The 71,921-nt window shown below is 49.6% G+C and overlaps 2 long non-coding RNA genes across 3 annotated transcripts; both read left to right on the plus strand.

Moving 5' to 3' along the window:
* The first annotated feature begins 21,494 nt into the window (after positions 1 to 21,494).
* Positions 21,495 to 31,816, plus strand: LOC140397963 (uncharacterized). Of its 2 annotated transcripts, none has more exons than XR_011937356.1 (4): positions 21,495 to 21,547; positions 21,927 to 22,025; positions 27,797 to 28,047; positions 31,592 to 31,816. It is a non-coding gene; the product is annotated as an uncharacterized lncRNA (long non-coding RNA). The 2 variants fall into 2 exon arrangements; XR_011937355.1 differs by having other exon boundaries at positions 21,540 to 21,636.
* An 11,967-nt stretch (positions 31,817 to 43,783) lies between these two features.
* Positions 43,784 to 49,774, plus strand: LOC140397964 (uncharacterized). Its single transcript, XR_011937357.1, has 3 exons — positions 43,784 to 44,022; positions 45,069 to 45,396; positions 49,596 to 49,774. It is a non-coding gene; the product is annotated as an uncharacterized lncRNA (long non-coding RNA).
* The last annotated feature ends 22,147 nt before the right edge of the window (positions 49,775 to 71,921 follow it).

Below are 71,921 nucleotides of genomic sequence, written 5' to 3' on the forward strand. Positions count from 1 at the left end.
GGCCTATATTCTTTAGCATTTAGGAGACTGAGCGGTGATCCAATTGAAGCACACACAATTCTTCCAGGGTTCAACAGGGTAGATGCAGGAAGGATGTTCCTATAACCCTATGTTCCTGTGCTAAGGCAGCACGGTAGCACAGTGGTTAGCATGGTTGCTTCACAGTGCCAAGGTCCGAGGTTCGATTCCCAGCTTGGGTCACTGTCTGTGCAGAGTCTGCACGTTCTCCCCGTGTGTGCGTGAGTTTCCTCCGGGTGCTCCGGTTCCCTCCCACAGTCCAAAGATTGCAGGTTAGGTGGATTGGCCATGCTAAATTGCCCTAAGTGTCTAAAAATGTTAGGTGAGGTTACAGGTAGAGGTTGGTATGGGGCTTAAGTAGGGTGCTCTTTCCAAGGGCCGGTGCAGACTCAAGGGGCTGAATGGCCTGCTTCTGCACTGTAAATCTATGTTTTATGTTCTATGATCTTATGTTCCGCTGGACCTGATAGAACATGCAAAGAACATGCAAAAAACAAGAGTCCTGTTTTGGGCGCGTAAAGTGGGGTCTCTAGCAGGTTGAATGACTTTCAAATGGGACTCTATCATTTTCTCCGGCCTCAGTCGGGAACGCCTGCCAAGGCCCCACTTACTTCACTTCCTGCACTGACAAGCTGACCTCATCAGTGCAGTAAGAGATCAGGGCGCTCCGATCTCTCGACCCCCACCCCCCCTCTCTCCTCGGACACCGTAGCCTCCAGATGCCCACACTGCCCCAATTAACCTCTTAGGGGGTCTTTGAGCACCACCCCCCCACACCCCTCAATCACTCCACCTCTTAAGGACAGGGAACCCCGGGCCTGATCTTTGGCACAGGCAGCCTGGCACCTTGGCACTCCTGGCCTGGAACCCTGGCTGCCGGGCAGTGCCACCTGGTCACTCTGGCAGTGCCTCTGTGGTGTATCCCAATCGGCTGCTCACAGTTGCTTCAAGCTGCTCACCGATGTATTGTTCCAAAGGGACAGCACCTTCTTTCACTTCTGGATGAATGTGACCAGCCAGGCGAAGTGAGTCAGAGCAATTGCATGATTTCCCCACATCCAGGGAGCCATTGACTGCATGCATATGCCCATAAAATTGACAGCTGGGGGGCACCTGAGTCCACATAGAAATGGTTTCCACTCCCTCACCATTCAGATTGATGTGGAGATGCCGGCGTTGGACTGGGGTGAGCACAATAAGAAGTCTTACAACAAAGCTCTCCAGTTGCTCCGTCTGGACCTGCTGACTTAATTACCTGCAAAGACTTGCATTCAAAATATCGTATTGCATCTTTGACTTTGTCTGCATATATGTTTCTGAAACCCACCTCTTCATTCACCTGAGGGAGGAGCAATGCTCCGAAAGCTAGTGATTCGAAACAAACCTGTTGGATTTTAATCTGGTGTTGTAAAATTTCTTACCATTCAGATTGTGTGTGGCCACAAGATTCAGACACTGTAGGTTTGTGCCAGGTCTTCAGGAAGCTGTCACAATGCTTACACCCTGCTTCACTCCCAGGTGCCAAGGCTCTTTGTGACTCCAGCTCGTTTGGATGATCGGCTCTTGGAGAAAAAAGGCTGCTCACCGAAAAGATGGCTGATGTCGCCACTGAGACACCCAAGAAACAGCAGCTGATGAGAGATACAATCACATACATCACAAGTGCAGTAAATGTGAGGACCATCGGCCTAATCGAGATGAGGTTTTGCTGCCTGGACCGGGTGTCAGGGCGATCACTGCAATATCCTCCTGAACGCATTTCCCTGATTGCTGTTGTGTGCTGCGCACTGCACAATCTGGTTCTGTCAAAGGGGAGTCCCAACGAATGATGAAGACAGCAATCTTGCTCAGCAAGCCGCAGAGGACGACTCAAGTGCTGATTACACATAATGTAACATTTATACAACAAAGGAAAAGACACAAATGGACCAGTACACACATGTCAATGAAACATAAAACACCCATGGCATCTCCTCATGTGATCAGCATGACTTAAACTTCTGTTTGTGAATGCTACGTTTTGGTGCTACCCCATTACTGGCAACTGGATTGGTGGCAGCCTGCTGATTTTGATGCCCTGTCATCTTGATGACCTTGGCAGTGATCCTCTGATCGCTCGAGCCTGTGTAGGCCCCAACTGGGTGGGAGAATCCAGCACCGTGGCCCGGGACTCCTCGGTCATCATAGTGTCACCAGATGTGACGGCCACTGGCAGAGGAGCGGAGGGGCTACTGTCACCATCAAGAGCACCGTGAGAGGAGCAAGCAGATGCAGGCTGCAGCTCGTCTGCCAACATGAGGTTGGTTTGAACCTCTCTGCTCAAGGGGCCACTCGCTGAGTTACTAGATGCCTCATCATCTCCCAGACTGGCAGTGACCTGCTAAGTTCAGCTTGCAGGGCTGATGCAACCCCAGAAACCTGCAATTGAGTTTGTCATGTGAGTGCGCCTTTAAGAAAGGTTTTTGTCTCATCACATGGCTTTGTGATCAGATTGAACGAAAGTATCTGACCTTAAAGAAAGATGCAGCTGCTGTAGAGACATGGATGGATTGTGCACAGTCCTTCTTGACCAAGGAGACTGTCCATTAAGAGGGATTCCAGTTGTAGGAAGCCAAAGAAATGAAATGGACTAATTTATTGAAAATGTTTGCCTGTTTTGTTTTTGTTTAAAAAAATGTATGTTTATTGTCAATTTTTATTAATGGGCAAGTGAAAAGGTGAAAAAGTAAACCATCTTTGAAGTTGATGGTTTTCTTTTTTCTTGGGGGAGGTGTCATGTGGGTATCCCTTTCAGAAAGGTTTTTGTCTTATCACATGGCTTCAGTGATATCATTTTGTGTGGGTGGAGCTGAGCTTTTGCTCTGAATTTTACTTTCACTTTTGATTTGGACTGCTGTGGACTCAAAGAGAAAATAAATGTTTTCTCTGTCTTGCTCTGTTTTTATTTTTCAAAAAACTGTTCCAGTAAAAAATCACCTTGGTGATGGCCTTGGAGACATAATTGCTTTCTGGAAGGAATTAAAATCTGCTGGTTGAAAAGTGGAACAGAGTTTCAGTAACAACAACATTAGTCAAGTGAGAATAGTGTTCTGGGCCACGCATTTGAAAAGGGGTTTCTTGTTTTAATTGGATTTTGTCATTGAATTGGAACAGTTAAGGGGGAATCCATTAAGGGGTATACATCGATTACTGTAGCTGTTTGGGGTCTTTATGTTTGTAATTGATAAAAATTCTTGCTGTGTGTGTTTATACAAATGTTAAAACATTTCTTAGAATAAAGCTTCTTATTTTTTGATTAAGAGCACCTAAGAAGTCTATTGAATAATACCTGAAAGGAAGGTTTTTGTGCTCCTCCTAGCCAAATTCAACATAAAAGGTTGTAGGTCAGGTGGACACCCTGACACACTTTGGAGTTTTTGAACCCTGGGCCATAACAAAATGACATCACTGAAACCATGTGGTAAGACAAAACCCTTTCTTAAAGGGACACTCACATGATATGTTTCTGGAATTGCTTCTCCATGAGACTTGCCACTGTCCCTATGGAAGAGGCTGTGCAATGAGCTCTGGGCCAACACAATGCTCACACTCTGCATGGACTCTGCCAACACTGAGACCATGGCACACAGACCCTGAGTGTTCTCTGCATTCCGTATATCCTCTGGGATATCCAACATTTGTTTCCTAATGAATGATCCATTACCTACCTCGGGCTCAACCTCGTCCTGGTCTCCAGCATTTGGGCTGTTGGCACCGTGTTGACTGTTTGCGGCAGACTCAGAACCTCAGCAGCGACCCATTGTAGTCTCTTGTCTCAGAAGAACTCTACAAGCATTCTCTGGATCTCTTTGCCAATGTCAGGGCGAGGGGTCAAAGTGACCAGCTGGTACCACAACATGGAGGCTATCAGCTGATGTATGATGAGAACTCGACCCCTGTGGGACAGCACTCGGAGCAATCCTGTCCAGCGTCTCAAGTGAGCGGCGACCTTGGTCTCCTGCTCCTGCCAGTTAGTCGGCCAGGATTCCTCAGCCGGGCAAAGATTGACTCCCAAATAGAGGAGGCTGGTCCTGCTCCAGGTGAAAGGCCTGAGCTCCTCTGGGAGGGGATCCACCTTCAGACCCTGCAACGATACCTTTACGCAGAAAAGGCTCCACTCAAATAGAATAAAGTTGGCCAGACAAAGGGCAGCCCTGAGGCATTCCTCTCTTAAAGCGAAGGGGCGCCGTCAGAGGCCCGTTAACCTTAGCGAGACACTCTGCGGCAGTGTACAGAAGTCGGATCCGGGTGACAAATGCTTCCCGAACCCGAATGCTTGCAGAGTCCCGAATAAATATTTGTGATCCACCCTGTCGAACGCCTTCTCCTAATCAAGGGACAGGAAGGCGCTCAACATACCAGCCCTCTGGGAATGATGGACCAGGTCCCAGACCAGATGAATGTTGTCATGGACTGTGTGGCCCGGGACCATGTCGGACTGGTCAGGGTGGATCATGTCGTCCAGCACGGTGCCAAGGCGCAAACTCATTGCCTTGGCGAAAATCTTGTAATCTGTGCTGAGGAGAGAGACCGGATGCCAGTTTTTAAGGTGGCGGAGATCCCCACTCTTTGGCAACAAGGTAATGGTGGCTCTGCGCCATGAGAGGAACATCTCCCCGGTTGCAATACTTTCACCCAGGACCCCTGCATAGTCGCTCCCCAGGATATGTCAGTACGCCCTGAAGAACTCCACGGTCAGCCCATCCTGGGGTTTTGCCCCTGGACAGGCTGTCGAGGGAGCCGGTCAGCTCCCCCAGGCTTATAGGGGTAACAAGCCTACCGGCGCCCTCCGGGCCGACCTGCGGCAGGTCCTCCCACAAAACTCTGCAAGCATCCTCGCTGGATGGATCCGGAGAGAAGAGAGCGCTGTCGAAGCTTCGGATTTGTGCCTGAACCTCCTCCAGATCCGAGACGAGGGACCCGCCATCGGCCAGCAGCATAAGGAGCTGCTGACGGACCCCGCACCCTTTTTTTAGCGAGTAGAAGAAGGGGGAGCCGCGGTCCATGTCCGTACGGATCTGGATCCGTGACCTCACATACGCGCCCCGGGATCCAACAAGTTGCACGTCCCACAGCGCGCCCTTCTTCTCTCTGTACACCATTGAGCTGACCGAGACGTGACTCCAGGTTGAGCACATCCTTTTCCAACTCCTCGACCCTGGATTTCTGCCTCTTTGTTGACCCCCTCGCATACTCCTGACAGAAGGTATGCATGTGAGTCTTTCCCACGTCCCACCATAGCCTCAAGGAGGGGAAGCCTCCCTGCTTCCTTCTCCAGCCAGTCCAGAAGTGACGAAATGAGCCCAGGAACCGCTCGTCCTCCAGCAGCAGGTTGTTAAAATGCCAGTACACGGACCGCGACTGAGCGCGAGACAGGGCGAACCCCACCCACACGAGACTGCACCTGCTGCACAGAGGCCGTCACAACACGGGGCAGGTAGGCCCTTGAAATGTAGAGGCGGTCGATTCTGGACGCTCCAACCCCAGGCCTCACAAAAGTGAAGACACTGGAATCAGGATGGAGAGTCCGCCAGACGTCCACCAAGTCAAGTGCTGCAACCGGCCTGGAACTGGTTCCTTGACTCCCAAGATCTCCAGCTGAAAATGTGGGGGCAACAAGATAGCCACCCCGCCTAAAAGTGAGGTTAGGTGACTCATGTAGACACACCCCCCCCCCCCCGCCACTCCAGGAGCCGTGTGGCTTTGTCTCTCGGAGCGGTGTGGTTTCTTGCAGGAAGTGTGGTGTTGGGTGTTCTGACACACAGATGAGCCAACACAGTTGCATATGGTACAACGCTTCTTTATTTAAACTCACTATTTACAACTTGGTCTTTGCACTCTGCACGTGGGGGGCTCCCTGCTTGTGGTGTTTCAACAGCTCTTTCTGTTCCCTTCTCCCCAGACCTCCTGACCTCCAGGTGTCGTGCTCGTGCTTTTTATGTGGTTGGTGTTCTTGTCTGTGATTGGTTGTGGTGTTGTGTACTCTGATTTGCCTGTTAGTGTGTCCATCATGATGTGTGTGTTTGAATATCATGACATCCCCCCTTTTTACAAAGATATGTGCCTACGTGGTAATAAATATGATCGTGACGTGAGTGCATCTAAGAGTGTGTGTGTGTCGTGTGCAGCATGTGTCTATGACGGAACTATGTACATGGGGCGATGTCGAGTGCGTCACATGAATCCAGTTGTACCATAACATAACAGAAATGCGAACGAGAGAAGAAGAAAAAACATTTGAACAGTTGTCCAGTCAGACGACATCTGGAACGATAAACAACAACAGGTTATCATGTAAAATTGTCCAACTTATTAAACATATGAACTGTATTATAAGTCCATTCTAATGGGTTTGCGACGAATTCGGGTTGACCGCCTTAAGGGTGGATCAAGAACCACCGGCTGCTGTGCAGGCATGGCCATGGGTGGCGATGGAAAGGGCGTGATGTGCGGCAGCTCCACAAAGTCATCCTCGGAAGCCTGTTGAGGATCTGGCGTGTTGTGTGGCTGTGAGCGTGGAAGTCGGCGAAGGGCGCGCCGATTGCGGCGACGCACGGAACCATCCGGCATGCGAACCAGGAACGAGCGGGGAGCCACTTGTCGGAGGACTTCGGCCGGTGCTGACCAGCCACCATACGGTTGATGGACGCGTACTTTGTCTCCGGAGGACAGGGGGGGCAGGTCCGTCGCTCGTGTGTCGTACCGACCTTTCTGGCGATCACGCTGCAGTTGCATGTTCCGAAGAACCGCCTCATGGTCTGTTGTCGGTGCCAGGACGGAAGGTACCGTCGTCCTGAGGGAGCGACCCATTAGTAGCTGCGCTGGCGAGAGGCCCGTGGATAACGGGGCCGATCGATAGGCCAGCAAGGCAAGGTTAAAGTCCGATCCGGCATCAGCCGCCTTGCACAGGAGCCGCTTTGCGATGTGGACACCCTTTTCAGCCTTCCCGTTCGATTGTGGATGCAGAGGGCTGGATGTCACATGAGTGAAACCATATGCTGCGGCAAAGGACGACCATTCACGGCTGGCAAAACAAGGTCCATTGTCTGACATGACAGTCCTTGGAATGCCATGGCGAGCAAACGTTTCCTTGCAGGCCCCAATGACTGCGGACGACGTCAGATCATGGAGAGGCATGACTTCCGGGTAGTTGGAGAAGTAGTCTATAATAACAATGTAATCTCTGCCGAGCGCGTGAAATAGGTCAACACCCACCTTCGCCCAGGGGGACGTCACCATCTCGTGTGGTAGAAGTGTTTCCGGAGGTTGCGCTGGCTGAAACCTCTGACAGGTTGTGCAGTTGAGCACCATGTTGGCTATGTCTTCATTAATACCCGGCCAATATACCGCCTCCCGGGCCCTTCGTCTGCATTTTTCGACGCCCAAGTGGCCTTCGTGTAGTTGACGAAGAATCATCTGGCGCACACTGTGTGGAATGACGATCCTATGCGATTTCATAAGGACCCCGTCTATATTGGTGAGATCATCTCGCACATTATAAAACTGGGGGCACTGCCCTTTTAGCCACCCTTCCGTCATGTGGCGCATCACTCGCTGCAGCAGAGGGTCAGTCGCCGTCTCTGCGCGTATGTGGGCCAGACTAGGATCATCAGCTGGCATATTTGCTGCTGTCAGAGTCACGTGTGCCTCAATTTGACGCACGAACCCCTCTGCATCTGGTGGTGTGCTCACTGCTCGGGAAAGAGTGTCCGCCACGATGAGTTCCTTCCCCGGAGTGTAGATCAGTTCAAAATCGTACCTCCTGAGTTTGAGTAAGATGCGCTGGAGGCGAGGAGTCATGTCGTTCAGGTCTTTGTTAATGATGTTGACCAGGGGGCGGTGGTCAGTTTCGACCGTGAATCGTGGCAGGCCATACACATAGTCGTGGAACTTGTCCAGTCCAGTTAACAAGCCCAGGCATTCTTTTTCGATTTGCGCGTAGCGCTGTTCGGTAGGGGTCATGGCTCGTGAGGCATACGCAACCGGGGCCCATGATGACGTGCTGTCTTTTTGGAGGAGTACCGCTCCAATACCAGATTGGCTGGCGTCTGTTGAGATCTTTGTAGGGCGAGTCGTGTCAAAGAAGGCCAGCACTGGTGCCGTGACCAGTTTGTGCTTGAGCTCCTCCCATTCCCGCTGATGCGACTGGTGCCAGTTGAATTCCGTCGATTTTTTTACGAGATGGCGCATGTTTGTTGTATGAGAAGCCAGGTTGGGAATGAACTTCCCAAGGAAGTTGACCATGCCGAGGAATCTTAAGACAGCCTTCTTGTCAGCCGGTCGTGGCATGGCTGTGATGGCGCTAACCTTGTCTGCATCGGGACGGACCCCGGACCTTGAGATGTGGTCCCCGAGGAATTTCAGCTCCGTCTGGCCGAAAGCACACTTCGCACGGTTGAGACGCAGGCCATTTTGCCGTATGCGGGTGAAGACACGTCGAAGACGATGCATGTGTTCCTGCGGAGTGGTGGACCAAATGATGATATCGTCCACATATACACGTACCCCTTCGATGCCTTCCATCATCTGTTCCATAATGCGGTGGAATACTTCAGATGCCGAAATGATGCCGAATGGCATCCGGTTGTAGCAGAATCTGCCAAAAGGGGTGTTGAATGTGCATAGTCTTCGGCTGGCCGGGTCCAGTTTGATCTGCCAGAATCCTTTGGACGCATCCAATTTAGTGAATATGTTGGCTCGCGCCATCTCGCTGGTGAGGTCTTCTCGTTTCGGGATGGGATAGTGTTCCCGCATGATGTTGTTGTTCAGATCTTTTGGATCTATACATATACGGAGCTCGCCAGAGGGCTTCTTTACACAGACCATGGAGCTGACCCATGGCGTGGGCTCCGTGACCTTGGATAGGACCCCTTGGTCCTGAAGAATCTGCAGTTGTGCCTTGAGGCGGTCTTTGAGAGGCGCAGGAACCCTGCGAGGTGCGTGAACGACAGGGATGGCGTCCGGTCTGAGTCGAATCTTGTACGTGTGTGGCAATGTCCCCATGCCTTCAAAAACCTCCTGGTTGTGAGCGAGGAGGGAATGGAGATTCGCGTGGAACTCAGCATCCGGGAAGTCGGATATCACATCTGGAGAGAGAGACATGATGCGCTGTACCAGGTGAAGGACCTTACACGCTTGTGCGCCCAGTAACGAGTCCTTTGATGAGCCCACAACTTCGAAGGGGAGTGTGGCCGTGTACCTCTTGTGAGTCACCTGTAGCTGGCAAGATCCTACGGACGGGATAACGTTCCCGTTATAGTCAACCATCTTAAGCCGGGATGGTGTGATGGGTGGTTTGACCTTCATGGCCTGGACTGCAGAGTAAGCAATCAGGTTGGCGGATGCGCCGGTGTCCAGACGGAAGGCGACGCGCGATCGGTTGACCGTCAGGGTGGCACACCACTCATCGTCTGGATTGATGGCATTGACCTTGTTGACATCAATGACGGCAACTCGGAAGTCATCCTGGTCATCTGCATCACTTAACTGGAAGTCTTGATGCGTGGGCTGGACGGTCCTGACTCGTGTGCGAGGTTGTCGAGGATGCGCCGGATCCATGGGTTGAGCCGCACGACAGCGGGCTGCGTAGTGGCCTATCATGGCACATCTGTTGCACTGTCGGTATTTTGCAGGACATTGCCCTTTTAAGTGTAGACCTCCACAATTGCTGCACGTCATGACGTCACGACGTTCGTTGCGCCACTGCGCATGCGCAGTGCGATCTTGCGGTGGGCGCGCCTGCGCAGTGCGTCCCTCGTTGTGGCCGTTATTTTTGGCGCGCACCTGCGCGGGAGACCGCGAAAAGCGCGGGAAGCGGCCGCTGTCGTCCGGGCCGTGGGGCGGGAAGAAATCGACGGCCTGGATGCGTTCAACGTCGTGGGCGGCCTGGCTTGCCGATTCGACGGCTGGGGACCCCCTCCGTGCCAACTCGGACGCCTGAAATCGGGCAAAACGGCAGGCAGCATTTTCATGGAGGACACAGGCTTCCACAGCAGACGCTAAGGTGAGGCTCTTTATTTTAAGAAGCTGCTGGCGTAGGCCACTAGAGGCAACGCCAAAAACAATCTGGTCCCTGATCATGGACTCTGTAGTGGTGCCGTAACCGCAGGACTGCGCTAGAATCCGGAGGTGCGTCAAAAAGGGTTGAAAAAGCTCCTCCTTACCTTGCAGGCGTTGCTGAAAGATGTATCTTTCGAAAGTTTCGTTTACTTCAGTTTGAAAGTGCTGGTCCAGTTTGAGGATGACCGTGTCATATTTGGCCTGGTTTTCGCCTTCCTCGAACACCAGTGAATTAAAGACATCGTTTGGGTGGGGGCCTGCGTAGAAGAGGAGCATTGCAATCTTCGAATCATCCGAGGCATTCTGTTTTTCGGTGGCACGGATGTACAGGTCAAATCGCTGCCTGTAGAGCTTCCAGTTGGTGCCTAGGTTCCCCGTGACTTGCATCGGCTGCGGTTTGCCGGTGTGGTCCATGTCCAGAATGGCAGGTTGGTAGGCAGGTATCGATCCACTCCTGTACCATGTGGTGTTGGGTGTTCTGACACACAGATGAGCCAACACAGTTGCATATGGTACAACGCTTCTTTATTTAAACTCACTATTTACAACTTGGTCTTTGCACTCTGCACGTGGGGGGCTCCCTGCTTGTGGTGTTTCAACAGCTCTTTCTGTTCCCTTCTCCCCAGACCTCCTGACCTCCAGGTGTCGTGCTCGTGCTTTTTATGTGGTTGGTGTTCTTGTCTGTGATTGGTTGTGGTGTTGTGTACTCTGATTTGCCTGTTAGTGTGTCCATCATGATGTGTGTGTTTGAATATCATGACAGGAAGCACGCCGTATACCTCCCATCCCGGAGGACCGAGAAGTTCTGGAACCTGCGGAGGGCGTCCCTGCTGCCGTTAATGCTGAGGCTGGCTATGGTCACCTCCGTGTCAGTAGTAAAGTGCTACCTTCACCTTTCCAGTGCTCAGAAGGAGCGGAGGAGCGCGGGCCCTGCTCCCTCAGGAGTCCAGCAAGGAAAGATTTCTGGCAGCGCTGCTCAGAAGCGTCCGCGTCTCCTGCCTCTTTAACGTAGGCGCGGGAAGACTGGATGAGCAGCGCCAAGCCTGACCACCGGTCGAGGGCTAGGTGCCCTCGGTTTCGGCGACCGCGGGTTTACACACAGAAAATCCCGGAGTTCCCCTCAGGGGATGAGGGGCGGCTCAGTGTCGGCCATGAGGGAGTCCACCATCTCGCTGCTGATGTACCCCATGCCCTCCTCCACCACCGAGCAATCGTCCTCCTCCGGGCAGTCGCCGTCTGGGACCGAATCCTCTGCCACATTGAGTGTGGCGGATGGCACGGTCCCACCAACCGGCCCTGGGTCTGCCTCGATCCCACCCCCCTGATTGCCGACAGACGGGTTCCTCGCAGACTCCTCTAATTGTATCAGGCCAGAGCGAGGTGGCGGCTCAGATCCCCCCCTCCTCTTGTGATGCCGGGTCACCGGATAGACACGGGAACAGTTCCGGAATAAGCTCCGGGGTGGCGATGGGGACTGCCGGCGTCGGAGGCTGGGACGGAGAGGGGGGGGGTCACTCCTCGCCACCATCACCCAATGACCGAGGTCAGGGAGCCGTCACAGCCCTCCGCCGTTTTAAAAAGGAACGCCTCTGGGGTGCAAATTGGCACCGGGGGGAACGGGCCCTCGGGGGCCTCGCTCGCACCCAGCCCCGAGGTGTCCTGCTCGGGGGACTGAGTCAGCTCAGGGGTCGACAGATGATGGACTTTCTCTAATTTCTTCCAGGGGCGCGGTGTAATGTCGAGGGGCAGGGGTCGGGGCGCCACTCGCTCTGTTCCAGGGGAGGTCATGATGTTTCTCTCCACCCCCCCCCCCCCCCAAGGAGTGGCACCACTTGCAGGGGGTGCCCTGCGCCGAAGAAATCTCCATTCTCGCAACGCCCCCCCTTCCCTCAACACTTTGCCCCCGTGTTCGAGATGTTGCCTTCTTCTGCGCCGGCCTGGGAGCACGCGCATCACCACAACCCCCCCTTGCTGACCCGCGCCAAAATGATGACGGGCCCAGTACCTGATGCTGAGGCGTCAATGGGCCCGGGATGAGCTTGAGTGTCCGCGGTGGCCCCCAAGCCGGAGTTCTGGGGTGCAAGGGTCTCTCAGCTGACGGGGTTGGGGCTATTTGCAGCCAATCCCTGCCTTGTCTTCTTTCGGGCCTTGCGGCCTGGTGGATGCCCTCCCTCCTCCACTCCGGCAGCCGACCAGCCAGTCTGCGCCAGCACGGTGACCCCCTGTAGGGTCGGGGTAGTAATGCCAATGGAGGGGGAGGGGACGGCGGTGCCACTCGAAGCCACCTTGGTGTCAGTGGTGGCTTTGGAAGCGGGGCAGTTCTTCCGCACATGGCCCACCTTCTTGCAGGCGTGGCACCGCACACCATCTGCAGACCAGAAGATGCGGAAGGTCTCCCCTAGATGGGAGACCTCGAATCCCCCCTCCAATACATCCTCCCGGGCCAGGTGGATGAAAGCCTGGCACCGGAAGGAGTCGATGTGCCTGAGGGGGGCATCCTTCAGGCCGAGAGGGAGCGGCGCTACCTCAGAACGAACCTCCCCCAGTAGTTGGAGGTGGGGGAAGAGTTACTAGGTAGGTAGGTAAGGCGGGACATTGGACAATATGGGTCGCTCGGCAGTGGCCTCGAGGGTCCACCGCCACATCGGTCCCGCCCACCGCGAGCCCCTTTTCAAGGACGAGGTGAACCGCCCTCTCGGCCCTCAGGAAGAACACGGCTTTCCCGCACATTCGAGAGGCGGCAAGGGGCAGACGACCCTGGCCATCGCGCGAACGCATGCCTCTATGGTGACGGTGGGGTGAGCGTAGCACTTTACGCCCAGCTTTCGGGTGAGCAACCGGAAAGGTGGCGGGGCTGCGGGAGCAGTGGAGGCAACCACCCCTGCACAGGAGGCTCTGGCCGGCCCCGCCACTGGCAAAGGTGAAGTGGCCAGCAGGTCAAGTGCCACCCCCACCCCAATGTGGGCTTTGTCGCGTTGGAATTTAGTTGAGGAAATAGATAGTGGAGAGGGGGTTGTCAGGGGAAGAGCGAGGTGGAAAGATGTACTCTCCCCCTTGGAAGGTATACAGGGGAGCAAAGCAGGAAAGAGAAGAGAGAACAAGGAGCACTGTTGGAGGAGGTCAGCAACACAGGAGGGTGGGGCACCGTGGATGGAATGGTTCCTGAGGTGAGAGACTCCTGAGACTCCGGGGGAAGCTGGAGGGTGGGAGATTTGGGGATCTTCAGCACAGGAGGGGGCCCAGCAAAAAAAAAAACACAGTCCGTGCTCCCACCCGAGGTCACCACACTGAGGTAAGTGACGCTGGTTTAAAGAAGTCTTCAGCCCAAGTAGGGCTCAGCAAAATACAGACTGTGCTCCACCTTAGAACGACCACCCAATGGAACCGAACTCCTCCCTGCTGGTGTAAGGGATCTTCAGCCCGGGAGCGACCCAGCAACCACTCAATGTCCCCGTCCTGGAACAAGCTCACCAGATGGAATGAGGAAGGCCGGACAGTTGGGAGAACTGGGCAGGGCCGGGCCCTCAGCCAGGGAGGGGCCCAGCAAACAAACAGTACAAAGGGGCTTTACTCCCACCTTGTTTTGCAGCCACCTTCCTGTTGTTGTTGTTGTTGTTCCTTCCTTCCTTCCTTCACTCCTTCCTCTCTCCTTTTGCTCTCCTCTCCCTCTCTCTCCTTCCTGCAGGCAACTCAGCAACAGCCAGCACTCAGCAACAGAGACAGAGAGCAGCTGCAGCCACTCAAGGTGGATTGGCCATGCTAAATTGCCCCTTAATTGGAAAATGTTTTATTAAAAGAATAGCTATCTGGCTGGGCAAAGACTTCTGAATGGACAAGCAATACAAATAATTACATGTCAGTCTTACAACCACATCCCTACATCTCTCATATCCTATGCCAATCTCTGCCCTTTCCATGAGGCTCTTACCCTCATCCAACACCTCTGCCTCTATGTAACCTGAGGACCTGGCTTCAGTTTCGTAGGCCATTTCCAGGCCCTGCTCCAATGCCTGGCTGAGGATAAGCAGAGTCCCCCCCCCCCCCCCCCCCACTGGCCCAGCCTCGCACCAATGCATTGTGACTCCTCTTCTTCTGTAAGGATAAAAGTGCTTTCATTTGTCCCCCTCAACATGCTGGGACATTGCAGCCTCTCCCCGCAAAACAGCAACAGTTGCCTATTACATTGTCACACATCACCCTGACATACATGCCAGCGCTGGTCTATCAAGGTTCATCAATTTGTGCCACATTACATTCTGCATTTCACACTCCTGAGCACCAGTATGTGCTGCCACCCACAAAGACATCCACCCAAGGTTCTAACAGGAATCAGTACTCACCCTGGCAGAGCGCAGGTCACTGAATCTTTTGTGACACTGGATCAAGGTTCTACAGACTTTGCCACAGCCACTGACCAGCTCGCCTGGCTTTCTTTATCAAGTGAGGTGGCTTCCTCTTGCCATCGTGTGGCAGCAAGATGTCACGACAGTGTCTTGCCTCCAGCAAGACCCTGAGGCACTCATCCAAGAGTTGGGCACGCTGGATCTGGACATTCTCAGGCCTGGCATTGGCTCCAGCCAACGATGCCATCGCGGGTGCAGGAGCGGCACTCTAATTTTAAAACGGTGACCAAATAATTGTGAATTCCAAACCGACTCCGTGAGGCTCTGAGTGCAGATCCAGCCTTCAGGGAGATGTATTTAAATCCCCCACCCGCACCCTTGATGTCCCTTTTGCCCATCCCTTTCCCGTCTGTAGCGCACAAAGACTCCATGAGACGAATAGAGTGAAGTCGATGAGGCTTTATTAAGCGTGTCTGTTCCCCCGCAGCTCGATAGTAAACTGGCCTGCGGGGGAAGACTCCGGCTTCTTATACTCCGCCTTCAGGGCGGAGCTTGAGGTCAACGGCCAACCAGGACCCGGGATCTGTCAGCCAATGACATTAGGGCTTCCAGTCCCACATGACCCCCAATACATACTACCACATTCACCCCTTGTCAAAAATGAACCCGGCGGGGTGATGCTTCGTATGGTGGTAAGGGTTTACAGGGCTGGTCCTGGGAGGACAAAACATTCACATGGCAATACAGTATTGGACAATTTTGTCCTGTTGCAACTATTTACAGAGGATATAGGAAGAAAAGCAAAATGTTCTTGTGAACAGTCCATATTTGTTTTACATCGACGCCACGAGTCGGTCGGGCGGTCTGGTCGTCCGTGTCGATCGCCTCGGCCCCGGCGGTGGTGGTGGTGCTTGTACTAGTGTTGTCGCCTCCAGGAGCCGTACGGTTTCAGCTCGGGTTTGATTCTTGGTCGGTGCTGAGGGGAGGGGAACCGATCCTCCTGGGAAGGGGGCGGTCGCGGGGTGCGGCGGTGGCCGGAAGGGGGGGGGGTTGGGTTGATGGTGTCGGGGGGGTGTGCGTGTTGCCGGCGGGTGCCAGATCCCGCAGGGAGACCGTGTCCTGTCGGCCGTCGGGGTACTCCACGTAGGCGTACTGGGGGTTCGCGTGGAGGAGGTGAACCCTTTCGACCAACGGGTCCGCCTTATGTGCCCGCACATGCTTTCGGAGCAGGATGGGTCCTGGGGCCGCCAGCCAGGTCGGCAGCGACGTTCCAGAGGAGGACCTCCTAGGGAACACAAGGAGACGCTCATGAGGCGTTTGATTAGTGCTCATACATAATAACGACCGGATGGAATGGAGAGCGTCTGGGAGGACCTCCTGCCACCTTGAAACTGGGAGGTCCCTGGACCGTAGGGCCAGTAGGACGGCCTTCCAGACCGTGCCGTTCTCCCTTTCTACTTGCCCGTTCCCCCGGGGGTTGTAGCTGGTTGTCCTGCTTGAGGCTATGCCCTTGCTGAGCAGGAACTGGCGCAGCTCGTCACTCATGAAAGAGGACCCCCTGTCGCTGTGGACGTATGCGGGGTAACCGAACAGTGTGAAGATGCTGTTCAGGGCTTTAATGACTGTGGCCGCGGTCATGTCAGAGCAGGGAATGGCAAAAGGGAAGCGGGAGTATTCGTCCACTACATTAAGAAAATATGCGTTGCGGTCCGTGGAGGGGAGGGGCCCTTTGAAATCGAGACTGAGGCGTTCAAAGGGGCGGGAAGCCTTAATCAGGTGCGCTCCATCTGGCCTGAAAAAATGCGGCTTGCATTCCGCGCAGATGTGGCAGTCCCTTGTGACTGTACGGACCTCCTCTAAAGAGTATGGGAGATTGCGGGACTTGATGAAGTGGTAAAACCGAGTGACCCCCGGGTGGCAGAGGTCCTCGTGGAGGGTTTGGAGGCGGTTAATTTGTGCGTTGGCACATGTGCCGCGGGATAGGGCATCGGACGGCTCGTTCAGCTTTCCGGGACGATACAAAATCTCATAGTTGAAGGTGGAGAGCTCGATCCTCCACCTTAAGATTTTGTCGTTTTTGATTTTGCCCCGCTGTGCACTATCGAACATGAAGGCTACCGACTGTTGGTCGGTGAGGAGAGTGAATCTCCTGCCGGCCAGGTAATGCCTCCAATGTCGCACAGCTTCCACTATGGCTTGGGCTTCCTTTTCTACTGAAGAGTGGCGGATTTCTGAGGCGTGGAGGGTCCGGGAGAAAAAGGCCACGGGTCTGCCCGCTTGGTTAAGGGTGGCCGCTAGAGCTACGTCGGAGGCGTCGCTCTCGACCTGGAAGGGGAGGGACTCGTCGATGGCGCGATTCGTGGCCTTTGCGATATCCGCCTTGATGCGGCTGAAGGCCTGGCAAGCCTCTGTCGACAGAGGGAAGGTCGTGGTCTGTATTAGGGGGCGGGCCTTGTCTGCGTACTGGGGGACCCACTGGGCGTAGTACGAAAAGAACCCCAAGCAGCGTTTCAGGGCTTTTGGGCAGTGTGGGAGGGGAAATTCCATGAGTGCGCGCATGCGTTCGGGGTCGGGGCCTATTATCCCATTGCGCACTACGTAGCCCAGAATGGCTAGCCGGTCGGTGCTAAAAACGCACTTGTCCTCGTTGTACGTGAGGTTCAAGGCTTTGGCGGTCTGGAGGAATTTTTGGAGGTTGGCGTCGTGGTCCTGCTGATCGTGGCCGCAGATGGTTACATTGTCGAGATATGGGAACGTGGCCCGCAACCCATGTTGATCAACCATTCGGTCCATCTCCCGTTGGAAGACCGAGACCCCGTTTGTGACGCCAAAAGGGACCCATAGGAAATGGTATAATCGCCCGTCTGCCTCGAAGGCTGTGTACTTGCGGTCACTTGGGCGGATGGGGAGCTGATGGTAGGCGGACTTGAGGTCCACGGTGGAGAAGACTTTATATTGGGCAATCCGATTGACCATGTCGGATATGCGGGGGAGAGGGTACGCGTCTAGTTGTGTGTACCTGTTGATGGTCTGGCTATAGTCTATGACCATCCTTTGTTTCTCCCCTGTCTTCACTACTACCACCTGCGCTCTCCAGGGACTATTACTGGCCTGGATTATGCCCTCCTTTAGTAGCTGCTGGACTTCGGACCGAATGAAGGTCCGGTCCTGGGCGCTGTACCGTCTGCTCCTAGTGGCGACGGGTTTGCAATCCGGGGTGAGGTTCGCAAACAAGGACGGGGGTTGCACCTTGAGGGTTGCGAGGCCGCAGATAGTGAGTGGGGGTATGGGGCCGCCGAATTTGAACGTAAGGCTCTGTAGATTGCATTGGAAATCTAATCCCAGCAAGGTGGGGGCACAAAGTTGGGGAAGGACGTTTAGTTTGTAGTTTTTGAACTCCCTCCCCTGCACCGTTAGGGTAACTATGCAGAATCCCCGGATCTGTACGGAGTGGGATCCTGCAGCTAGGCAAATCCTTTGTGCGCTGGGATAGGTGGTCAAGGAACAGCGTCTTACCGTGTCGGGGTGTATAAAGCTTTCCGTGCTCCCGGAGTCGACTAGGCATGGCGTCTCGTGGCCGTTTATTGGTACCGTTGTCATCGTCGTCTGGAGTGTCCGGGGCCAGGCTTGATCGAGCGTAATCGAAGCGAGCCGTGGTTGTAGTAGTGGAGTGGGGTCCGTTGTTGCCGTCCAAGATGGCGGCGGGGATGAACAAAATGGCCGCCCCCATACATCGCACGTGGCTGGGGGGTCACAAGATGGCGGCGGGGGTGGACAAAATGGCCGCCCCCATGCGTCGTACAGGTCTGGGGCGGTCCAAGATGGCGGCGCCCCTCCTCCCCTCGTGGTGGCCGGGACCCAAAATGGCGGCGTCTGCAGGTCGCACATCGGCGCCCCTCCTCCACTCGTGGTGGCCGGGACCCAAAATGACGGCGTCTGCGGGTCGCACATGGTGTGCTGGGGGGCTGGGGAGCGCTAGGACCGCGAGCGCTAGGACCGCGCGGATCTCCTTCACCGCGAGCGCTAGGACCGCGAGCGCTAGGACCGCGCGGAGCTCCCTCACCGGGGACAGCGGTGGTCGGGGCCCAAGTCGGCGGCGCCGGCGGGTCAGGCGTGGGGCCGCGAGCGCTGGGACCGTGCGGAGCTCCCTCGCCGGGGACAGCGGTGGTCGGGGCCCAAGTAGGTGGCGCCGGCGGGTCAGGCGTGGGGCGCGGGATGGGGGTTAGGGTGGCGTTAGGGACGCGGAAAACTCCCTCCTCTCCGTGGAGAGTGTTGGCCGGGACCCAAAGCGGTAGCGCCGGCGGCGGGTCATGCATGGGCTGCGGGGAGGGGGGTTGGGGAGTGTAGGTGGCGTGCAGGGCTCCCAGTTCTCCCGGGACCGCGGTGGTCGGGACCCAGAACGGCTGCGCCTGCGGGTCGTACATGGCGTGCTGGGGGGGTTGGGGCGCGTAAACTGCTTGCAGGGCTCCCTGTGCTCCCGGGACGGCGGCGACCTCACGGGACCGGCACACAACCACATAATGGCCCTTTTTCCCCCAGCTTTTGCAGATAGCTGCGCGGGCCGGGCAGCGCTGTCGGGGGTGTTTCGCCTGGCCACAGAAATAACAGCGGGTGCCCCCGGTGCGACTCGGCGTTTGGACCGCGCAAGCCTGTGGGGTGTCCGGGGGGGGGGTAGGGTGTTTGCCGCGACGGGTACGTACGGGGCCCAATGGGTTGCTGCGCGGTCGGGGCCGTAGGCGCGGGTATTACGCGCGGCCACGTCTAGGGAGGCTGCTAAGGCCCGTGCCTCTGAGAGTCCTAGCGACTCTTTTTCTAGAAGTCTTTGGCGGATTTGGGAGGATTGCATACCTGCCACAAAAGCATCGCGCATTAAATGTCCGTGTGTTCGTTTGCGTTCACCGACGGGCAGCTGCAGGCTCGTCCCAAAATCAGCAGCGCGGCGTAGAACTCGTCCATCGATTCTCTGGGAGCTTGCCGTCTCGTCGCGAGCTGGTAGCGAGCATAGATTTGGTTAACTGGGTGAACGTAGAGACTTCTCAGTGCTGCGAACGCCGTCTGGAAATCGTCCGAATCTTCGATGAGGGAGAAAATCTCCGTGCTCACCCTCGAGTGCAGGACCTGCAGTTTTTGGTCTTCTGAGATTCGGCCGGTGGTCGTTCTGAGGTAGGCCTCGAAGCAAGTCTGCCAGTGCTTGAAGGCTGCTGCCGCGTTCACTGCGTGGGGGCTGATCCTCAGGCATTCCGGAATGATCCTGAGCTCCATAGTCCTTTTTAGGCACGCTTAATAAATTGTAGCGCACAAAGACTCCATGAGACGAATAGAGTGAAGTCGATGAGGCTTTATTAAGCGTGTCTGTTCCCCCGCAGCTCGATAGTAAACTGGCCTGCGGGGGAAGACTCCGGCTTCTTATACTCCGCCTTCAGGGCGGAGCTTGAGGTCAACGGCCAACCAGGACCCGGGATCTGTCAGCCAATGACATTAGGGCTTCCAGTCCCACATGACCCCCAATACATACTACTACACCGTCCCCACCGGTAACGCTGGTGCCCTCTCAGTGTGCAGTTATTGCTTGCCAGCAATTATTTGGTTAGCCAGCATAAAATTGAGTTTGGGAGCTGAGTGCGGGCGGGAATGGATTTCACATCTGCTTCTGTTAACTCTTATCATCCTCACATGGCAGGCTGCAAATTCAGACTTTGGAATTAGTATTTCCAAAGGACATGCGAGCCGACATAAACATGATGGAACCATAACTTTTAGTTTGTAAGTGGTATTTAGAATTTGGCCACAGGAATTCAATGGTCAAGATAGTCACTTTAATCTGGATAAATACATACTCATGTGGTTTGACTGCATTAGCTATTGTTTAGTAAACATGTTAATTAAGTGATGTGACAGTGCCCTTCTTCGTAGAACACTTTCAGCATCCAATTTGTTTTTATTTGATGTTTACATTAAAGCCTCATTGATTCCTGGATTGCAAAACTTGTCCCAGTTCTGATGATTATTCATTTACAAACCACCCTTGCAATACAGTCATTCGAACATTATTGTCGATTCTCTTTAATATAAATGCATTCTTGCTAAAGGACTGGCTACACAAGTTCAGATCATGGGAACACACGCTGGTTGACCAAATCTGGAAATGAAAAGAATAAAATTGGGATCGGAATTTATTTTAAGTGAAGCATGGTTGATAGGCTCGAATTTTCAGGATGGTTCTCCGAGGAGTCAGCAGGGAATGCGTCCCCACTAATTCCAGCACACCAGATGCCATTTCATGCGGGGGGAGCGGGGGGGGGGGGGCCGCGGCGGGTTCAGGATGGTTCTCCGAGGAGTCAGCAGGGAATGCGTCCCCACTAATTCCAGCACACCAGATGCCATTTCATGCGGGGGGGGGGGGGGGGAGCGGGGGGCTGCGGGGGGGGGGGGGGGAGCGGGTTGCCCCCAGTCAGAAGGGGGCTGCCCCCAGTCAGAAGGAGGCTTCCAATGGAAGCACCTGCCCCCTTCCCACCCAAGATTTGTTCAATCCCGGGTCTCCCTCCCTGATCTATCATCTGCCCGCCAACCTAAACAATGAGGCTGGGTGGGAAAATACCCTTAAGTGGCCACTAAGATAAGACCAGGTAACATTTCCAGTAAAATGCAGGCAGTGGAGGTAAGTTAATCAAATGATGTCTGTAAAAGCAATCCCAGCCACTTTACAGTAATGAGGTTGCCAAGTGTCTGATGGTGGAATGACCCAACCATCTCCATTATGGCTTTAATAGAGATGTTGCATAATGCAACCCTCTCAATGAGATCCTTCAGAGGACATTTGACCAGGTTAGCTGTAAAGATGTGGGTGGATGAGCAGAAATCCCAGGCTGCTACTAACTCACCAATGAATGAAGAATCCAATCAATTGTGTTAAATCAGCAATGGAAGCAACCACTGCTCTGAAGCCAATCATCATAAAGGATGGACCTCTGATTTGAAGCAGCCAAGTTCTAGAATGTTAGCAGAAGTGGGTGTGAGGAAGGACAAGTGACAGTTAGTTGAGGAATGAACCTGCAATGAGAAGATGAAGTTAATCAAAGAGAAGAGAGGTGAGAACTACAAGAACAGCTGAGGGGAAACTAAAAAAGATTGGAGAATATTTAATCAGAAAAGAGCCACAAGATCGAAAGAAAGTAAGGTACTAACAGCATGGAAATAAACGAATAGCAATCCTTCTGCGAGTTATATTGTAGCCCACATGCTGAAATGCATCACCTTCCTTAATGGGACTTGAGAGCTTGAAATTATTGTAACAAAAGGCACCACTGAAGAATACATTTCCTCGTAGCTCAGCGGGAGCAGGTTGATGCATTGGTTAAGCAAAGGAGGCAGGAGGAAATAAATTTGGTGATCTTGCCAAGGGTGTTTGCAGTAATGATATAATTTACAGGATGAATATTAACCTCCTCCTCCATCCCTTATGTATAGAGCAAGGCAAATTTGACAAGAAATAAGCAAGCGTGTCAACATGGTGTCACATTCAGGGAAGTAGAGATAAAGGTGTCCAAAGTGAATAAAAACCCAATGGTAAGAAATTAAAACTAATTTAAATGGCATAAATATACAATGTTGATCAATATTATTGAGTTTGTTTCAGCAATTTATAAGCAACAGCAAAATACGGTGGATGCTGAAAATCTGAAATTTAAAACTGAAAATACTGGAAATGCTCAACAGATCGGATACAATGGCATTGTGGTGTTATTACTGGATTTTTAATCCCGAGACCCAGGGTAATGTTCTGGGGACCCGGGTTTGAATTCCTCCACAGCAGATGGTGAAGTTTGAATTCAATAAAGTTCTGGAATCAAACGTCTAGTGATGACCATGAAATCATTGTCAATTGTTGTAAAAACCTATCTGGTTTGCTAATTCCCCTTAGGGAAGGAAATCAGCCACGCCTTATCTGGTCAGGCCGATATGTGACTCCAGATCCACATATATGTGGTTCTTAAAATGCCCTCGGAAATGGCCTAGCAAGCCACTCAGTTGAAGGGCAATTAGGGATGGGCAATAAATGCTGCTCCAACATGTGATGTCTACATCCTGTCAATTAATTTTTTTAAAACTATCTGTGGATAGAGAAATTGAGTTAAGGTTTCAGGTTTACTGGTGTTTCATCGGAAACAGCCGTTCATTGAATTGAAATTTTGGACTCTAAATTCACATCAGTTCACAAAATAAGTCAATCACTCTCCAAATGTTGTGTGCTATGCTGTCAACTCTTTCTGGCGTTTGTGAATGGCACTCATTTGGATGCCCCTATGTGTATTGGATACAGACGCACCAGGAGGTCACACTGGCATCTATTCTCCTAATTTGGGCCTTCTGGGTTCATTCAACAAATGGTTCACCAAAGATCAAGCATTCAGTTGTAAGAGGGGCACAGCACTCTCCATGTAAAGCTCCAGGTACCCAATTTGTACGTATGATACATTTGAAGATTTGCTGCTTTTGCAAAGTGTCTGAAAGTACCTCGGAGTGGTTTTGGAAGAGTGGTGGTGGCTTTCTGAATTTGAAAGGGAGTGTCGCTGCATCCTCACAAGGAATGTTAATAATTAGGTGACCCTTATCCACACAAAGACTGCAACAGGAATGGGGCAGCAATCGCACTGGTTTTGGTTCCCACAGTTGGGTGCATGGAGTGGCATGAGAGACGGGTGGAACACTGGTAGGAGATGGCATGTGAAAATGCGGTCACTGACTTTGACCTCCTTGTAAGGTCATTAGACATCCACTGGCAGTGCTGTCAGATCCTCGAGGCTAAACGTCAGGAATTGGCTTTCTTGACTACCTGCTCCTAATCCTTGCTGCCAGTGGTCCTAGATCTCCTGCACTCACAGAGTCATCACATCTTTCCTCATATCCACCTCTCCACCAAGACCTCCAGTGCTGTATCAATGAATATGGAGGCCTCTCTCTGCCCTGCTGTTCAAATTACTTTGTTTAGAATTTCAGCATTATCATTCAGCAACCGCTTCCTATGAATAGATACAGCTTCCCTTCAAAAGGGACAGACTGCCTTTAAGAACCTAAAGTTGACAGCACCATGCCATGGGGTACAGGTCTCTGTCACAGAGTCTGTCCCTGTTGCTCAGAAGGGAAGGGGGGAGAGGAGTAGAGCATTAGTGATTGGAGACTCCATAGTTAGGGGGATAGATAGGGGATTCTGTGGGGACGAGAGAGACTCGCGGTTGGTGTGTTGCCTCCCAGGTGCCAGGGTGCGTGATGTCTCGGATCGTTTTTTCGGGATCCTTAAAGGGGAGGAGGAGCAGCCCCAAGTCGTGGTCCACATAGGTACCAACAACATAGGTAGGAAAAGGGATAGGGATGTAAGGCAGGAATTCAGGGAGCTAGGGTGGAAACTTAGATCAAGGACAAACAGAGTTATTATCTCTGGGTTGTTACCCGTGCCACGTGATAGCGAGACGAGGAATAGGGAGAGAGAGGAGTTGAACACGTGGCTACAGGGATGGTGCAGGAGGGAGGGTTTCAGATTTCTGGATAATTGGGGCTCATTCTGGAGTCGGTGGGACCTCTACAAACGGGATGGTCTACACCTGGACCAGAAGGGTACCATTATCCTGGGGGGGAAATTTGCTAATGCTCTTCGGGAGGGTTTAAACTAGTTCAGCAGGGGCTTGGGAACCTGAAATGTAGCTCCAGGAGGTTGAGAGTAGTGAGGTCATGAGTTAAGGTTTCAAAGTTGCAGGAGTGTACCGGATGGCAGAAAGGTGATTTAAAGTGTGTCTTCTTCAATGCCAGGAGCATCCGGAATAAGGTGGGTGAACTTGCGGCATGGGTTGGTACCTGGGACTTCGATGTTGTGGCCATTTCGGAGACATGGATAGAGCAGGGACAGGAATGGTTGTTGCAGGTGCTGGGGTTTAGATATTTCAGTGAGCTCAGGGAAGGTGGTAAAAGAGGGGGGGAGGTGGCATTGTTAGTCAAGGGCAGTATTACGGTGGCAGAAAGGACGTTTGATGAGGACTCATCTACTGAGGTAGTATGGGCTGAAGTTAGAAACAGGAAAGGTGAGGTCACCCTGTTAGGGTTTTCTATAGGCCTCCGAAAAGTTACAGAGATGTAGAGGAAAGGATTGCAAAGATGATTCTGCATAGGAGCGAAAGCAACAGGGTAGTTGTTATGAGGGCCTTTAACTTTCCAAATATTGACTGGAAACGCTATAGTTCGAATACTTTAGATGGGTCCGTTTTTGTCCAATGTGTGCAGGAGGGTTTCCTGACACAATATGTAGATAGGCCAACGAGAGGCGAGGCCATATTGGATTTGGTACTGGGTAATGAACTAGGACAGGTGTTAGATTTGGAGGTGGGTGAGCACTTTGGTGATAGTGACCACAATTCGATTACGTTTACTTTAGTGATGGAAAAGAATAGGTATAAACCGCAGGGCAAGAGTTATATCTGGGGGAAATTCAATTCTGATGCGATGAGGCAAGACTTAAGATGCATCGGATGGAGAGGAAAACTGCAGGGGATGCGCACAATGGAAATGTGGAGCTTGTTCAAGGAACAGCTACTGCGTGTCCTTGATAAGTATGTACCTGTCAGGCAGGGAGGAAGTGGTCGAGCAAGGGAACCGTGGTTTACTAAAGCAGTCGAAACACTTGTCAAGAGGAAGAAGGAGGCTTATGTAAAGATGAGACATGGAGGTTCAGTTGGGGCGTTCGAGGTTTATAAGAGATAGGGTGTATAATCATCTGGAAAGGAATAATTTGATTAGAGATAGTCAACATGGTTTTGTGAAGGGTAGGTCGTGCCTCACAAACCTTATTGAGTTCTTTGAGAAGGTGACCAAACAGGTGGATGAGGGTAAAACAGTTGATGTGGTGTATATGGATTTCAGTAAAGCGTTTGATAAGGTTCCCCACGGTAGGCTACTGCAGAAAATACGGAGGTATGGGATTCAGGGTGATTTAGCAGTTTGGATCAGAAATTGGTTAGCTGGAAGAAGACAAAGGGTGGTGGTTGATGGGAAGTGTTCAGACTGGAGTCCAGTTATAGTGGTGTACCATAAGGATCTGTTTTGGGGCCACTGCTGTTTGTCATTTTTATAAATGACCTAGAGGAGGGCGTAGAAGGATGGGTGAGTACATTTGCAGATGACACGACAGTCGGTGGAGTTGTGGACAGTGCGGAAGGATGTTACAAGTTACAGAGTGACATAGATAAGCTGCAGCGCTGGGCTGAGAGGTGGCAAATGGAGTTTAATGCAGAAAAGTGTGAGGTGATTCATTTTGGAAGGAATAACAGGAAGACAGAGTACTGGGCTAATGGCACTTCTTGGCAGTGTGGATGAGCAGAGAGATCTCAGTGTCCATGTACATAGATCCCTGAAAGTTACCACCCAGGTTGACAGGGTTGTTAAGAAGGCGTACGGCGTGTTAGCTTTTATTGGTAGAGGGATTGAGTTTCAGAGCCATGAGGTCATGTTGCAGCTGTACAAAACTCAAATGCGGCCGCATTTGGAGTATTGCGTGCAATTCTGGTCGCCGCATTATAGGAAGGATGTGGAAGCATTGGAAAGGGTGCAGAGGAGATTTACTAGAATGTTGCCTGGTATGGAGGGAAGATCTTATGAGGAAAGGTTGAGGGACTTGAGGCTGTTTTCGTTAGAGAAAAGAAGGTTAAGAGGTGACTTAATTGAGGCATACAAGATGATCAGAGGATTGGATAGGGTGGACAGTGAGAGCCTTTTTCCTCAGATGGTGATGTCTAGCACAAGGGGACATAGCTTTAAATTGAGGGGAGATAGATATAAGACAGATGTCAGAGGTAGGTTCTTTACTCAGAGAGTAGTAAGGGCGTGGAATGCCCTGCCTGCAACAGTGGTGGACTCGCCAACCCTAAGGGCATTTAAATGGTCATTGGATAGACATATGGACGATAAAGGAATAGTGTAGATGGGCTTTAGAGTGGTTTCACAGGTCGGTGCAACATCGAGGGCCGAAGGGCCTGTACTGCGCTGTAATGTTTTATGTTCTGTGTTCTATGCAGTCAGCACAATGCTGCTTGCATCCCTGCTGTGAGCAGTGGCAACCAGCAGCCCTACTATCAGGTAAACATGATTTGGTACTCAATTTCTTTGCTGCCTACCTCCACCTGAAACACTTGAGGACAGGTCACGAATCACAAACATCGCCACGATAAACAGGAGCCAACCAATTTTTAGCCCATTAGCTTTGCTTCTCTCCCTACAGTTAATGAGCTTCTGCTGAAGTGCTTCTGTAAAAACCAAAAGCTCCCATACTGCTTGCACAAATTCTATAATGACATGTTTATGCTGTTCACATTAATGCTCATTTCTTACCTTAATGGTTTAATTCATGGCAGATATCTTTTTTCCTCAAGTTTCTACTGCAAGACAACATAGGCAGACTCCCTCCAAGGAAGCAACCATTTTCATCACAGTCAGAAACAAGCTGAATACGATAAAGGCAATGGTCCAAGAAGCACTGACCATGGTCAAAGTTTATACTATAATGCTCGCATTGTGAAATTTGGTTATGAAAAGAAACAGTCACCTGCATAGGGTCACTAAGCATAGCAAGCCCCACCAGTGCCTCTTGCCAGGGATTTATGAGACTGCGTATTCAAGTGTCACCTTCTTTTCACAGAACAAATCTGAACCCAATCCCCACTCGCAAACTCACACAGCATTAAACAATGAATCCTCACTACCAGCACTGGAACCAAGCATCAGTTCACAATGACACTGGAGGGTCTCAACACAAAGGAAGGAATTCAGGAGACGCGTTAAAATTGGACCGAGAGAGGAAAACCGATTAATGGTTAAACAAGAAAAATGGTCAAATTGTTTCAGGGTTGAGGCCAGTCATAGTTATGAGCAGCACTGTATCACATCACGAATCATGGCCAGACCAGGTTTTGTTCAAATAGAAGATGGAAGGAAGAGCCAGAACTTCTTAATGAGTCTGATGTATCCAGGAAGTGCATTCTGTAAGCTCTGAGGACGTGTGCCAAAGACTGCACAAAATTCAGATGTGTGCATTCAAGGAGGGACAGGAGGGAGCTGAAATCCACGTATCTGTTATTTTTATTGGTTAACTTAACACAAGAAATGGATTGCATAGATAGATTCTGACACCACAGCACACAATGTCACCACCAGCATTACTAAAATTAAGTTGGACTCTGATTGAGCAAAATTAATCTTGGTCTTTATCCAGCTTTGCACATTTGTCTTTGCAATAGGTTCCTGCCAATATATGACTGCTGTTACAACCATTTTATTAAGTGTCCTTTTCTTTCCAGAAAATATTCACAAAAATAGCTTGAACAACTGTGAAATCATATGTCAAAAACTAAAATTGTCAACAAAACTGAACCAGAATTGAAAACATGGCACCCAACAACACTGAGCGAATCATCTGAAGATGTCACTGAGGTCGAACTCTCAGAGTTACGAAGCTCCACGGCTGAAAACCCATTTAGGCTGGTCTATTTTCAATTCATTGTTTTGTTGTTTGCCAATTGGAATAGTCGCAATGTTTTACTCATGTCAGGTTAGTGTTATGTTCTTTACCATACTTTAGTTTTTTTGTTCAGGCCAGCATTTATTGCCCATTCCTTTTCGAAAATAAATTTAGACTGCCCAATTCATTTTTTCCAATTAAGTGGCAATTTAGCGTGGCCAATCCACCTAACCAGGCACATCTTTTGGGTTGTGGGGACGAAACCCATGCAAACACAGGGAGAATGTGCAAACTCCCCACACAGGCAGTGACCCAGGGCAGAGATCGAACCTGGGACCTCGGTGCCGTGAGGCAGCAGTGCTAACCAATGCGCCACCGTGCTTCCCCATTTATTGCCCATTCCTAATTGACGATGGTGTGCTGCCTTCTTGAACCGCTGCAGCCCATGCGGTGAGGAGTCGGGGGTGGAGGGAGGGGAGGGGGGGGGGGGGGGATATGAGCACAAATTAAACTCAGCAACACAAACTACTATTTGTCCATTTGTTTTATGTAGACTCAATGATGGTAGCAGAGTGCAATATGACTGGGCTTGTAATCCAGAGGCCTGGCTCTAAAGTACTGGAAACATGAGTTTGAATCCCACCATAGCAGCTGAGGGAATTTACGTTCAATCAATTAATATATCTGAAACTAAAATAAAAGTTAGTTTCAGTAATGATAATTGTGAAACTGATAAATTGTTACAAAAACCCTACTGATTCACTAATGTCCTTCAGGGGAGGAAATCTGCTGTCCTTACCTGGTCTGGCCTACATGTAATGTTGGACGCACAGCAAGATAGTTGACTTTTAATTGGCCTCTGAAATGGCATATCAAGACATTAAGTTGTATCAAACTGCTACAGAAAAGGACTGCAGCAGCTTAAAGGAGGCAGCTCATCACCACTTCCTCAAGGATAATTTCGGGATGGGCAATGAATGCTGGCCCAGCCAGGCCCGGGGATGCTCACATCCCAAGATTGAAAAAACAAATTTGTATTGTGTACGGGGAGAGCACTGATGGAATTATTTTGCAATGTGATGGAAGATTTTAATTTCTGCCATCCTCTGAACAATATGAAATACTAGCTTAGTCTCAAAGAACATTTTCCTTTGCTGCTCTCTGAACACTAAGATGGAACTTCTGAGTCGTTTCCTTTGCTTCTTTCTCATTTCTTGATTCCTGGGTGCTGTCCTTTATTTTTCACTCAGCATGTTCAGACTCTGTAGCAGTTAAGTTAGCAGTTGAAAATCATTGAACAATAATTGTCATTCGTAAGAGAAATAAGTGTTGGGAAAAAGTGAAAACTTCAATTTATATATTCCTTTTCGCAACCACCAAAGTACTTTCGAAATGTCACCCCTGTTATGCAGTAGCCAATTTATGTAAGGCCCCACAAACAGAAACTACCATTGATCAAATAGTCTGTTTTAGCGCTGTTAACTGAGAGAGAAATATTGGTCAGGGCTTTGAATAGTGTCATGTGATTTTTTTCAAGTCCACTGAGAAACCAAATAGTCCCACAGTTTCAAAAAAATTATCTGAAAGGTGACACGTACAACAGTGCAGAACACTCTCAATATTGCACTGAAGCAACAGCCTAGATTGTCTGTATTTATATTTCTGGGGTTGGGTGTGATCCCATATCCTTCTGACGAATGGACAATTGTACTGCCAATGAACCAAGGCTGGAACCTGGATCTCTAAAAGGAGCATTTCAGCTTGTATATCTGAATTAAGACTTGTCTTGTTACATGCAGAGAGCAATCCTTGTGGCACTGCACACTAATATGAATACAGTGAGGACTTTGAGTGAAATCTTGCTCTGCAGTGCGTGACTGCCATGGTATTGTTACTTATTGGCTCTCCTGAAGTTTCATTTCAGAAACTCTCGCAAAAAAGGACAAACGTGTCTGAACATAAAATACATGCTCGATGTCACATTTTCCAATGTCAGAAGTTAAAGGTACACAAGGCTTCTATCTGATTTAAATATTGGTGGCTCAGGTGGTTAGTAACATCTTATTCCCCCCCTTTGCCTTTCTACAACTGGAGAAAAAGATCATAATATATAGTCATTGAGTTATATATAGTCATTGAGTTATATATATAGTCATTGAGTTATGTATCATAAGTTCTGTAAAAAGATAATAATCCTTATTGCCCAATAGTTAATTCTGATCATTCTTTGCATCCCAGCATTGTCCATTTATTGGCTATCCCTATCAACTGAGTGGCTTTAGCAGGCCTTTTCAGATGACATTCAAGAATCAACCACATTGGTAAGAGACTGAAGTCACATGCAAGCCACACTGCTAAAGGATGCAGGTCATCTTCCTGAAAAGGATATTGGTGAACCAGTTAAATTTTTACATCAAAACAATGGCTTGAATTTTTTGCGCCCAGTCACTGCGGGATCCTGATCAGCAGGGCCGGTAAACCATTGAAATCTCCATTCACCTCAGCGGCACTCGAAGATGCCAGTGTGAAGGACTGGCAAATTCCAGCCATCATTTCTATGGATAGTCGTGGTTTTTTTTGTTATTTCCAGCTGGAAAAACAAAACTGAATTCAAATTTTCAAACTACTGTGGTTGTGCTTGCACTCACATTCTCCGGGCAGGGCTTTACATTGTGCCCAAGTTTCCATCTGAGGACTCCCCAGTGAAGCGTCTGCAGCAAATCCACTCCAGCCCTACTTGCCACTTTCCGTTGCAGCAATTTAATGTTCTTTGGATGAGAATTCCAATCTCTTTTTTGGAGGAAGTCCCGTCTCCAAGAGCTGCCGGCCAATCAAATGGCTCTTTCGTCCCAACAGCCCCATCAGGAGCAGTGGTAACTGCTGGGACTGCACCCGGCCCCCAACAGTGATCTTCGGGGAGGTTTTCAGCAAAGCCAGGCTAGGAGGCCCTCACGTGAGGGGTGTGGGTGACAGTAAAGAGACCGAGGGAGGAGAGAGGAAATCTTGAGAGTGGGGGAAGGCCTTAGTGGCAAAAGGGGATGGGGGTGGGGAGGGGAGTTTCTGTTGGGCCCAGAGGATTTGTAAAGTATGTAACCCTGCCCTTTCACCCCACCTTTCCTGTCAATAATATGAGGATTGGAATCCAAGTAGTTTCAATTGGCCACTGCCTGGCACAGGAAAAATTGCGATGGGGGCACAAAGAGGGCATTAGCCACTTAAGAGCATCAGTTGGTCCAAGGATAGGTAGGCTGCCCAACAATTCCCCAGCTATGACAGAGTTGAGGACGGGCAGATCGGTGGGTGGAACGGCACCCATGGCCAATTTTAGCCCCACCACCTACCATCTCGCTATCTAACGCACCCTCCAGGGAGTGTAAAATTCTACCCTTTGGATCATTAGTGTAGCAATATAATCGTAATGCTACCACACCCCTCTAAGATGAATCCACTGCAGAGTGTGATACTAAGCCATACGTAACAAGGTCCAAGTTCAAAGATCTTTGCTGAATTATTGACTTGATTGTCACTGTGTGTTTCATTTCAAGACATGCATGAAAAAATTGGACATTAAATGTTTCTGTATAAAATAGGCGATTATTAACCTTCCACCATTAATCATTATTTGTGTTTTCAGGTTCGCAGTTCTATCCAAATGGGAAATTTGGAAAAAGCCTTATCTGCCTCGAAGACCGCCAAAATGTTAAACATTGTTGCGACTGTTGTTGGGATTACAATATTTTTTACTTTTGTAATTTTTTTTATTCTAGGTAGTGTGAAAGTGTTTCATTTCAAAAAACATACATAAAATATTAATGATCATATCAAGTTTATATCAAATAAATCTGTATTATGGAATACATTATGCTTGGGACATTTTTGATTTCTTTATCCACCTTTATTGTATTGTCCCCTCTATGTTAGGCTAGGTGGATTGGCCGTGATAAATTGCCCTTAGTGTCCAAAATTGCCCTTAGTGTTGGGTGGGGTTGCTGGGTTGTGGGGATAGGGTGGAGGTGTTGACCTTGGGTAGGGTGCTCGTTCCAGGAGCCGGTGCAGACTCGATGGGCCGGGTGGCCTCCTTCTGCACTGTAAATTCTATGATGTATACACACATAATTATAGTGATGTACAATTTTAAAAGAATATCTAGTCTTGGACTGAATGCTGGTGGATGGTGAGTAAGGAATTTTAACTTCTTAAATCATGCGTTAAAAATTAAATCTTGTTTGGAGTTTGTAGCATTTAACTGAAATAGAGAGTTTAAATTCTAAAGTTCACAGCCTTAAGCAAGGCCTGCACTGGAAGAGCAGTTGTAACCGACTCAGCTAGCCTTTGCCTTGGCAGCATATAAAGCCAGCCAATTTAGTACAGTTTAGCACTTCAGTGTGACTTACAATAGCGGGCTAGGAGCGGGGTAGTAAAGGGATTTAGGGAGGGTGGGGAAAGTGGTGTCCTCTTGCTTTTTAACTTTCTTAGCCTTCAGGAAGTGATCTTAGTCTGCTACAGAAGACTATCTACTAAATGACTAGGTTTATTCTATTTCTTTTAAAAAATCATTTTATTGGTATTTTCAAAAATTATATTCATTGCTGTTGGTGTTCATTTACTGTACAACACAGAAAGGCTTGTCCTTTTCTACCCTTGAATTGTTCTATATACAGTCTGCCGCCATACGACTCGGCATGCAATCCTCCCCGCTCCTGCCGCCCACCCTTCCCAGCCACCCCCTTGCGCCCTCTCTCGTCGGTCTGGAGGGGTGTTCCCCCCTTCTTCTCCCCTTCCCCCCTTTCTTTTCTCCCCCCCCCCATCGGCTTCAGCCGTGTCTCTCCTGTGGCTGGGGGGTTTGCCCCCTCCCTCCCACATTGCCTCTTTTGTGCCTCTCCTGCCCGTCCACCTCTTCCCCCCCTCCCCCCCCCCCCCTCCCCCAGGGTGCGCGTTCCTGCGGTTCCTCCTTGTCTTCCTTTTTCTTCCCCTCTCCTTTCTTTTTTAACTTTCCAGTTTCCCTGTCTACTCCTTGTTGCTGGCCTCGAACAGGTTTTGGAACAGGCCAACAAACTACCCGCATGTATTTAGGAAGCCTTCCTCCGACCCTCGGATGGCATATTTAATCTTCTCCAGGTGGAGAAATTTCGAAAAGTCAGCTAGCCAGTCTGCAGCTGTGGGTGGTGCTGCTGATCCCCAGTCGAGCAGGATTCTCCGGCGTGCGATCAGGGAAGTGAAAGCTAGGGCGTCGGCCCTCTTCCCCATATGTAGCTCTGGCTGCTCTAATACCCTGAAGATTGGCAAATTTGGGCATGGTTTCACCCTCACCCCCACAATGTTGGACATTACCTCGTAGAAGGCTGTCCAGAACCCAGCAAGTTTGGGACAAGCCCTGAATGTGTGGGTGTGGTTGGCTGGGCCCCTCTGGCACCATTCACATCTGTCCTCCACCTCCGGGAAGAACCTGCTCATTCAGTTCTGGTCAGGTTCAAATATTATTAAGAATGGGAGGTGTTGCTCTATAATAATGTTGGTGAACTACAAGCCTTCTCTTATATTGATCAAATGACCACACAACCAGTTAGTTAGTTCAAAAGATGGTTTATTTACATACACAAGAGTTATCACGACATGCAAACACAATATCTACTATGAGTTAAATTACACCTATCAGCTACAATAACCTATACTTAACTTCAGGGCGACCGGCACTGCGCAAATGGATAAGGCCTTTATCTGGATTTCACTTGCCTGGTTCGAAGAAAGTGGCTCTGTCTCTGCTGGGCTTGTCCGTCAGGTAGTGATCATTGGTCTTGAACTTGGCTGGCTGTTCCTGCTACGATTGGCTTGGCACAGGCCAGATCCAAAAGAGACAGAACACATGGCTGCATCCTCTTTTATCCCTCTGGGATTTCGCACCCTTTGGGGGGTCCTTAACCTAGAGCCCACTAGTTCGACAGGGCTCTGATCACTGTCTTCGATTTCGGCCAATAAAGGGGCGGGTGCCTTGGTGGCTGGGCTGGCCCTTAGCGGTCACTGACCCTGGCAGTTGTGCATTCTGAGTAAGGGGGTGGCGCCGATCAGTTTGTGGCTGTACCAGTTGCTTGATTGAAGTTCTATTTGTCATAATATACACATCAGTATATGATGGTGCAGAGACACACACTGACTGACACACTGCAAGGCCAATCAACACACACAACACAGCAGCCAATCACCAGTTAGGGCACGGTCACTATAAAAACAGAGGGCACTAATTTTCCCGCTCATTCGGGATGCAGCCTCTGAGACAGAGCCCGCAGTCAGTAGCACAAACATCCACCATGCGCTAGCAGTATAGGCTGGTCAGGTGAGGCATAGGTCTTCAGTCAATCTAACATAGTGTCGACCCACAGTGCAAGTATGTTTAACAGCTCTTTGTTAAATAAAATAGAGTTGTACTATTACAAGTGTTGGTAGCCTGTCTATGTTACTGCTAAGGTAAACACAGTCTCCACAGATCCAGAGTACCCAACACATCACTATTGTCCTGGGAAAATGGACCATTAAAATGCAAACGAGCTGGGGTTTCAATCAGGTCTGGTTACCTGTGTTTTGGATACACATAGGCTGTGTATCTGTCTGAGTCCTGGGTTGGCCATAATTCCCATGGTCCTTTGCAGGTGGCCATCTTAGATGGCTACAGAGGGTTGATGACATTTCACAGCTGCAGCACGTGGATCCCCTGCGTGCCAGTTTGATCCAGGGCAAACATGTCTGGTAAATGTTTGAAGTTCGAACAGCTTTGGTTAGAGTAAATGGGTTGGAAGCTGAACAAAAGGTACTGAAATGCATCGGGATGGGGAAAGTTACCTGGATCTTTTGTACTAGGAGCCAGTCACACCCCTTAGGCCAGTGGTCAGAGACTGAAGATGTGTGACTGCAAGGGAGGCAGGTAAGGAGTTTCAGAGGACATGAGCACGAGAGCCTCAGCCTTTACAAATGTCCAACACGTTTGAGGTTTCTTCAGCGTGTTTGGGTGAGACTGGAGGCTGCAAGGTAGATGGTGTGGCTGATCATGGTACAGTGACTCAGTGGGGGGGAGCAAAGAGGAATGTGGTAGCAATAAGGGATAGTATAGTCAGATTGACACTGTTCTCTGCAGCAAAATGTGCGAGTCCAGATGGCTGTGTTGCTTGCCTGGTGCCAAGATTAGGGACATCTGCTCAAGGCTCGAGAGAAAGTTGCAGTGGGGAGGGGAGGACCCAGTTCTCATGGTCCACCAACATCATAGGCAGGGCAAAGAAGTAGATTCTGCACAGTCAGTATGAGGTGATAGGCGACAAATAAAGTAGTAGAACTTCAAAGGTCATAACCTCTGAATTATTACCTGAAGCACATGCAAGTTGACACGATACAAATCAGATTCGAGGGATGAATGTGTGGCTCAAATATTGGTGTGCGGGAAGTGAATCCCTGTTCATGGGGCACTGGCACCACTGAAGAACGTGGGATCTGTACTGTCGGGATGGTCTACACCTCAGCCATGCTCAGACTGGTGTTCCCGCGAGTTGCATAACGCGGGAAGTATAGAGGGTTTAAACCTAAATAACGGGGGCAAGGGAACAAGTTTGGCTTGATGTGATCAATCAAAGAGTAGAAACAAAGCAAAAGAGAAAGGAATTATTATGTGAAATGAAATAGGAACCATGGCAGGAAGGGACAGAGAATACAACTCTAACTGTAAACTAACAGATGGGACTAGAAGTTATAAAAATAATGAAAGGATAAAACTAAAAGCTCGGTGTCTGAATGCATATAGCATTGTTGCTCTTATTAGCCTTAGTTTTATTAGCTCTAATTCTGTCACCTTTGCTCACGAGGTATCTTTCTGTTACCGCCACGTGGTTCAAGCTCTAGTTATGATTAATAAGACATCACACCGCTTAGTAAGAGTAAAATCAACGGTCATTCATTATATACAGCAATATATACTTATACAATAATCCTACTTTCTAGACTACTACCTACCACTACTGGCCAATACTTAACTTTTGGGAATGGCCCACCAGGTCAGGGAAACGAATGGCTTATCGAATTGGGTCTGGCCTGCGGGATTCAAAGGCTGATACAGGTCGATGGCTAGGAGTCTCTATCGGGTAGCGATCGCTGGAGTCAAACTTACGGTTTCTGGTCGATGGTTCTTGCAAAGGTTGCGAGCAGGAGAAGAAGGGAGAGAAGGGTCGATCTGAACTTGGCCCCATCTTTATAGTTCCCAGGGGCTTCCCGCCTCTCGGAGCGGACCTTGACCCTGGTCCCAAGTGATTGTACTTGTTCCCAATCACTGGGTTCGATATGCTCCAATAATGGGGCGATTCCTTGATCGGGGGGGTGGTCGTTCACCTTTCTTTGTCTCGGCCACTGCTGGCGCCGAGAGGTCTGGATCGGCATTCAATTGCTAATTTGTTGCAATTGTTCCCGGGGATAGCCGATTAAACTGCAGATGTCTGGGTTGATGTGCTGCTAATGGTTGCAGGTATCGATCTGGGCTGACTTCCCCAGAGCCGAATATGCTGTTCTGTCTGCAGCTGTCCGTTTGTGCCCTGTTGGCTGCTTTTCCCATCAGCCTTTTCGGTGAGCCATTTTACATCGGGTTTTGGCCAAATTAATCGGGAATCAGCCATTTTTGATGGCTACAGCATTCAAAACAAAACAGTTGTGCTAAGAGCGCATGTAGAAATAAATGTGATTTGTTAGCCATTATGGAGACAAGTCTGCAGGAAGACATGGATTGAGACCTAAATATTGAAGAGTACAGGATGTTTAGGATAGACAGGAAGTGGGGCAAAGGTGGAAGAGTGGACCTGTTAGTTAATGATGGTATTAGCATAATATCTAAATTCAGCAAATCTGCACAATAATAATAATCTTTATTGTCACAAGTAGGCTTACATTAACACAGCAATGAAGTTACTGTGAAAATCCCCTAGTCGCCACACCCCGGCACCTGTTTGGGAGAATTCAGAATGTCCAAATTACCTAACAGCAATTTCTTTTGGGACTTTTGGGAGGAAACCGGAGCACCCGGAAGAAACCCACGCAGACATGGGGAGAACATGCAGACTCTGCGCAGTCAGTGACCCGAGCCAGGAATCGAACCTGGGACTCTGATGCTGTGAAGCAACAGTGCTAACCACTTTGCTACCGTTTTGCCCGTTGAAATGGTTTGGGTCGAGATGGGAAATGGCAAGGACAAGAAGTCACTTGTGGACCTTGTGTACACCTAACAGTAACCACATGGCAGGGCAGGATGGAGCATAAGGGAAGAAATGGGAGCTTGTCAGAAAGGCACGCTGATAATCATGGGAGGTTTTACTCTACATCTACACTGGAAAAATCAGGAGGGCAAAGGCAGCCTAGATAAGTAGTTAATTGAATGTTTTCAGGATATTTTTTAGAACAGCATGTTCTGAAACGAGCTATAGAACAGGCTATTCTAGAACTGGTATTGTGCAACAAGATGGGAGTAGTGAATGAATTCATAGTAAAGGTTCCCCGAGACAACGGCAATCACAATATGATTGCATTTAACATTCAATTTGAGGGGGGAGAGGCGTGGATCAGAGCGTGTGGGAGGGATTTTACAGCCAGCCACTCCCACCTCCTCCCACACACACACACATAGCGAACCTCTGCCCGCGTGGGGTGGGTTGAATGGGAATTCCTGTTGACAGCGGGGGTGCAGAGAATCCCGCTGCCAGTGAATGGCGCACTGTCTCCCGCCGCCAAGGAACATGTAGCTGGGAGGCCGGAGAATCACGCCCCAATGACTCCGGAGAACTTATAATAGAAAATAAAGAGATAAATTGAACATGTATTTTTGCACGAGCCCTCACTACAGAAGATACAATTAACACCCTAGAAGCAGCTATAAATAAAGAAACAGAAGAGATGGAGAAACGCAGGAAAATTACAGTCACCGGAGAAGTGGAAGTGAGTAAATTGTTGGAGCTTCAGTTTAACAAATCCCCAGGTCCTGATGGATTCATCCTAGGGTCTTAAAAAAAATGTCTAAAGATACAGTTGTTACTTTGTTTTTAATTTTCTAAAACATCCTAGATTCGGAGAAGGTCCCATTAGATTGAAAGATAGCAAATGTAACTCCATTATTCAAAAAAGGGAAGTGGACAGAAGGCTGGGAATTGTAGGACAGTTAGCTTAACATCTGTCGTAGGGAATATGTTAGAAGATATTATTAAAGGAACTATAGCAGGGCACTTGAATAAGTTCAAGAGTCAACAGGACTTTGTGAAAGGGAAATCATATTTAACCAACATTTTGGAGTTCATTGAGGAGGCAATATGTGCTGTGGATACAGGGGAACCTGTGGATGTACTGATTTCCAGATTTGATAAAATGGCACATCAAAGGTTATTGCAGAAAATATAAGCTTCTGGTCCACCTCCAAGGCCGCACTTAGCGTAATTTCCTGCTCTGAGGAGCTCTGCCGAGCAAAGCAGGAAGAGATTGTGATGCCATTTTTAAATGGCTCCCTGATCTCTCGACTCCTTGACGCAAACCTCAGACACCCCCAATGCCCCAACCAGGCCTACACCCTGTAGAGGACAATGTGAAGCCTATAAAAGGGGCACTGGCCCCGCGAAATATGATTCCAAGGCCTCACAATTATTCAGGGAAGTTTACTCCCCAACCTGACACCCCAAGACACATTGCTAAATAAAACAGAAGTGGCCATGGCAGGTACCACAGAATTCAGCATTCACAAAACTGAAGCAACCGCTGCTGTCGTCCAATATCTTGGTGGCCTACGTTCCCACAAGACCACTGGTACTAACATGCGATGCCTCTCCACACGGAGTAGGGGCAGTCCTCTCCTATCATTGAACAATGGCACCGAGTGACCAATTGCTTATGTGTCACCAACCCTGGCAGATGCGGAGTGACGCTATGCACAAATCGAGAAAGATGTTCTATGGTCGACATTTTAGGATAACCACAGACAATAAATTCCTGTGGGTCTTTTTAAGGTGGACAGGGCTTGATTCAGATTCAGTGATGGGCACTATTGTTGGCGGCATATGAGTACTTGTTCAAGCACCGCTCGGGAAAGCACATAGCTGATGCTGACACCCTGAGTCGCCTGCCGCTACCCACAAACTCCCCCCTTCCCTTCCTCACCAAGAATGGACAAATCATGACTTCAAAATCTATGAACCCCCTGCCTGGGTCCACCAGACAGATCCAGACATGGACCCAGAAGGGCCCCATGCTGGCGAAGATACGCCACGTGATCCGAAGTGGCAGAATCCAAGGACCACTTCCGGAGGACCTGAAGCCCTTCCTATCTAAATGCCAAGAATTCATGTTGGAAGATGGCATCATCGCGTGGGGAGCCTGAGTGTTTGTCCCTCGCCCTGGCCAGTGTCCAATCTTGAACGATCTCCACAATTTCACCAGGAGTCTCCAGGATGGAAATGCTCACAAGGAGCTTTGTCTGGTGGCCAGGGCTTGATTCCAACATTGAAAGTTTGGTGAAACAGTGTCCATTATGTCAAGAAAACCAGAAGCTCCCAACGTCAGCCTCGCTACACCCAGGGGAATGGCTAGGGAGGCCATGGGTACAGGTACACGTGGAATTATGGGGGTAATTTTTGTCATCTTGGTCGATGCCCTTTTTAAATGGATGAACATACATCAGATGTTTTCCATTCCCTCCAGCACCACAATAGAGACACTCTAGCAATCATTTTGCACTCGTGGGATACTGGAGGCCCTCAATAGAACCCCTTTCATCAGCAGAGAATTCCAGGCGTTCATGAAATCTAATGGGTTGAAGCATAATCGAACGATGCCCTAGCACCCATCTTCTAATGGTTTGGCCGAACGGGCGGTCCAAACGTTTAAAATCGGTATGAAGAAACAGACCTCCGGCTCGCTCGACATCAAGTTTGCTTGGTTCCTCTTTAGTTACAGGACAACGGCATTTATGACAATGGGGTTTGTGCCAGCAGAACTGTTGATGGCCCAATGCCCCAGACCAGATTCAATCTATTGTTTCCCAACCTAGGTGGGAAAGTGGAGTCAAAACATGTGCCTCAGAAAAGAAATTACAACAGCCAACAACTCCACAGGACTTTCAGGCCTTGAGATATCGTCTATATTCGCAATTTTGGAGACAGGTCCCCTTGGATTCGGGGAGTGGTAGTTGAGAAGACTAGCCCCGTGTTGTACAAGGACAAGACCTGGGAGTGGACTGTAAAGAAGCATGTGGACCATTTTTGGAGCAGAGACTCCTCGACTACGGAAACAACTCCGGGTGGGGAAACAATCTCAACATCCTTGGAACCTGCCTCCAGGCAGGGGACTCAACTCATGGTAAGCACAAGAGTCATTCGCCAAGAGGATGAGGACTCAGGCTCCAACATGGAGACTGAGGTGTCGGAGCACCGCCAGAAGTTAATGTTGGGGTAGAACCCCCACCAGTGGCCCTTCAACACTCAGCTAGGAAGCGGCGTTGACCATCCACTTTACACCCTGTTGCTAACTTGCTGTTGTCTCTTAATTTGGCTCTGTTTAATTACGTTTGCTCAAGAGTCGCCAGGTATCTTTCGATACCGCCACAAGGTTTAAAACCGAATACTGATCAAAGACTTGATACACCGGTTACTAAGTTCAAAAGCAATGCTCATTTATTTACACACTGTCAAATCTACTCATGCATAAAACTCTACAACCTAAACTATCACTATTACTAAAAGCCTATACTTAGCTTCGGGTGCCCACTCAATCGGAGGAACAATGGCCGTTGCTCGGTTCTGAGGCCGCTGGGTTGAGCTGTTTACAGGATAGCAACTAGGAGCGTCTATCCCGTAGCGTGCGTTGACTTGGAACTTACTTGGTCTGGCGTAGCTTTGGCAGGTCTCTCCTCACTGAGAGCCAAGGCTAAGAGAGAGATCCTCTCTTGGGGAATCCTTTTTATAACCAAAAGGGCTTTGCGCGCTTTTGGGCGGGCCTTGAACATGGCCCCAATTAATTGGGCCATTTCCCAATCATTCCTATCGATTTTCCTCCAATAGAGGGGTGGGTTCCCTGGTTGTTGGGCGTGTCCTAGGTGGCCGTTGGTTTGCTTTGTTTTAGTCTCCTCTGGCGCCGGGGTGTCTGTCTTAGCATTGTTTACCTAAATGTTGCCTTTTGTCCCCGGGGATGGCTCATTAGTATGTAGATGGTTCTGCAGTATCAGTCTTGTCTGAGAGCTGCAGCTCTAATCAACAGACAGACCTTGCACCTGCTTGCTTTTTCGGTATTGTCCAATATTCCCTGCATTCTTTGCAAGTGTCCATTTTGTAATCGGGGCGTGGCCATCCCAGATGGCTACAACCTCCAGATCTGACACCACTGGTGGTGGACTCAAGGCTGTACGCATAGCGGTAAAGGAGGCCTCATAGCAGGAGTGTGGAGAAGGGATAAGACAACCCTCACGAGGACCATGACGGATCACTCATCGATCTCCCAATGGGGCTCGCAGTGTACAAATTCCCATAGTAACGGGCAGAGGCCCAACCAACTGGGACACATTATTGAACCCTTTAAATACTGCCCCAGACTAGGACTGGGAGTTCTGTTAGTCCCAGGCTGAGACACTTGTGTTGTATGCCGGGGGGTTTTACTTTTGAGTTTAAAATAAAATTAGCTCGAGATTCATCTTCATGTCTCCTGGATGACTCCACTCACCTTAAATCTCTTTATATGCACAGTGGCAAATTCTGTTTTCTGATGTTCCAAGTTCAAGGCCCCAGGAGCTTTTACTACATTAAAAAGGCTTTATAAATGCAAGTTGTTGTTGTTGTTGCGTGATGATATCACCATAAGGCTCCCAGTTTAGCCACTTGATGCTGGTGATACATTGAGGACAGCATAGGTTGTAATGGTCAAGTCGCTTGATATGACTGCAACTCTAATCCTTATGGTACAGCAGAGAAGATAACAGCTTGGTACATAGTATCCATTATTAGCAGAGTAACCCCTCATTTCTGCTGGAAACTCTAATGACACAATTGTATGGCCCTTGTTGAGGTATGCTTCTTCGTGTAGCATAAGCTGCTTCCTTGATGTATACTCTGACAAAGAAAGGTTCAGACTTGGAGATAGGATTAACACATTTATTGAACAGTTAACAATTCTCCTTCTTGAGTTCAACTCTCCTGCTAATCTTACTATAGTAACTCAATCTAACTAACCAGTCTGCTCTAATCCATGCGGTGGATGTGATGCTTCCTGATCTACCCCTGTCTCTCTGAGTATCGCCTGTGGAAAAGAGAAAGAGCATGTGTGCCCTGTCCTTTTATATGGGTAGCCCCCTTGTGGTAGTGTGACCTCTGGGTGTGTCTTGACTGCCCTATTGGTTGAATGTCTGTGTGTCATGATGTCTCTGGTGCTTCCTCTAGTGTTTATTTAGTCTTAGTGTATTTGCATTAACCCCTTGTGTATTTACAGTGGTGCATATCACCACAGCCCTGTCATGGCAGAGCAGGCCCATAAAATGCAGAGAACCAATCAAAAGTCCATTGACTTCCCAGGATCTTAAATTACCGCTGGCGTAAATTTCCAGGCTAAGTTTTCCAAAGTTGCAGCTGACTTAGTCCTTCTTAAGTTGACTATAAGGTTAAATCCCCTGTATCTGCAAAACAGTCAGACAGCAGCTGAATATCATCAGTTGTATCGGCAAGTAACTGCTATCATTGGGGAAAAAAGACAATTTGTGTGGGTCACCTGTGTTATTTTGACGAAGGATGTGGAGGCATTGGAAGCAGTTCGGAGGAGGTTCACCAGATTATTCTGGGGATGAAAGGGAAATCTGTAATAATAAGGGACAAGGCACAAGATATATATACTTGCGCTTTGTTAGGGATATTGTTGGTTGACTAATAATGTATGGCACATTTTATGGTGTTTCTTCCGACCTGAGGAGACAACTGCATGGTAGATATGGGGCGGGATTCTCCCGTACCCCAGCCACGTGTTTCTTGGCGGTGGCCATTTACTGGCGGAGGGGCGGGGGAGGGGGGTGATTCTCTCATCCCACAGCTTGCCAATGGGATTTCCCATTGAAGCCACCCTACACTACCAGGAAACCCACAGACCAGCAGGAAAAGAGAATCCCGACGGCCAGAGAATTCCAGCCTGTACCTTTAAGTCAGGTGAGGGTTTTAACCTGCAAAATCCCACCACCTGCCTGTATTTAGTACTTTCCGTGATGAAAAAAGCCATCGAATGAGAAATGTTTTATCTCTTCCATTACAACAGTTACTATAACAAACATTATCTAATTAGCTGCAAAGTGCTTTGCATCTCATAAAGTCATGAAATGCAAGTCTATTTTTTTTTTATGTGTAATTTAAGCTGTAGCTCTGTGCCGGTTTTTATGCTGGTATATCTGTATGTTAAATACACTGCAGAGAGTTTGCAACCTATGTTCCATCGTTATTAGCAGCTGCATTTGTAAATAATTAATGCTTCAATCTGTCTCAGCTGGATCTTCCAACAGAAAATATATTTTAGCTTGTTGCACGAGACGTGCCACCAATCAGGAGTAGCTGAAGTGAATACTCAGGGGGAGCTCGACAAGCACATGGATGTGAATGGTTATGCTCATATGCCAAAATGAAAAGGGCTGGAAGGAGTCTCACATCATTGGCCGTAATGGCTTGCTTCTATGCTGTAAATTCTATGTTAGATGTTGGAGCTTTCACGTTTAAAACTAGCAAGTTCTAGAATGTGGAGGGGGAAGTCATAATAAGGGGAATGAGGGACGGTTGGGCAGCTAAATGGATATATGTGTAAGAATGAAGGTGGGCAGACTGAAGGGCAGTGGAAACCTAGAAGGAAAAACTAAAAGTTTTGTTTAATAAGAAAAGAAAAGTGGAAAACATAAAAGAAGTATAAAAATAATAGGAAGATTAATTCAGTGATCCAAGTGGAGAAACAACAATAAACATAAAGCTGCCATTTCAGAGGCAAAACATTAAACTGAAAAGGAAAAAAGAAATATCGTGAGAAGCAGATTAATTTAAGGATTATATTGAGGTATAGAATAAAGAAGCGCATGTAATGTAACCAAAAGTTATGGGCACGATTCAGCCACCGCGTTGCGCCCAGTGGGAATCAAAGGCTGTGCCTGCGAGATCTCACTGAGCGCCGTTTAGCACTGATTTCCACAATTCTGGTCAGGTGTGATGGCACCTCGAGTCTCATAGGCGATTAGAGCCCTCCAGGTGGTTGGAACAAGGCAGGATAGCATCCTGGCATGCCCTGGCATCCAAATGCCATTACAATGCCATCTGGGCACCCTGGATGTGCCACTCGGGTACCCTGACTGTAGGTAGCACTGTCAGTGTTCCCGGGTGCCAGGTTGACACTTCCAAGGGTCACGTCCTGGAAGGCCTTGCCCAAGAGACGGGGTGTTGTTTGAGGGGACAATAAAAGGTTGGCGAGATGATGGGGTGTCCTGAAAGCGGGGAGGAAAGGGGGGGTTGTAGAGATTAGAGCAGCTGTTCAAAATGGCGGCCCGATCTGCAAGGATTCGGTCGTGCTGGGGAACTCAGCTCACCAGTGCAGGTAAAGTGCTTAAGTGTGACCTCGAGGGGGAGATGCTCCCCAAGGCCCCCCAAAAATGGCGAAGTACAGTTCAATAGCGGTGTTAATCTCGACGCTGCAGACGTTAAGAAAAATTCTGCCAAACGCACCTGAAAGCGGACTTCGAATTTTTTTCCACTGAACCGCTCCTTGTTTGAAGAACAGAAATAGTGCAGAATGTGGTTGATTCCACAAACATGATACTTTTTCCTAGTTTAATTGAAGGAAAATACCATTGGAATCAGTACGCGAAAGTGACCATGTTTCACGAGACGTCAGAATTTGATCACAACCAGAATGATGGACTTATCACGTGCATTTACTAAGTAGAAGCTAGAGTCACCAATGTTCTGACTTATTTTCTGAGTTACATCACTAGATTAACCTTGCCATATCATATTTTAACCATTCAAATTAAAGTGTAGATTTGAGCTACAATTTGTAATTAATTATGAGTTAAGCAACTCTAATCTCAATCTTTGTTTTCCTTTATATAGGTTTGTCATTATATTGCTTTAAAACATTGCATGACCATTGTCTGCACCATGTTAAGCACACCTTTCTTTTCAGAATCCACCTATAACAATAGCAAATGGAACAATAGAAAGAGTGACTGGAGAATCAATTCCCATAAACTAGAATTGTAAGGAACTTATTTAAAGCAGAAGAACTGAAACAATGGGCAAAGTAAAGAAAAGTGAGAAGTCGGAAAAGTCAGAAGACCCTCCAGATACACCGATGGAAACCTATTTACTGTGGTCCATTTTTAATTTGCTGTGTTGCTGTTTTCCAATTGGACTGGTTGCAGTGTTTTACTCCTGTAAGGTTAGTGCTCCAAGATGTCTGACTTATTTCCCAAACTTTAGCATGTTAATGTGAAATAATGGAAAGGAAGATATTGAAAATGTATGCATGAATTGCAATTCATCAAAGAATTTTTCATCACATTAGAAAATGAAAAAAGGAGTACTTGAACTAAATTGTCTCTGTCATGAATACTATACCCTAGGGGCAGCACGGAGGCGCAGTGGTTAGGAATGCGGCCTCACGGCGCTGAGGTCCCAGGTTCGATCCCGGCACTGGGTCACAGTCTGTGGAGTTTGCATATTCTCCCAGTGTTTGCATGCGTTTCGCCCCCGCAACCCAAAAGGTGTGGAGGGTAGGTGGATTGGCCACACTAAATTGCCCCTTAATTGGAAAAAAATGAATTGGGTATTCTAAATTTATTTTAAAAAATACTATATCCTATAAACTGTAGTTAATACAGTTAGAGTGTTTGAAGAATGTTCAGTTGATGAAAGTAATCATTTGGTCTTGACAATTAATCTAAAATGCTTTCTCGTACACTCACTCATATCACCATCCCTTTATTCCTCTTCTTTACCCATCTCCAAACTGATTTCTAAATGTTATGTGGTCTCTTCTTCAATCAATTTTGGTGGAAATCTTTGGGAAGACTGGTGAAATTGTTCAAATAGAATATAGGAATTGCAAGACTAAGAAAGACCAAAGTTTGGGAACACAGATGAAAAAACAAAATGATTGAGAAGTTTTGTTGACTAAGAAAAGAAAAGTGGAAAAAATAAAGCAACCATAAAACTAATAGGAAGATTAACTCTGATAATCCGAGTAGCAAGAACAACAATAAACAAAAATCTGCCATTTCAGAGGCAATACATTAACCTGAAAAGAGAAAAGAAATATTGCGAGAAACAGATCAGATTGAAGGATTATATTGAGGTATAGAATAAAGAAGTGCATGTAACATAATCAAAAATTATATCGGAGAATAGAAATAGTGCAGAATGTGTTTGATTTCACAAACCTGCTGTTTCCTAGTTTAATTTAAGGAAAATACTATTAGAATCAGTGCGCGGAAGTGAAACTGTGCTTTCTAAGATCTTGGTAGTCACATAATACAATGGCAATGGAGCGGTTAATTAATCAAGGCATTGATTCTTTTTCAATTAGTCTACAACCGATTCAGACATAAGGGGCGGGATTCTCCGTAATCGGCGCGATGTCCGCTGACCGGCGGCAAAAACGCCGCGAATCAGTCCGGCATCGCGCCGCTCCAAAGGTGCGGAATTCTCCGCATTTTGAGGGGCCGAGCCCTCACCTTGAAGGGCTAGGCCCGTGCCGGACTGATTTCCGCCCCGCCAGCTGGTGGGAAAGACCTTTGGTGCCCCGCCAGCTGGCGCCGAAATGACTTTGCCGTGCAGCGCATGCGCGGGAGTGTCAGCGGCCGCTCACGGCATCCCCGCGCATGCGCAGTGGAGGGGGTCTCTTCCGCCTCCGCCATAGTGGAGACCATGGCGAAGGTGGAAGGAAAAGAGTGCCCCCACGGCACAGGCCCGCCCGCGGATCAGTGGGCCCCGATCGCAGGCCAGGCCACTGTGGGGGCACCCCCCGGGGCCAGATCGCCCCACACCCCCCCCAGGACCCCGGAGCCCGCCCGCGCCGCCTTGTCCCGCCGGTAAGAGAGGTGGTTTGATTCTCGCCGGCGGGACAGGCATTCCAGCAGCGGAACTTCGGCCCATCGTGGGCCGGAGAATCGCCAGGGGGGGGGCCCGCCAACCGGCGCGGCGCGATTCCCACCCCCACCGAATATCCGGTGCCGGAGAATTCGGCAACCGGCAGGGGCGGGATTCACGCCAGCCCCCGGCGATTCTCCGACCCGGCGGGGGGGGTCGGAGAATCCCGCCCATGATTATAGGTTGAGGTAATAGGTTGAAAGCTTTTGAACCATAGATGCAAAACCAAGTGTTCCTCCCAAGAATGCCACACTTGCCAATTGCCTCTGCAGCGGTTTTGTCAATCTTCCGAAGTTATGTACATTGATTAGAAGAATTAGATGTACATTCCGGGTATCTGTTTTACAAATCTATCAGACATGCTAGAAACTCTATTCATGAAAGATGTATGCAACCTAAAATATATATTTGCAGAGAAAAATTCTGGCCCACCAGATGTTCGAAAATACAAGTGTAGAAATTACTGTTAATATTAGCGGACATGTGCCTGTAAAATTCTGTTGCTCAATATTTTCCTGTGCCACAATGGCTTACTGTCAAATTTTCCTCTGGTGACGCCTTGGAGGTGGTTATGGGGGGGTGGGGGAGTGGGGGTCTATGTCACTAGACAAGTAATCCCCAGGTGAATGCTCTGGGGACGCACGTTTAAATCCCACCACGCAACCTGTGGAGTTTTTAAAAATTCTATTCACAAAATCTAGAATTGAAAGCTAGTTTCAGAAATAGTGACCCATGAAACTATGTTTTAATGTTCTAAAAACCGATCTGGTTCTCTAATGTCCTTTTAGCGAAGGAAATCTGCCATCCTCTCCTGGTCTTGTCGACATGTGATCCCAGACCCACAGCAATGTGGTTAAATCTTAACTGCCCTCTGAAATGCCTGAACAAGTCAGCATAGTAGCACACGTGGCTAGCACTATGGCTTCACAGTGCCAGGGTCCCAGGTTCGATTCCCCGCTGGGTCACTTTCTGTGCGGATTTCTGCACGTTCTCCCAGTGTCTGCGTGGGTTTCCTCCGGGTGCTCCGGTTTCCTCCCACAGTCCAAGACCTGCAGGTTAGGTGGATTGGCCATGCTAAATTGCCCCATAGTGTCCAAAAAGGTTAGGAGGGGTTATTGAGTTATGGGGATAGGGTGGAAGTGAGGACTTAAGTGGGTCGGTGCAGACTCGATGGGCCGAATGGCCTCCTTCTGCACTGTATGTTCTATGTGTGTAAGTCACTCCATTCAAGGACAAATAGGGATGGAAGAAACCTTGCCAGTGAGGCCCACATCCCACAAAATAATTTTTAAAAATGTTTTGGGATGTTGTTAACTTGTAATAAATGTGGTATGATTTCAAGTTCTTTCCTTTTTCTTTATTTTTGCAGGTACAATGACCTTCAGTTAAAATAACAGAGAAAAAAAGGAAAGCTAGTTGTGTTCATTGCATGTTGATCTCTTAATATTGCCCCAGTAATTTCTACGTTTTAGTAAAGTTGGTTAAAGGATAAGTGTTTGGAGTAGCCAAACTCACCATTGCTCTTTTTGAGATATTTTGCACCTACCTGGAAGGGCAAATAAGTCTAGTTTAAGGTTGAACCCAAAGGTGGTACCTCCAATCTTTCAGCACTCTCTCAGTATTGTATTAGAATCCCTACAGAATCATAGAATCTCTACAGTGCAGAAGGAGGCCATTCGGCCCATCGGGTCTGCCCTTGTTCCGATAGAGTACCTTACCTAGGCCCAATCCCCCACTCCTAGCCCTGTTACCCCACCTAAATATTGGGCAATTTAGCATGACCAGTTCACCCAACCTGCACATCTTTGGTCCGTGGGAGGAAACCGGGGTACCCGAAGGAGACCCATGCATTCACGAGGAGAACATGCAAACTCATGCTGACAGAAGTCCTGAGGTCAGAATCGAACCTGGTACCCTGGCGCTGTGAGACAATAGTTCTAACCACTGTGCCACCGTGCCATAGAATCCCTACAATGCAGCAGAAGGCTATTCATCCCATCGAGTCTGCACGGCCCTCCAAAAGAGCACCCTACCCAGGCCAGTGCTCCCCTGCTGCAACACCGTAAACCCACCTAACCTGACTGTGGGAGGAAACCGGAACACCCAGAGGAAACCCATACAGATACGGGAGAGAAATTGCATACTCCACACAGACAGTCACCCAAGGCTGGAGTCGAAGCCGGGTCGCTGGCGCTGTGAGGCAGCAGTACTAACTACTGCGCCACCGTGCCGCCCTGATTCTAAATGCCCTGGTCTAGTGTTTAGCACGATGATCTTCTGACTCTGAAGCGAGAATGTCACTATTGAGCCAAGTTAAAAAATACATGAACCATGTAAATTCTCTGGCAAATTAATGCTGTACAATTAAGTTATGAATATGAAAATGAAATTACTTTTAAACTGCATGACTACATGGGCATTGCAATTTATATTGTGTGTTGTGTAGGTCAATTATTTATGTCATGAAATTTTATTTAATTGTGCTTTCAGGCTACCAAGTCCCTTGATAAAGGAAACCGGGAGAAAGCTGAAAACGCAGCTCTGACTGCCAAGAAACTGAACATGGCAGCAACGGTGACTGGCATATTCCTTTTAGTATTGCTATTAATCTTTGATGGTCTTGGTGGCATGAAGATATTTGCTCATTCATAAAATATTTTGTGTGTTAATCTTGCATCTTACTTATTATATCAAAGAATTCATATTTTGAAGTATATTTTGTTCAGGAATCTTTGATTCTTTCATCTGCATTGCCCACTGGTCTTCTGGTCTTCTATAGTACCAGACAATTAAGTTGACTTTGTGAGCTCCTGATGCTGACAGCTCAATCACAGGACAAACAACTCCAGGTGGATTGGCCATGCTAAAATTGCCCCTTAGAGTCCAAAGATGTGAAAGTTAGGTGGGATTATGGGGTTAGGGCGGGGGAGTGAGCTGAGGTGAGGTGCTCTTTCAGAGAGTCGATGCTGACTCGATGGGCCGAATGCGCCAGTTGGATTCTCCTCAGATCTACTACCTATCTTGGACTCCATTTAGATTGTAGTGTTCTTAGAGGCTGGTGCTTTAATTGTGCTACTATTTTCAGTGGCTGTTTACTCTCACCCTAAACAAATGGAATTTGTTTTAAGAGCCATTCGGGACCTATCTGCCAAATGGAAATAAAATCGGGGAGGTGTGGCTGACACTGTAGCACGATCAATCACTCACGAGACGAGAAGAGATGGAGTCAATCGATGGCTTTATTACGCAGACTTGTTCCCGAGCAGCACAGTTAAAGAATGCGGCTGCTGGGAGAACCTAGGCTCTTATACTCCGCCTTACTGAGTGGAGCCAGTAGGCGGCTGATCCAATCGGGACCCAGCATCTATCCACCAATAGCCTCTCGGCAACGCAGGGTACCGTAATACCCCTAATACATACCACCCCTTGTTAAAAAAGAACCCAGCGGGGGTAGTGGGCCGTATGGTGGTAGGGGTTTACACATTCGGTACCTAGGATGCCGCTAACACGGCGGCTATGCTCCGATATCAAACTACCAGTACTAATTACAATGCCACTTTTGCTGGGCAGCTGAATTATTTACAGAGGCATTTCTTGCTTTGTTATACGGATTTGATGAGTCAAATGGGTGCCCTGGTCATCCTCGCCGATCGTCTCAGCCCCGGTGGTGATGCAGGCGTTGGCTCGGGCACTGTCGTCTCTGGGAGCGTAGCGACGCCGCTTCCTGCTCCACTACCCCTAGTCGCGACTGGGGGGAGGACCGATCCACCCAGGAAGGGAAGGCTGTGTGGTGCGCCAGTGGGAGGGAGGGGGTGATTGGTGTTGGGGGGGGTGTGGAGCTCCGGAGGGGGCGGCTGTGGGGTGCGCTGGTGGGAGGGACGGGGTGTGTGGAGCTCCGGCGGGCACCAGGTCCCGCAGGGAGACCGTGCCCTGTCGGCCATCGGGGTATGCCAGTTAGGCGTATTGAGGGTTCGCGTGGAGGAGATGAACCCTCTCGACCAACGGGTCCGATTTGTGCGTTCGCACATGTTATCGGAGCAGGATGGGTCCCGGGGCTGCCAGCCAGGTCGGAAGTGACGTTCCGGAGGAGGACTTCCTAGGGAAGACAAGGAGGCGTTTGTGAGGTGTTTGATTCGTTGTTGTACAAAGCAGCGACTGGATGGAGTGGAGGGCGCCCGGGAGGACTTCCTGCCAGTGGGAAACTGGGAGACTTCTGGACCGTAGGGCCAGCAGGACGGTCTTCCGGACCGTACCGTTCTCCCTCTCTACCTGACCGTTCCCCCGGGGGTTGTAACTGGTCATCCTGCTCAAGGCAATGCCTTTGCTGAGCAGGAATTGACGCAGTTCGTCGCTCATGAAGGAGGACCCCCTATCGCTATGTATGTAGGTGGGGCAACCGAACGGTGTAAAGATGGTGCAGAGGGCTTTAATGACCGTGGCCGCGGTCATGTCGGGGCAGGGGATGGCGAAAGGGAACCGGGTGTACTCATCAATCACGTTCAGGAAGTACGTGTTGCGGTCGGTGGAGGGGAGGGGACCTTTGAAGTCCAGACTGAGGTGCTCAAAGGGACGGGAAGCCTTTATCAGGTGCGCTTTATCTGCCCTGTAGAAGTGTGGCTTGCACTCTGCGCAGATTTGGCAGTTCCTGGTGGCTGTCCTGACCTCCTCGATGGGGGTAGGGCAGGTTGCGGGTCTTTCCGAAATGATAGAACCGAGTGACCCCCGGGTGGCAGAGGTCCTCGTGGAGGGTTCAGAGACGGTCCACTTGTGCATTGGCACATGTGCCGCGGGATAGGGCATCGGACGGCTCGTTCAGCTTTCCGAGACTATACAAGATCTCACAGTTATAGGTGGAGAGTTCGATCCTCCATCGCAGGATCTTGTCGTTCTTGATCTTGCCCCGCTGTGCATTATCGAACATGAAGGCCACCGACCGTTGGTCAGTGAGGAGAGTGAACCTCCTACCGGTCAGGTAATGCCTCCAATGTCGCACAGCTTCCACTATGGCCTGGGCCTCCTTTTCCACTGAGGAGCGGCAGATTTCTGAAGCATGGAGGGTGCGTGAAAAAAAGGCCACGGGTCTGCCCGCTTGGTTGAGGGTGGCCGCCAGAGCTACGTCGGACGCGTCGCTCTCGACTTGGAAGGGGAGGGATTTGTCGATTGCGTGCATTGTGGCCTTTGCGGTATCCGCTTTGATGCGGCTGAAGGCCTGGCGTGCTCTGTCGACAGGGGAAAGACCGTGGTCTGGATTAGCGGACGGGCCTTGTCCGCGTAGTGGGGGACCCTCTAGGCGTAATAAGAGAAAAAGCCCAGACAGCGTTTCAGGGCCTTGGAGCAGTGAGGGAGGGGAAACTCCATAAGGGTGCGCATGCGTTCAGGGTCGGGGCCTATAACCCCATTTCGCACGACGTAGCCAAGGGTGGCTAGACGGTCGGTGCTAAAAATGCACTTTTCCCTGTTTCGGTCTGGAGGAATTTTCGGAGGTTGGCGTCGTGGTCCTGCTGATCGTGGCTGCAGATGGTGACGTTATCGAGGAACAGGAACGTAGCCCGCAAACCGTATTGGTCAGCCATATGGTCCATCTCTCGTTGGAAGACCGAGACTCTGTTAGTGATGCCGAATGGAACCCTTAAGAAATGATAGAGCCGCCCATCTGCTTCAAAGGCAGTGTATTTGCGGTCGCTCGGGCGGATGGGGAGCTGGTGATTTACAGACCTAAGGTCCACCGTGGAAAAGACCTTGTAGTGTGCAATCCGATTGACCATGTCGGATATGCGGGGGAGAGGGTACGCATCCAGCTGTGTGTACCTATTGATGGTTTGACTATAGTCTATGACCATCCTCTGCTTCTCCCTGGTCTTTACAACTACCACCTGAGCTCTCCAGGGACTATTGCTGGCCTGGATTATGCCTTCCCGCAGCAGCCGCTGGACTTCCGACCGGATAAAGGTTCGGTCCTGGGTGCTGTACGGTCTGCTCCTAATGGCGACGGGTTTGCAATCCGGGGTGTGGTTCGCAAACAGGGAAGGCGGGTTGACCTTGAGGGTCGCGAGGCCGCAGATAGTGAGTGGGGGTATAGGGCCGCGGAATTGGAACGTTAAACTCTGGAGGTTGCACAGAAAATCCAACCCCAGGAGTGTGGCAGTGCAGAGGTGGGGAAGGATGTAAAGCCGGTAGTTCTTGAACTCCCTCCCCTGCACCGTGAGGTTCGCGATGCAGAACCCTTTGATCTCTACGGAATGGGTTCCTGCTGCCAGGAACATTTTTTGATTACTCGGGTGGATCAGAAGAGAACAGCATCTTACCGTATCGCGGTGTATAAAATTATCCGTGCTCCCAGAGTCGATCAGGCAGGGCGTCTCGTACCCGTTGATGAGTACCGTCGTTGTTGCCGTTTGGAGCGTTCGGGGCCGCGACTGGTCCAGGGTCACCGAAGCCAGTCGCTGTTGCTGCATCGGGGCGTTTTCTTCAGGCCCCGTGAAGTCGTCCATTCCGGGGTCGTTGGCTGCTAGCCAAGATGGCGGAGCCCCTACCTCCCGCATGGAGTCTGGGACCCAAAATGGCGGCGCCCGTTTGCCGCACATGGATCATTGGTGGGGAGGGTGCTGGGGGGTCAGTCGTGGCAGGGTCCATGGTGCCCAAGGGGCAACCACGTGGTCGGGTGCGTATGGAGTCCGGGATCCAAAATGGCGGCGCCCATCTTTCCCGCATGGAGTCCGGGCCCCGAGATGGTGGCGCCCCTCCATCCGGCATGGAGTCCGGGACCCAAAATGGCAGTGCCCGTTGGCCGCACATGGATCGTTTGCGGGGAGGGTGCCGGGGGGGGTCGGTCGTGGCGGGGGTCCACGGTGCCCAAGGGGCAGCCGCGCGGTCGGGGGCGTATGGAGTCCGGGACCCAAAATGGCAGCGCCCGTTGGCCGCACATGGATCATTGGAGGGGTTGGGTTTGGGGTCCTGGTTCTCCCCGGTAGATTGCGGCGACCCCCCGGGCCTGGCACACTGCTACAAGGTGCCCTTTTTTGCCGCACCCTTTGCATAGTGCTGAGCGGGCCGGGCAGCGCAGCCGGGGGTGTTTCATTTGCCCGCAAAAGTATCAGCGGGGCCCCCCCAGGTGGGCTGGTGCTCTGGCAGCACAGGCCTGCGGGGTGTGGGGGTGCCAGTCGTGGCGGGGGTCAACGGTGCCCAAGGGGCAGCCACGTGGTCGGGGACGTAGGCACCGGCGTTCTGTGACGCCACATCGAGCGAGGCAGCGAGGGCCCATGCCTCCTTGAGGCCTAGTGCGTCTCTCTCCTGCAATTGCTGGCGAATTTGGGACGGGAGCATACCTGCTACGAAGGCATCCCGAACTAGTAGTTCCGTATGTTCATTAGCCAAAATCGATGGGCATTTGCAGTTTCTGCCCAGTATCAACAGCGCACTGTAGAATTCGTCCAGCGATTCCCCAGGGATCTGCCGTCTCGTCGCGAGCTGGTGGCGTGCGTAGACCTGGTTGACGGGCTGAACATAGATTCCCATCAGCATGGCGAGCGCCGACTGGAAATTCTCCGCGTCCTCTATGAGAGTGTAGATTTCCGGGCTCACCCTGGAATGCAGGACTTGCATTTTCTAGTCTTCTGTAGTCACGCAGGTGGCCATTCGGAGGTATCCTTCGAAACACGCTAGCCAGTGTTTAAAAGTGGCCGCTGAGTTTGCCGCGTGGGGGCTGATTCGCAGACACTCCAGAGTGATTCGGAGCTCCATGTCCTTTAAGTCTGCATAATAACTTGTAGCACGATCAATCACTCACGAGGCGAGAAGAGATAAAGTCAATCGATGGCCTTATTACGCAGACTTGTTCCCCAGCAGCACAGTTACAGAATGCGGCTGCTGGGAGAACCCGGGCTCTTATACTCCGCCTTACTGGGTGGAGTCCAATCGGGACCCAGCGTCTATCCACCAATAGCCTCTCAGCATCTCAGGGTACCGTAATACCCCTAATACATACCACCACAGACACCTCATGCAATTTCTCTAATTTCCACTGGAAATAATTATTACCATCATCTAGGTTGGAAAAGGAGCTGCAGAAAGACAACTTTAGGAGGATATCATTAGGGGGAGGCAATGTTTTATGCTGCAATTGACGAAGAACACATGGAAAACAACAATTCTGTGATGGCAGCTTTTCAGGAATTAATAATACAGCACTTTAATAAAGTAAAATTAATCTTTTGTTCCCTATTAACTTGGCTTTTTTTGTGATAATCCAGATATGAAGATTAGGACCTTGCGCACTAAAATAAGAAAGGCACATTGCACAGACACATCAAATACCTTTGTTGTACACAAGGTGCTTTTCTGCATAGGAGTACATTTTGCCAAGACAGCAAACGGCACAGTCCATGCACAAGGAAATAACTAGGTGGAAGAATGCCACCTGTAACACTCAGTAGGCTTAGTTAGGAGGCAAGGATTTTTTTCAATGTTAAGAAGATCGTCAAACAAGAATTTGCCTTCACCACCCACAAAGTGGAACGGAATCTGATAAATTCCCCAAGTAAGGCTCTGGTGGAAATCTTTGTGCTGGAGGTTCCGGTGGAGTTGACTGACACTAATGTGCCAGAGGGTCATACCTTATGTGTCATATTGTCCACTATACCTCATATGTAACTCAATCTAAATGAGAAAACAGAAATAGAAGAGAAATATTCTCCCCACCAAACCCACCCGACGAGAATAGGATCGGAGACTCGAGGCCACAGAATCACAAAATTGTTCTGGTGCAGAAGGAGGCCATTCGTCCTATCACTTCTACACTAGCTCCTCAAATGAGCAAGTGCCATTACCTTGCCTTTTCCCTATACCCTTACACATTATTTTTATTCAAATCATTATCTAATGACCTCTTGGATGCTTCGATTGAACCTGCCTTCACCATACTTCCAGGCAGTACATTCCAAACCCAAACTACTTGTTTTGAAAAAAAATAATTCTCACATCACATTTGTTTCTTTTGCAAATCGATTTAAATCTGTGTGATCTCGTTCTTAACCCTTGTACGAGTGGGAACAGTTTCTCCTTATCTACTCTGTCCAGCCACGTCATGATTTTGAACATCTCTATCAAATCGCCTCTCAGCCTTTTTCTCTCCAAGGGGAACAGTCCCAACCTTTCCAACCTCCCCTCACAACTGAAGATATACACACATTTGCATTGTAACAAAAAGACAACCTAGAGTGTTGGTTTACTTCCGGGCCAAAAATCAAACACCACACTTTGCACCGAAAAGGACATATTTACCGACCCAGGACTGGCACTACTGCAACAGATAGAATTCCTCTTGGGAGGCACAAGGCTGCTCAGAACATGGATCTTGGCCCCATTTTCATTTTATTATGTTTGCAGCGCCTCCTCAAACAGCTTGCACATGGCTGATATTGTTGGGTTGTTGCGACCAAGAACCTTGCCAAAAAATTTTGATTTCAGTTTGTGTTCAAACGTTCAGATGCATTCACAAATTAAAAGTTGACATTAAACGGTGTAATTTGAATTGGGATTTCCATCAATCAGCAGTGCTCGTTATCAAGCGGCACAGTAACACAGCGGGTAGCACTGTTGCTTCATTGCTCCAGGGTCCCTGGTTCGATTCCCGCTTGGGTCACTATCTGTGTCGAGTCTGCACGTTATCCCCGTGTCTGCATGAGTTCCCTCTGGGTTCTCCGGTTTCCTCCCACATGACCCGAAAGACGTGCTGTTAGGTGAATTGGATATTCTGAATTCTCCCTCTGTGTACCTGAACAGGTGCCAGAATGTGGTGACTGGGGGCTTTTCACAGTAACTTCATTGCAGTATTAATGTAAGCCTACTTGTGACAATAAAGATTATTATAACAAAGGATTATTATAACTTTGACATCAAATGCAATCAAGGCGTCAAAAGTGCTTGAAGGCATCAAGCGCAATCATTGGCATCAAAAGTGATCAGCAACCAAATGCATTGTAAGACACAAGGAAAAATTACTTAAATCACTTATTGTTTTTCATTTAGTCCAAAGACATTTTCCGCTATACATACTTGCAAAAAGGTTAAAAATCATAAAAAGACATAAAATCTATGAAACCATTCAAATATAAAACCATTAAATAAAACATAAAAAGCCATTAAAAACCCAGATCCCCATCAGTTCTTGAATCACTGCGCATCAATTGCCTGTTAATTGTCACTAATTGCCGTGTCCTTGGCCATCTTGCGTTTGTGAAGCAGCTGTTAATGGTGCTGTTGAGCTCAGACTCGCTCATAACTGGTACTTAATTCTTTTTGTGGTGGTGTCTCATGAACTTTGGAAAGAAATCACACATATTAATTTCATAGAATCACGCAAGATTATAGTTCATCTTTGAATGAGCGGATCAAATGGGATTGAAAGAATTTAAATCAAGTTCCAGTGGCTGGCTGGATTTAGTGGTGAAGGTCATTGTGGAAAAATATGTAAATACTGAGAAGCCTGCCCTTAAAATGCAAGATTTAATGATAAGGACAGCTTATCATGATTTAAGATAAAAGGTTATCTCCACAGAGTCTCTCATGTGAATTGCATGCCTGCTCTTCCTGGTGCCAATTAATGCATCATAATCCTAGCAATGATTAAAATATCACTGATACCTCAGTTGTATGTCCCAGAGTGTGTTTATTTCACCACAAAATTATAAGTCGTCCCTGAGAATACTCTACATGCAATATATGTACTTGCCTTTATATGCCTGATTATCGAGAATAACTTTAACAGCTTGAGCAGTTTTAGGAATAAAGGCTTCTTCCCATTCATTCCTGCAGCAGTTGAAACCTTGCAGAATGCAACAGGTGCCTTAACACAAGGCTTGGTTTTCCTACGTTATTGAGGGCCACCAATTGATGAAGAGTCACAGAAACATTTGCTGATGGCACAAGTTCCACTGGCCATGGGTCTGAAAGTTAAGAAATTCATTTGACTGTGTGAAATACAGATGATCAAAAATGTGTGTGACTGACAAAGTTAGGTAACTCAATGGTTGTATCGCCTGAAAAACGAGATCATTATTTTCTCTATGAATCGTACAGTACGAAGCCATGGGGGAATCCATTAATTTGGACAGCACAGCATGGAACAGAATTCCGTACCTCGGGCGGGATTCTTCGACCCCCCCCGCCGGGTCGGAGAATCGCCAGGGGAAGCGTGAATCTCGCCCCCGCCGGCTGCCAAATTCTCCGGCGCTGGAGATTTGGCGGGGGCGGGAATCGCACTGCGCCGGTCGGCAGGCTCCCACCAGCGATTCTCCGGCCCGTAATGGGCCGAAGTCCCGCCCGTTCTGTGCAGGTCCTGCCAAATCTCCGTGGTTCACGCCACTCCGTCCCGCCTGGACCCCCCGCCCCGCCGGGTATGGGAGAATCCCGCCCGTTTCCGACAGGGCCGAGTGTATTTCACCATTAAAAAAAATAAATTTAGAGTATCCAATTCATTTTTTCCAATTAATGGGCAATTTAGCGTGGCCAATCAACCTACCATGCACATTTTAAGGTTGTGGGGGTGAAGCCCACGCAGACAAGGGTGGCGGGATTCTCCGGGAATCGGCGGGGCGGGCAGAAAAGGCACAATGGAGTGGCGGAATCCTCTGCACCTTCAGGGGCTAGGCCGGCGCCGGAGTGATTTGCACCCCGCCGGCCGGCATGGAAGGCCTTTTGCGCCGTGGCAGCCGGTACCGAAGGGGCTCTGCCGGCCGGCGCAGGTCCGCACATGCGCGGGAGCGTCAGATGTGATGACAGGGCATGATTTGAGGATATGGTTAATAACATGAGAGGAGATACGAGGCCAGGACAAAAAGTTCTAACAATTCATTGTGACAAGAAATCATGTAATTAGAACATTATTTGTGATCTGTAGTAAAATATAAATGTTTCCAGACCATTTCAAAGTTACCCCTTTTTATTATCAGGCTTCGACTGGGTTGAGACATTAGTTTCTCTCCGTTGACCAGGAAACCATATTGTCCACCTAGATTCCCTTGAAGCTTCATTGTAGAGTCTCCATTAAGAGGACTCAGTGAAGTCCCTCTCGCCGACACACATACACAATAAAATCAGCTGCTCTTCCCTCCACCACACACATATTCAGCTATCTTCCCTCCCATGCCCACTCACTCACTCATTCCTCCTTCTCTACCTCTTCCCACCCTCTCCACGGTACTGCTCAAGCTCGTTTGCGGCCTCGTTTGTTTCTCTTTCTCCCATTTAGCAACTGTTCCTCATGCCTCTTCCCTTACCTCCCAGTCCCACTCACACTCTCCTCTTGGAGAGTGCTCTCACTCCCAGCAGCTGTAATTTACTCACCTCAGGCAGCAAAAAGGAAGTTGACTTTATAGACTAATTTAAAGGTAGCTGCTGGGGGCATGTCATAGAATTTTTCATAGAATTTACAGTGCAGAAGGATGCCATTCGGCCCATCGAGTCTGCACCGGCTCTTGGAAAGAGCACCCTACCCAAGGTCCACACCTCCACCCTATCCGCATAACCCAGTAACCCCACCCAACACTAAGGGCAATTTTGGACACTTAGGGCAATTTTGGACACTAAGGGCAATTTATCATGGCCAGTCCACCTAACCTGCACATCTTTGGACTGTGGGAGGAAACCGGAGCACCCGGAGGAAACCCACGCACACACGGGGAGAACGTGCAGACTCCGCACAGACAGTGACCCAAGCCGGAATCGAACCTGGGACCCTGGAGCTGTGAAGCAATTGTGCTATCCACAATGCTACCGTGCTGCCCTAATGTCCTTGGCATATCCCAGCATGCAATGGGAGTTAAAGGCAGGTCAAAATGGCGGCAGATTAAAGAGGGAGTTAATGATTGAAGATTCCCGTGGGCCAGATGGAGGATGGAAAAAAATATAAAATGGTGGTCTTATGATCAATAGACAGACCCTGGAGGAAATGTTGCACCCTGTGGTTGGCCATGTTTATGATGCATTCATTTCATCGGCCTGCTTCAGTAGCATGTCCAAAAGGAAGCCAAGAGGTTTTATATTGAGGACTTCAGACTTCTATCTGTACCGAGATCAACAAGATGGGAACTCTCTAAGAAGTGCAAAGATAGGTTTAGTCAGGCTGCTGCCCGTGTTCTTAATGCCAGGGTCTGCAGGTGGCGATATGGAAAATGTCAAGGGCTTACACCTAGATCTTCTCAAATGTAAGGAAGTGTCTTTTTGTTCATGTGAACAAGATGGCTGAGCCCTGACAGGCATGGTATTTATTACGATCCCAGACGAGACTGCAATAGTGGCTAGAATACTGGGGACCCAAACAGCAGTATTTTAGTTTATTTGTATGACTTTCCAGAGAGAACTATTCGATCCAGGAGTGATTACATGAAGAAATGGGTATTTGGTATTTGGTATTAAACACTTCTACTCAATAACCATTAAACAAGAAAAGAAACATACAGCTCTCAATCCATCTTAAAATCAGCATGGCAAAGTGTAATACTTGCTTTACAGAACAGATTAGGCTCCTGTTAGAACCCCTGCAGACTCTGGCTAAATGTCTCAAAAAAACTTGGTTCAAATGGCTTGTTTCAGCTTCTTCCTTGTCCTCAGTCAAGACTGCTCTGCTTTAAATATTATCACTATTTTTTTAACTATCCTACTATGTGAGATTTGTGAACTCAGTGTCAGACAGATCAGACTTCAACTCCTCTCCAAAGCTTTCTCTCTGAATCCCTTGGCTCTACCCAGCAATGGCATCATCACCCCCAAGCTGCAAAACAAGTTAACTCTCCAGGATGAAAGCACATTAACTCCCCAGGGAATCTCCACAGCCTCTTTCACTAAAGTGCCCAATCAAGGTGAGTGTCTCTGCGCTGGTGAAGGGTGTTGGAGACAGCTGTGACGGAACCCGACGTACATGGTACCATTCCTCATTGGAATCGATCGGTGAATTATCCAGGTGTGGTGCCAGTTTTGCTGTCATAGAAGTCCACGAATCCTGACCCAGCATCAACACTTAGTCTCAGGAACGGTGAAGCCAGCCCTTTAAGTTTGATTTTAGGTGATTTGAAGCAATAGGAGACATGATTTCAGGGAGTGGACACCTCTCAACTCTGCCAGAAGAAAGACTGGACAGGAGGGGAACTGTAAAGAGGTGGGCTTCCTTAAGCATAAGTTACAGTCCAGGTAATCAGGGAATTGGAACAGAAAGGGTCTCTAAGAATTCAGGAGTTAAGTGAACAAAGACTGATGTATTGTTCAAAATAATTCAAGGAAGAGTTAACAAGGTCTTCTGAGAGACAATCAGAGTAACTAGGTTTAAAGTGGTGCAGCAGACTTCAGAGGTAGATTAAAAGTTTGATGTCATTTTAATACTGTCTGGGAGTCAAAAGTTAAAGCAATTGCGAGCAATTTGCACAGCAGCCAAGACAAAGAAATCCGAAAGTGATTGGTGTGAAATCTTGGACTGGATTAACTGTTAGAAGTTGAGTGGAAACTTTGTTTGAAAGTATCATTTGTCAAACCTGGACTGGATTTCAGAATACAAACCACTGAAAGAAAGCATAATTATGAGATGAGAGAAGAATTTAAAGTGTGTTTTTGGGAGTGGAGTTTGGAAACTCTCATGTGACAATCACCTGGGGGATTCTGACGAGAAAACCACCACAGACGCTAACTTGCGTTCAGAGCAGAGTGCATATTTGGCCACGGTCATCCTGTGAGCTTAACAGGGACTTTCTGTGTTAGTGAGACCATTGTACCTTAAGATGTACTGAAGGTACAATGTTATCCTTGTTCATTTTTAAATCTGTGTGTATTTGGTAAACTAAGACAGTATTTGGTGAATAAAGACGTATTGTATCATAGTCCATTTTTTCGTGTTTAATAAATGTTTTTTCTTGTTGTTCAAACCAATTAGTGGTCCTGTGAGCCTGTTCCTCCGTGTTTTATTTTAAAAAAGTAGAAGTTGACTTCCGGTTGCGGCTATGCGGATCTAAGCCGCACAATTCGGCAGCTCCCGCTATTACGGACTTTCGGGCTCATTGGAGGAGCCCCAACGGAATGATTTTGAAGGCAGCTCATGGGGAAGGGGAGAGAGAGGTTCCCCTCCAACTTTTATGGACCGGACCAGAAGTGCAACGGCCAAAAAAGCGGCATTGGAGCAGCGGGAGAAGCGAGGGAAAAAAATCAAAATGGCGGCGGCCGGGGACAAAGCAGAGTGCAAACCGGAGCTGCAGGAGTTCATCAAGCGCTGCTTCGAGGAGCTGCGCAAGGAGATGCTGGCGCCTATGCTGGCGGTAATTGAAGGACTAGGGATAACCCAGAAGGCCCATGAGATAAAGATCCAGGAGGTACAGAAAAGAGTTAGTGAGAATGAGGACGAGCTCTTGGGCCTGGCGGTGAGAGTGGAGCAGCACGAGGCGCTACACAAGAGGTGGGCGGGAAGACTTGAAGAACTGGAGAACAGGTCGAGGAGAAAGAATCTGCGGATCCTGGGCCTCCCAGAAGGAGTGGAGGGGGCCGATGCCGTGGCATACGCGGGCACGATGATCGGGGCGATGATGGGCGCGGAGGCCCCTTCGAGGTCGCTGGAGCTGGACGGGGCACACCGGGTGCTGGCGAGGAAGCCCAAGGCAAATGAGCCGCCAAGGGCGATGGTGGTGAGATTTCACCGGTTCACGGACAGAGAGAGGGTCCTGAAATGGGCCAAGAAGGAGCGCAGCAGTAAGTGGGACAATGCAGAGATCCGAATATGCCCGGACTGGAGCACGGAAGTTGCAAAGTGGAGAGCGGGTTTCAACCGGGCCAAGGCGGTGTTGCACCGGAAAGGAGTGAAATTTGGAATGCTGCAGCCAGCATGACTGTGGGTCACATACAAGGACCAACACGATTACTTCGAAACGCCTGAAGAGGCGTGGACTTTCATACAAACCGAAAAGTTGGACTCTAACTGAGGGTTGTGAGGGTGGGGGTGATGTTTGAGGTTTGATGTGTGATGGTTGTTGTATATAGGGGGCCATTCACGCGCAGGAAATGTTACACGGGCTGGGGGAGAGAGACAGGGCCGCGACAGGAGCTGCGCCAGAGGGGGCGGGGCAGGCTTTGGAAAGCACGGAGTTTTTTCCCACGCGCGGGAAGAAAGGTGCGAAGGGGAACGAAGGAACGCAGATTGATTGGGAGACTCCCACGCGGTGAGGTCAAAGGGACGGCAGGGGAAGCCGGGGTCAGCAGGTGTCAGCTGACTTATGCGAGTGATGTGGGGGGTGCAAAAAAGCTAGGCAGGGGTCTAGCGGGGGGAAGGGAGGGGGGCAAGGGGGGGAAAAAGGGTTGCTGCTGCACTGGCCGAAAGGGAATGGGACACAGAAGAGGTGGTCGGGACGGGGGTCCCCCGGCCGGGGGACTGGAGGGTGAGGGAGACGCGGACACGGGACTGACCCAGAAAAGGAGATGGCTAGTCGGCAGGGGCGGGGGGGGGGGGCCTCCAATCCGGTTGATAACGTGGAACGTGAGGGGCCTGAATGGGCCGGTGAAGAGGGCTCGAGTGTTCGCGCACTTAAAGGGACTGAAGGCAGACGTGGTTATGCTCCAAGAGACACACCTGAAGGTGGCGGACCAGGTCAGGTTAAGAATGGGATGGGTAGGACAGGTATTCCACTCGGGACTGGACGCGAAGAATAGAGGGGTGGCAATATTGGTGGGAAAGCGTGTGTCATTTGAGGCCAAGGCTATCGTAGTGGATAATGGAGGGAGATATGTGATGGTGAGTGGTAGGTTGCAAGGGACGTGGGTGGTGTTGGTAAATGTATACGCCCCGAACTGGGATGATGCTGGATTCATGAAGCGCATGTTGGGGCGCATTCCGGACCTGGAGGTAGGAGGTCTGATAATGGGAGGGGACTTCAATACAGTGTTGGACCCAGCACTGGACCGCTCCAGATCAAGGACTGGAAAGAGGCCGGCGGCGACCAAGGTGCTTAGGGGGTTTATGGATCAGATGGGGGGAGTGGACCCATGGAGGTTTGCAAGACCGTAGGCCAGGGAATTTTCTTTCTTCTCCCATGTGCACAAAGCCTACTTCCGGATAGATTTTTTTGTTCTGGGCAGGGCGCTCATTCCGAGGGTGGAGGGGACGGAGTATTCGGCCATAGCCGTTTAGGATCACGCCCCGCACTGGGTGGAACTGGGGCTGGGAGAGGAGAGGGACCAACGCCCGATGTGGCGGCTGGATGTGGGACTGCTGGCAGATGAGGTGGTGTGTGGGAAGGTGAGGGGGTGTATTGAAAGGTACTTGGAGGTCAACGACAACGGGGATGTGCAGGTGGGGTGGTATGGGAGGCGTTGAAGGCGATGATCAGGGGAGAGCTAATCTCCATCAGTGTTCATAGGGAGAAGACAGAGGGCATGGAAAGGGAGAGGTTAGTGGAGGAGATTTTGAGAGTGGACAGGAGATACGCAGAGGCCCCGGAGGAGAGATTACTTGGGGAAAGACGACGGCTCCAGACGGAGTTTGACCTGTTGACCACAGGGAAGGCGGAGGCACAGTGGAGGAAGGCGCAGGGGGCGACCTACGAGTATGGGGAAAAGGCTAGTCGGATGCTTGCACACCAGCTCCATAAGAGGACGTCAGCGAGGGAAATAGGGGAAGTCAAAGATGGAAGGGGAGCCATGGTTCGGAGTGCGACGAAAATAAACGAGGTATTCAAGGCCTTCTATGAAGAGCTGTACAGATTCCAGCCCCCAGCGGGGGAAGAGGGGATGAGACGATTCCTAGACCAACTGAGATTCCCGAGGGTGGAGGAGCAAGAGGTGGCTGGTTTGGGGGCACCAATTGGGTTGGAGGAGCTGAGCAAGGGTTTGGGGAGCATGCAGGCGGGGAAGGCCCCGGGACCAGGCGGGTGCCCAGTGGAGTTCTACAGGAAGTACGTAGACCTGTTGGCCCCGCTACTAGAGAGGACCTTTAATGAGGCAAGAGAGGAGGGGACCCTGCCCCCGACAATGTCGGAAGCGACAATTTCTTTGATCCTAAAGCGGGACAAGGACCCACTGCAATGTGGATCGTACAGGCCGATCTCGCTCCTCAATGTGGATGCTAAGTTGTTGGCAAAAGTGCTGGCCACGAGGATCGAGGACTGTGTCCCGGGGGTGATACACGAGGACCAGACGGGATTCGTAAAGGGCAGGCAATTAAACACTAATGTGCGGTGGCTCTTAAACGTGATAATGATGCCATCGGAGGAGGGAGAGGCGGAGATAGTGGCAGCTATGGACGCGGAGAAGGCCTTTGACCGAGTAGAGTGGGAGTACCTCTGGGAGGTGCTGCATAGGTTTGGGTTCGGGGGAGGGTTTATCAGTTGGGTTAAGCTCCTTTACAGAGCCCCGGTGGCGAGTGTAGTGACGAACCGGCGGGGGTCGGAGTACTTTCGGCTGTACCGAGGAACGAGGCAGGGATGCCCCCTGTCCCCCCTGTTGTTTGCATTGGCGCTCGAACCATTGGCCATGTCATTGAGGGAGTCTAATAAATGGAGGGGGGTGGTCCGAGGGGGAGAAGAGCATCGGGTGTCGCTATATGCGGATGACCTGTTGTTGCACGTGGCGGATCCAATGCAGGGTATGGTGGAGGTCATGCAGACTCTAAGGGAGTTTGGGGAGTTTTCGGGCTATAAGCTCAATGTAGGGAAGAGTGAGCTCTTTGTATTACAGGCAGGGGACCAAGAAAGAGGGATAGGGGACCTACCGCTGAGGAGGGCGGAGGGGAGCTTTCGGTATCTGGAGATCCATATAACTAGGAGTTGGGGGGCCCTACATAAATTGAATCTGACGAGGTTGGTGGAGCAAATGGAGGAGGACTTCAAAAGATGGGACATGTTACCGCTCTCGCTGACGGTAGAGTGCAGTCGGTCAAAATGATGGTCCTCCCGAGGTTTCTGTTTGTGTTTCAGTGCCTTCCCATCGTGATCACCAAGGCCTTTTTCAAGAGAGTTGGTCGGAGCATAATGGGGTTTGTGTGGCGAATAGGACCCCGAGGGTAAGGAGAGGGTTCCTGGAACGAAGTAGGGACCGAGGAGGGTTGGCGCTGCCAAACCTAGGGAGCTACTACTGGGCAGCAAATGTGGTGATGATCCGCAAGTGGGTGATGGAGGGAGAGGGGGCGGCATGGAAGAGGATGGACATGGCGTCCTGTAAAGGAACGAGCCTCGGGGCGTTGGTGACGGCACCTCTGCCGCTCTCGTCGACAAGGTACACCACGAGTCCGGTGGTGGCGGCAACGCTAAGGATCTGGGGCCAGTGGAGACGGCACAGGGGTGCAATGGGAGCCTCGGTGTCGTCCCCGATCGGGGTAACCACCGGTTTGTCCCGGGAAGATGGACGGAGGTTCCAGAGGTGGCATTGGGCGGGTATTAGAAGAATGGGGGACCTGTTCATTGACGGGACGTTTGCGAGCCTAGGGGCACTGGAGGAGAAGTTTGAGATACCCCCGGGAAATGCTTTTAGATATATGCAGGTGAGGGCGTTTGTGAGGCGACAGGTGAGGGAATTCCCATTGCTCCCGGTACAAGAAATTCAAGATAGGGTGATCTCGGGTGTATGGGTCGGGGAGGGCAAGGTGTCGGCAATTTACTAGGAGATGAAAGAAGAGGGGGAATCGCTGGTAGAGGAGCTGAAGGGTAAATGGGAGGAGGAGCTGGGGGAGGGGATTGAGGAAGGTCTGTGGGCTGATGCCCTAGGTAGGGTTAATTCCTCCTCCTTGTGTCGCCAGGCTCAGCCTGATACAATTTAAGGTGGTCCACAGAGTGCACTTGACGGGGGTGAGGTTGAGTAGGTTCTTTGGGGTAGAGGACAGATGTGGAAGGTGCTCAGGGAGCCCGGCGAACCATGTCCATATGTTTTGGTCCTGCCCGGCACTGGAGGGGTTCTGGAGAGGAATGGCGGGAGCAATATCTCAGGTGGTGAAAGTCCGGGTCAAGCCAAGCTGGGGGCTAGCAATATTTGGAGTAGTGGACAAGCCGGGAGTGCAGGAGGCGAAAGAGGCTGGCATTCTGGCCTTTGTGTCCCTAGTAGCCCGGCGAAGGATCTTGCTAATGTGGAAGGAGGCAAAGCCCCCTAGCGTGGAGGCCTGGATAAACGACATGGCTGGGTTCATAAAACTGGAGAGGATTAAGTTTGCCTTGAGAGGGTCTGCGCAGGGGTTCTACAGGCGGTGGCAACCGTTCCTAGACTATCTCGAGGAGCGTTAGAGGGAAGTCGGTCAGCAGCAGCAACCCAGGGGGGGACGGGGATGGGGGACGCCATGGGAGGGGGGGGGGGGGGGGGAGTGGGAATGGGGGATTGCTTGGGGGGGGGGGCGGATGAGCAAGAGATAACATGAAGGGTTGGGGAAACTGGCACGTGCGGGAGAGAGCCAGTGTACAAAGCTATGTAAATATACCATTTTGCCATGTATATATCTTGCTCAGTGCGATTTCTTGTTATTTTGTTACGGGGGGGGGGGGGTGGTTATTGTTTGGAAGGGAGAAAAATTGTGTTAAAAAACTTTAATAAATATATATATTTTTTAAAAAGTAGAAGTTATGGCCTTTTGAGCCGGGGTTCCATTCTGGAATCTTCCCGTCCAGTTATAATATCTACTGGGATCGGAACAAGTAGAAAAGCAGAGGCTGCCTACATCTCTACAGGAAGCTGTGGTGAGCACATCCAATTGTTAATGGCCGGCAGTGTCCATGTAGTCAAAATGTTTAACTTGACTGGGGTGTTCACAGTGATGGATTATGGTCTCATGCTAATGCTAAGGACATGTACGACTGACTTGCAGGAGTTTCTGTCATTGGACATCCAGAGGTGGCTGCACATCAGCAATCCCTAAGTCCAGGTGAGATACGCACAGTGACTGGACTTCAAATTTGCATGGAAACATCTCAGCAGGATAAGGATGTCAAGGGATATGGGTTCACCATGGGCGAGAGGCAAAAGGGGTGTGGTAACACTATATTCCATGATCAATCAGTCTGGAGGGTCAATCTCAAGGGGCAATATGGTGGTCTAATGCTGCTCTTCCCTGTGAACCCATCTATCTGGTTCTGCCTGAAAGAGCTCTCTGTCAGGTTTGCCCCTCTAGGAAAAAACAACAACAGGCTGCAGCTGGATTTTAAATTTTAAATGTTCCAAGATGGCACTGGAGCTGGTGACTCTCTGCAAGCTGTCCCCAACAGATCCTCTTCCTGCATCTTCTATAACTGTTATTATAGTGTATATATTCATGTATGAAGCGATCTGCCAGGTCTGTATGCAGAACAATACTTTTCAATGTACCCCGGTACACGTGATGATAAATAAATAAATAATATTAAATCAAAAAGGTCACGGGAGAATTGATTGCTGTTCAGGTTTCAATTTAGCGCTCGGGCTCTGTTTATCAGCACTGTTTGGCATATGCAAAAGATCAAACCGAAAGCAAGGCCGATGGTAACCACTGCAATCAAAACTCAGTGCTCAACAATCAAGGTACATTAAAGCAAATTATAATGTCTGCAACCAAAAAAGAGCTGGGGTCTTCCATGCAGCATAGGATAGAAAACCAACAAATTAAAGACATGTGTCCCCAGCTCACTCTGTCTGGAATCTGCTTTTTGCATTTGTGGGGCACCCGAGATTGCTACCATCCCCAACGCTCTTGCCACCTGGCTTTCAGAATCTGGGTGGAATTGGACAAATTGGTGCGCTCTCCTGAACAGGGCATCTGTTACCTCCCATATGGGTTTGTGTGCCACTGACTGGGAGATGCCTTACAGATCTCCGTGGAACCCTGGAAGAATCCCCTGGTAAAGAAGTTACCTGATGAGATGAAGGAGTTGCGCTCCGAAAGCTAGTGATTCAAAACAAACCTGTTGGACTTTAACCTGGTGTTGGAAGACTTCTTACTAAAGAAGTTTAAGGTGGTGGTGACCTTCAATGCCCCTGACATGGAATCACCCTCAATTCCTTGCAGCTGTAGGCTGTTGTGGAGAAGCTGCCACTTTTCCCACATTCTGAGACATCCGAAGGTGCCTCCAGCATTGCCTTCTGCTCATTTGTAGATAGCTGCATTTCCTGCGATACACCTATGCTCAGCCCAATGCTCACTGTACACCAGCATCCTGACATTCTTGCCATTTGTTGTTCAGGGTGTTGCTCCTCCTCACCTTGTGCCGACCCGCAACAGTCCCTCCTTCTCCCCAGTCAGTACAAGGGCAGGGTTCCCTGGAGCCTGCATCAGTTAGGCCTCATCTGTGAACACATTGAGATGGGTGTTCCTCCCATTCATACTTGATTGTACCTGAAGCCATTGCTCTTTGACCAAGGTGACGAGAGCCATGTACGAGAAACTTTCCTCTGACGCTATTCCACTTGCCTCCACTGTCTTCAAGACTCTATCAAGAGACCATTGTCTTGGCGGCAGAGAAAAGCTAACCCCATGAGCCCTTGTCAGACATGACCATTCACCTGACAAGATGGAGGTTTGGAGTCGTGAGTTGGCTGGTATCCACCAGCCATGCCGTCCGTGGTATTCATCTCCACCCTCCCTATATCCTTGACTCTGACAGTAGCAGATGTAGCACAGAATAAACGGCAGCTCTAAATCTTGCTGGGATCTGGATACTGTGGGACCCTAGTACCGGGATCATAGAACCATAGAATATACAGTGCAGAAGGAGGCCATTCGGCCCCTCGAGTCTGCACCAGCCCTTGGAAAGACCACCCCACCCAAGCCCACACCTCCATCACATCCCATCCCCAAACTTCCACCCTATCCCCGTAACCCGATCTTACCGTACCTTTTTTTTTGGACACTAAGGGCAATTTTAGCACTGCCAATCCACCTACCCCTGCATCTTTGCACTGTGGGAGGAAACCGGAGCATCCGGAGGAAACCCACGCAGACAAGGGAGAACTTGCCGACCCCGCGCAGACAGTGACCCAAGCCGGGAATCGAACCTGGGATCCTGGTGCTGTGAAGCCATTGTGCTAACCACTATGCTACCATGCTGCCCTAATGTGGGCTTCATCATAGCGAGAACACAACTGAGCATCTTTGACATCCAGTTGCCTCATAATTATTAGAGTGCCCTTTCCAGTAAGATAACTTGTGTTGACCTTGATCTCCACTCACCTGTCAACACACTCCTCCCACTTTAAGTTATCTCACTTACCAACTAACTGCATTCTCAAATCAGATTATAAAAATGGTACACATCACCTTTCAAACACATTCCACCACCTTCTACGAACCCCCTATCAACCAACAACTTCCCCCTCCCCACCATTGCCTTTGACCCATCCAATGTCAACATTTCTCCCCCCTCTGCACTAATAGCCTGGACCCTATTACCATTCATCTCTAAATGCTTTCCATCCTCTCAGAACCAACATCCATTATCATCCTCATGCCCACCCTGACCTTGACCCCTCCTGTTATCCGTACTGCCTGGATCATCCACCACTGTGACTCCCCCGCTAAAACCTTATCCCACCAGACTATCAGACTCGAACTTCCACCCTACCACACCTCCCTCAGACTGTGACTGTTCCCTCCTCTGCCAGTACCCCTATTCCTACCTTCAAGGACCCCATAATCTACAACACCAACCCTGCCTTCAGTGATCAATTTCTCCAACTATCCTGGTCTTTAAACTCCCCTCTCCCAGCCAGCTACTTGACCCAAGGACCCAAGAAGAAAGGCCCTTTCCTCTATCCAACATTGCTGCAACCTCAAATTCCATTGCTGCCTCCCTCATTACCCCTGATAGCTCCCCTCCTCCTTCCTTGGGCACTAGCCCCTTCCCCAGATGGTCTCACACATGCCTCCCACCCCCCTCCCCCGCTACCTTTCTACACTTTACCTGCATCCAGCCTCCACTCCACTTAACCCCTCCCACCTCTCCGCCACACCACCCTTTGCCTGCCACCCATTTCCAGCTTTTGTGCCGTTTTTGCTGTAGGCACTTAATATGAATCAAGTTAAAACTGGTCCAAAGAAGGTCAAAGCAGCATATACTGACCTCAAAGTCATAGAAGAGGCGAAGCTGCTCGCCAGAAATTATCCAGCCCATGGCTGCCAATGACCATCAGAATAAATGTACATATGTTCATAAGCTTATTCTCAGCCAATTCATTTACAGTATTCGACACTGAAGACAGGTTAAGTGGAGACAGAGAACAACTGGATCCGGCGGATGAAAGTTCTCCAAATTGCACAGTTGATGTTGCCAATGTACTTCTCGAATCAGTTCCAACATTACTGTCTTGGGAAGTACATTATTGAAACCAAAAAAGAAAATGCTGGAAAATCTCAGTAGGTCTTGCAGCATCTGTAGGGAGAGAAAAGAGCTAATGTTTCGAGTCCAGATGACCCCTTGCCAAAGCTAAAAGGCATAGAAAGTGAGAGATATTTGTACTGTGGGTGAAGCAACGAAAGATGAATCATAATCACTGAAACCAAGGGAAAAGAGGGCTAATGGCTGTCCCCAGAGAGAATAAGGTGTGAAAGGCCAAACAGCAGAGAAACAAAATTCGGAGAGTAAGCTGTGACAGATAGGATAGGAATAGAGGGATACGGACCCCGGAAGTGTAGAAGATTTTAGTTTAGACGGGCAGCATGGTCGACGCAGGCTTGGAGGGCCGAAGGGCCTGTTCCTGTGCTGTACTTTTCTTTGTTCTTTGTTCTTAGATGTAGGGGGGAAGGGGGAAGCAAAGGGGAGAAAAGATAAGGAAGAGGGGGATAAAATAGGAGGGGAGGGAATAAATATATAAAGAAAGACAAGGAGGATATAAAAGATAAAAGAC

This window comes from Scyliorhinus torazame, chromosome 21 (assembly GCF_047496885.1).
Source record: "Scyliorhinus torazame isolate Kashiwa2021f chromosome 21, sScyTor2.1, whole genome shotgun sequence".
Lineage (NCBI taxonomy): Eukaryota > Metazoa > Chordata > Chondrichthyes > Carcharhiniformes > Scyliorhinidae > Scyliorhinus > Scyliorhinus torazame.